General features: G+C 44.7%; 3 protein-coding genes across 4 annotated transcripts in view; 2 read left to right on the top strand and 1 right to left on the bottom strand.

Moving 5' to 3' along the window:
* The window catches only part of LOC311132754 (tubulointerstitial nephritis antigen-like), a 78,835-nt gene extending 72,773 nt beyond the window's left edge, over positions 1 to 6,062 (top strand). For both annotated transcript variants that reach the window (XM_084166050.1, XM_084166051.1), the window contains exons 11-12: positions 550 to 595; positions 707 to 6,062. In XM_084166050.1, the coding sequence (XP_084022176.1) occupies positions 550 to 595; positions 707 to 865 (205 nt within the window). In that variant the 3' untranslated portion in view covers positions 866 to 6,062. The remainder of the gene's footprint in view (positions 1 to 549; positions 596 to 706) is intronic.
* A 5,167-nt stretch (positions 6,063 to 11,229) lies between these two features.
* LOC311132759 (lens fiber membrane intrinsic protein-like) lies at positions 11,230 to 12,651 on the bottom strand (the record flags this gene model as incomplete). Its single annotated transcript, XM_084166056.1, has 4 exons — positions 11,230 to 11,294; positions 11,623 to 11,757; positions 11,870 to 12,019; positions 12,477 to 12,651. The coding sequence occupies 4 exons, from the start codon at positions 12,649 to 12,651 to the stop codon at positions 11,230 to 11,232; spliced, it is 525 nt and encodes a 174-aa protein (XP_084022182.1).
* Positions 12,652 to 17,073: 4,422 nt separating this feature from the next.
* LOC311132753 (ubiquilin-4-like) lies at positions 17,074 to 27,062 on the top strand. Its single transcript, XM_084166049.1, has 11 exons — positions 17,074 to 17,248; positions 18,409 to 18,560; positions 18,962 to 19,116; positions 19,282 to 19,544; positions 20,728 to 20,886; positions 21,085 to 21,307; positions 23,374 to 23,513; positions 24,415 to 24,498; positions 24,672 to 24,787; positions 25,131 to 25,413; positions 25,548 to 27,062. The coding sequence occupies exons 1-11, from the start codon at positions 17,105 to 17,107 to the stop codon at positions 25,698 to 25,700; spliced, it is 1,872 nt and encodes a 623-aa protein (XP_084022175.1). The 5' UTR covers positions 17,074 to 17,104; the 3' UTR covers positions 25,701 to 27,062.
* The last annotated feature ends 43,699 nt before the right edge of the window (positions 27,063 to 70,761 follow it).

The following is a 70,761-nucleotide window of genomic DNA, read 5'->3' as shown; positions in this document are numbered from 1 at the left end:
GGTGTTTTGTGGTGGAAAACTTAGCGGATCAAACATAACACGCCAACCCTGTTACCCATAAATAGGCTAGAAATGTTTTCACAATTTAGATTTTTTTGTGAAGCTTGCATTCAATTGCCCCTCCCCTCTTCACACAACAAGCTTCCATTCCTCCTCTCACAAGGGGATTTATGGCTGATTTAAATTGAAATCGTCAACACTGTTACGGTCTACCCGGTTACTTTAATGGGCACTTACTATAGTCATATTTTATTTAACCTCGAGATGGAGAACTGTTTTTTTATGAAGTTGAACATGTGGTCTTTATGACAGAATGTTAAAATTAGGTTAAATAAAAAAATAAAAAATCACCAAGTTACACTATTCAAAGGGCACCTAGTTGGTGGAACGACCTGCATGCATATTATGATGATCAAAGATCATATTTTTGTCCCCTTGCGTGTTTGTGTTCTCACACATCTTCATTGTCCGATTGTTCATAGTTCCAGTTTGTGCCCTTTAGTGGAAAATAATCATATCAGTAATCCATCTCTGTGTGTTCTGTTCCAGGTGGGGAGAGGAGAGGAACTATGATGGGACAACAAAGAAGTACTGGGTAAATAAGGGTTCCTATCACATCACATATTCTCTCTCTTTTCTATTATATATAAACTATATCTACATTCTAACCTGTGCCACTCTTTCTAATAACGCTTGACTTTTCCAGATCGCTGCCAACTCGTGGGGGAAGAACTGGGGGGAGAACGGCTACTTCCGTATCACTCGTGGTGAGAACGAGTGTGAGATAGAGGCGTTCGTGATTGGCGTGTGGGGTAGGGTCACTATGGAAGACATGCAGAACCACCATCACCGCCGACGCAAGTAGAGACAGACACTCCAGGAACCCAGCACCTACCCTTCACCCCATACCCTCTTCCCCTCCCTACCCTGGGGGAGCAACCAGCCCCAGAGGCCCTGCTCTTACTCCCCTACCCCCATACCAAACTCTGGGGGAACAACTCAACCAGTTCCCACTCTGACCTTTGGGGAAACCAACAACAACTACCCCAAGAACTCCAACTCTTACCCCCTTACCCCCTTGCACCCATATCCCCTTACGCCAGCCTAGGGGTATTGACACCCCAACCGCCCCCTAACCCAACTCAAGGTTTATGGCACCAAAACAAGCTCCAGGTCTGCAGGCTGAGAGGGGCTTCTTCATAGAGCCTCCCCTGGCTTCAGGACACAGCAATAAGCACCTCAGGACTCACTTTTCCAAAGACCATCCTTCCCGGATTCCTCGGCTTCAGCCTAGCATGGAATGTCTACTTCCTGCTTCTGTCCTGAAGTCTTCACTTCCTCTGCTATAATGATGAATGGACTGGCTTGATCTGAACTCTCTCACTCTCCTCTCTCTCATTGTGTAGCTATTCATTTGGCTGCCATGGCAGGTGGCTATCCATTTGGCTGCCATGACAGGTGGCATCCATTTGGTTGCCATGACAAGTGGCTATCCATTTGGTTGCCATGACAAGTGGCTATCCATTTGTCTTCCATGACAAGTGGCTTTCCATTTGGCTGCAATGACAGGTGGCTATCTATCTCTGATCATGGTTAACCCTCTCCCTGTGTTTCTCTGTTGTTGTGTATTTTGAAAGCCAACCCCTTAGGGACAGATTGCGATGGAGAGAACCAGAGAGATAGAGGAGTAGATGATACAGGCACCAGATTGGGATGGAGAGAACCAGAGAGATAGAGGAGTAGATGATACAGGCACCAGATTGGGATGGAGAGAACCAGAGAGATAGGGGAGTAGATGATACAGGCACCAGATTGGGATGGAGAGAACCAGAGAGATAGGGGAGTAGATGATACAGGCACCAGATTGGGATGGAGAGAACCAGAGAGATAGAGGAGTAGATGATACAGGCACCAGATTGGGATGGAGAGAACCAGAGAGATAGAGGAGTAGATGATACAGGGACCAGATTGGGATGGAGAGAACCAGAGAGATAGAGGAGTAGATGATACAGGCACCAGATTGGGATGGAGAGAACCAGAGAGATAGAGGAGTAGATGATACAGGCACCAGATTGGGCAGTTCCCACAACAAGAGACGAGAGAAACTAACAATCCACTTGTGCAACAGTTTAGTTAAACGTTATCACTGAGGGCCTAAGTCTTAGTCACGCTAGCTACATCACTGATTAATGTATTCCTATTACTGTCAGCAGATAGCCACACATATCTTCACACATTCCAAAAATGCAGAATCTTACACTGGAAAAGGTGTTGGGCTAAAGCTTGATGGTAGGTGGGGTTGAGGGTTTAGTGAGCTGTCCTTTTGACCAATAATTTATTTCCCCTCATTTACCAAAAATCAATGTTTTGTTATTAGGTTAATCCCACTGAGTGCATAGTACAGTATTAAGTTTCAGCAAGCTCTGGAAATGAAACTCAATGCCAAATTTCTCTTGAGTTTTCAGTACCACATCATCTATCTGTTTATGGAAGAGATGGAGTCAATCTTCCAATGATATCAAATCAACTTAAATCTCATGACCATGACAGCTCTTGACTGAAGCCAACTGCTTGAACGTAACGTTTCATTATAAATAATATTAGTGGGTCAGCCGTTTATAAATCTCCCTTATTACTATTCATACAGTAGGTATGAAAGCAGAGATTAAGCATGTATAATATGTGTAGATGTAATTGTAGCAAGCGAGGAGCTTAAAAAACAGCCTTTGAAAAATACACTCCGTTCATTAAATCAGCTGGTTGATAAAAACATGAGATTGATTGAAATAACATCCTTTTGAAGAAGGTGAAATGGCCACCACCAGATGATGCCAGAGACAGAAGTGAAAGAGAGAGTCTTGACTCCCTAATTTTTTTCTGGTCAGGGCGGGGCCACTCTGGTCTACTTATTGGCCCCACCTCACTGGCTAATTATTTCTGGTCAGGCAGGCCGAGCGAGAGGGGACACTAAGTAGACCAGAGCCAGCTGTTCCCTCTCTCACGTGAGCATGCCAGACATTATGGAGGAGCCTTGAGCTCACACAGGAAGGCATGTTCACGCAAGAGAGGGAACATCCACTTACACAGACCGGAACACATTTTTTTCAATGGTAAACGGCCTGAGGAAACCATCTTAGTTATCCACCATCTTTGATGATCCTTCAACATGACAACCTTATGGGTTATCAAATGCCTTAATGAAATAAGTGCTGTTTTTTGGGGGGCCTCTGGTTGAAATATTAGACCCATTGTGTTTTATAGTCTTGATCTATTTCATTCTCTGTATTTACATTTTAGTCATTTAGCAGAAGCTGTTATCCAGAGCAACTAGGGTTAATTGCCTTGCTCAAGGGCACATCCACAGGTTTTTCACCTCATCGTGTCTGGGATTTGAACCAGCAACCTTTCGGTTACTGGCCCAGTGCTCTTAACCACTAGGCTACCTGTACACTGTGTTACGATTATGCTGAAAATATTATTATTGTTGCTGTTGTTGTACTCTTATTGTATTAGTTGCTTTGAGAGATGTGTTTGTCTCACACACTCACACACAACCCCCCCCCCCCCCCCCTCCCCTGACCAGTTGCTTTAAAGCTGGGGTGTCAAAATCATTCCTTTCAATTAAGACCTAGACAACCAGGTGAGGGGAGTTCCTTACTAATCAGTGACCTTAATTCATCAGTCAAGTACAAGGGAGGAGTGAAAACCCGCAGACACTCGGCCCTCCGTGGAGTTTGGCTCGTGCTTTTCTTGGGAGGTGCAAATACATCTTCTGAAAGGGAACACACACAAATCAAAAGTGCCTGGCTCTAGGGTGAGGAGGAGGTCGGACTCAGCTGCCAAAGTCTGTTCAGTGCTGCTTCGTTGTAGTATTTGTGTCAGTTTGACAGCCTAATATCTCACAGACACAACATGCCACTAACGCGTCAATATTTAACAATAAGCATGTGTAGGCCTACAACAGACACATTGTGACATTTCAAAGGTTGTGCATCTCCAAAGAAGTGTTAGGTAGGTAGCTCAAGCCTCAACTGAAGCCAGTGATCACACAGGTTCTGATATACTGATATAACTTGATATAACTGCCTTATCTATTGTTGCCCTAGGTGCTCTTTTTATACTGTCTCTAATTTTGGCAATTTTGTTCCAATTTGAAATATATTTTTGTGTGCCTATCATTAGTTTTCAATGTATCAGTTTCCAGAGGCACCAACTGTCCTTTCAGAGACCAGATCATATACAGTCTCACTACACAATAAACTGCTTGGCTTTGCAGAAGTTATGTATTTTCAACTGTGCCACCTTTCCAATATGGCATCCAGTTGTCACATTGTTACTGTAACTCAGCCAAGGTTCCTATAAGCCTACACCATTTCATACATTTCAAGTAGGCCTTTAGTTTTAAACCACCATTACAACCATCACCTCTGAGAAAAGGATAGAGACGCAAAAAAACCAGACGTGTGGATGGACAAGCAATGTTCAATGTGGAGGAAGGGTAGGGTATAGGAGGTAGGGCAGACATAGCTGCGTGAAGTGTGAGCCACGCGGTCTACAGAATATTTACCTTCACTTCAAACGGAGCGAGAGGATGAGGACAATCAAAGGGGGGATGATGTGGCCAGGGTCGGGGTGAGGTGCATCATGGGTTCACGAGGCATGACAGTGCAGAAAGAATGGAGAACAGAAGGCAGGTGGAGGTGGGGACTGGGGGGTGAGTCAACAGAGCTGTTTGTGTTTTTTGTCCTGAAGGAGAAAATGGATACGATGACATCATGTCAGAAAACCTTAACACTATTTAGGGCTCTGTTAAACCAGTATCGCTGAAGCGTTACAGATCGCGAGATAGAAATGTAAAGGTAATTTATTATTGAGCCAACAAATGCAGCGTTTACCATGAATGCAGTCTCAGCTAACGCGGAACATTGCCTTTAAATTTCAATCATGCTGTAACGAAGAATTTCTGTATAGGTTCTAAACCCTGAGGCTTTAATAGTCACATGAAGGATGGGCTCATGCCGAACATAGCCATAGTTTATTGGTGCAAGTCAATTCAGTTTTATCCTTTAAAATAATGTTCTAGTACTATCCCATTAGTCTATAAGATACAGCCCCTAGCCAATGAAAAGCACTAGGGCTGTGTCCCAAATGGCACCGTATACCCTAGATAGTGCTCTACTTTGATCAGTGCCCTGGGACGCAGTTAAGCCTACTGTAGAAGGTTATTGTCAACCTGTTGGCTAACCAGATGGATCCTCATTCACATACAGTCATCCAGACAGTTGTATCCTTATAGGGATAAACCAGTGATAGACAGATAAGCCTGTCTGGATCAATGGGACGAGAGGAGCAGGCGATTGGATCCAAGTCATGCGGAGGAAAGGAATTTGGCCGAAACTGGATCCAAGTCGGACTGACTGTTCTTTTTGAGTTTGTGTGAATCCTGAGTGTGATTCACTGGGTTCCATGTTTAGTCTGCCCATTCAAGGTGCCAAGATCTGTCGACAGAAGATTTGTATATAATTTTATTTATTTATCTCACCTTTATTTAACCAGGTAAGCCAGTTGAGAACAAGTTCTCATTTACAACTGCGACCTGGCCAAGATAAAGCAAAGCAGTGCGCTAAAAACAACAACACAGAGTTACATATGGGGTAAAAAAACATCCTAGTGGGATGCTAATGAAAGATCTCTAAGTGTCTATAAGGGCCACAACACTCTATCCGTAGACAAACATTGAGATCTTTGTCTGTCGGCCATAAAAAAACAACTTGGATGGTATTCAGGGGTTAAAGTTACTCTGACATTAAAGAGCCAATCACTCACTCAACCAAACATCTTAAAGACCCTCAAAACATTCACAGAACCCCAGTCAGAAGTTGTGTATTCAAAGTCAAAGAACCACTTCATATTCATTGATATGTAGACTTTTTTTATGACAAGATGTGTAAATCTGTGCAATGTTTATTATCATTATCTATCTGTCTCTTGTATTGTATGCACAAAATGAAAACCCCCCATAGTTTTTACCTGTGTGGCACAATAAAGTATTTTAAAACAACCATCCCTGTCTGACTCATTGCCTAATAATGGAAGACAATACCCAACACAATATAAAGGTAACCAGCAGCTGAGTAAACATTTATATTTAAAAAATCTGAAATATTTGTTGACACCAACTGTTCATTTCTCTTTGAAAACAGAGTAAATGCATTTTCTTGAGGAAACATTTTCACATTTGACAAAATCATGTTTTTTTAAGCAGTTGGTGACTGGAAATATAGTTCATAAAACAGTGTAGCCATACAGAGAAGCTGGACAGAGGACAGCAGGCGTTTAATACTGGGAGCTGTTGGCATGCCTCTGTTGGGACGAAGGAGGCCAGACTGGGGGCGACGGGGTAGAGGGTGGTGGGTGGGAGTAGGGGCATAGAGAGGCTCATGGGACGGGCGAGGGGGTAGAGGGTGGTGGGTGGGAGTAGGGGCATAGAGAGGCTCATGGGACGGGCGAGGGGGTGGTGGGTGGGAGTAGGGGCATAGAGAGGCTCATGGGACGGGCGAGGGGGTGGTGGGTGGTGGGTGGGAGTAGGGGCATAGAGAGGCTCATGGGACGGGCGAGGGGGTGGTGGGTGGTGGGTGGGAGTAGGGGCATAGAGAGGCTCATGGGACGGGCGAGGGGGTTGAGGGTGGTGGGTGGGAGTAGGGGCATAGAGAGGCTCATGGGACGGGCGAGGGGGTAGAGGGTGGTGGGTGGGAGTAGGGGCATAGAGAGGCTCATGGGACGGGCGAGGGGGTAGAGGGTGGTGGGTGGGAGTAGGGGCATAGAGAGGCTCATGGGACGGGCGAGGGTGGGATGAGGACAGTTTGTATAGGAGAGTGCAGTGGCAGCTCTTTCCACCACTGAGAGTCATAACTCAGACAGACAGACAGAAAGGTCAGGGACCGAGGGAACAAGGGTGTGTGTGTGTGTGCGAGTTCATTTGCATACGTGTGTGTGTGTGTGTACCTTCTTGTACATTGTCTGTGTGTACATCCATATGTGACCATATGTATAAACAGCTGTGTGAATGTCTGTCTATGGACATAGCATGCCCTCAACTTGACAAAGAAGATATTGGGGACTTTTTAAGAAAGTTGAAGCTCATTTACTGCATTTCTATACAATTAAAAAACTCTAAAATGCTATTTGGAGAACAGCCAAAACAAGCAGAAATGACACCAGCCATTATCACATTGGTTGCTGTAGCTTCATTCACCTCAGTCGATCTACAAAAACATAGCCTATTAGCTATACAATTTAGCCACTACACATTAACTCACATTAACTCAGCACCGGGATAAAAAAAACTATAATTGAATACATACAAAGGGATCTGTTAGCAGAATAAATAATATATTACCAAAAGGTAAACAAATAAGTTTGCTTTACAGCAAATTTCCTGCAATTCTACACATTTTGCCATGACATACCATGTTAATATGATATCTGAGTGAGAGTGACTAACAAAATCAATGGGGGCCCCTGGAGGTCAGGGCCGTTGGGCACATGCCCTGTGTGCCCGGTAATTCGGCCAGTTTAGATAGCTGGCTAGACTTTTAAGCAGGTCAACATTCACAAGGCCGCAGGGCCAGACGGATTACCAGGACGTGTACTCCGAGCATGTGCTGACCAACTGGCAAGTGTCTTCACTGACATTTTCAACATGTCCCTGACTGAGTCTGTAATACCAACATGTTTCAAGCAGACCACCATAGTCCCCGTGCCCAAGGACACTAAGATAACCTGCCTAAATGACTTACCGACCCGTAGCACTGACGTCTGTAGCCATGAAGTGCTTTGAAAGGCTGGTCATGGCTCACATCAACACCATTATCCCAGAAACCCTAGACCCTAATTTGCATACCACCCCAACAGATCCACAGATGATGCAATATCTATTGCACTCCACACTGCCCTTTCCCACCTGGACAAGAGGAACACTTACGTGAGAATGCTATTCATTGACTACAGCTCAGCGTTCAACACCATAGTGCCCTCAAAGCTCATCACTAAGCTAAGGACCCTGGGACTAAACACCTCCCTCTGCAACTGGATCCTGGACTTCCTGACGGGCCGCCACCAGGTGGTAAGGGTAGGTAACAACACATCTGCCACGCTGATCCTCAACATGGGGGCCCCTCAGGGGTGCGTGCTCAGTCCCCTCCTGTACTCCCTGTTCACCCATGACTGCATGGCCATGCACAACTCCAACACCATCATTAAGTTTGCCGACGACACAACAGTGGTAGGCCTGATCACCGACAACGATGAGACAGCCTATAGGGAGGAGGTCAGAGACCTGGCCGTGTGGTGTCAGGATAACAACCTCTCCCTCAACGTGACCAAGACAATGGAGATGATTGTGGACTACAGGAAAAAAAGGAGGACTGAGCACGCCCCCATTCTCATCGACGGGGCTGTAGTGGAACAGGTTGAGAGCTTCAAGTTCCTTGGTGTCCACATCAGAGGGCACGACAAAGCCTATTCCCCCTCAGGAGACTGAAAAGATTTGGCATGGGTCCTCAGATCCTCAAAAAGTTATACAGCTGCACCATCGAGCGCATCCTGACTGGTTGCATCACCGCCTCCAGGACCTCTATACCATGCGGTGTCAGAGGAAGGCCCTCAGAATTGTCAAAGACTCCAGCCACCCTAGTCTTGGACTGTTCTCTCTGCTACCGCACGGCAAGCGGTACCAGAGCGCCAAGTCTAGGTCCAAAAGGCTTCTCAACAGCTTCTACCCCCAAGCCATAAGACTCCTGAACAGCTAATCATGGCTACCCAGACTATTTGCACTGCCCCCCCCCCAACCCCACCCCATCTTTTTACGCTGCTGCTACTCTGTTAATTATTTATGCATAGTCACTTTAACTCTACCCACATGTACATATTACCTCAACTAGCCAGTGCCCCCGCACATTGACTCTGCACCGGTAACCTCCTTTATATAGCCTCCCTACTGTTATTTTATTTTACTTCTGCTCTTTTCTTCTCAACACTTTTTTGTTGTTGTTGTTTTATTTTACTGTTTTATAAAAAAAATAATGCATTGTTAGTTAAGGGCTGTAAGTAAGCATTTCACGGTAATGTCTACACCTGTGGTATTTGGCGCATGTGGCAAATACAATTTGATTTGATTTGACTAACTAGACTAATTTACCAATCTCAAAAATGTTAACTTACGTGGGCTAACTGAGTGACAGTCAGTGAGTGACACACAGTATAACAACCAAGTTTAGAAATTGCACCTTGTGTATTCTACTATTCTAACTCTCGACAGTAAGTTGAGACCCTGAATGAGAGCCTAAAAAATATATTTATAAAAAATAGATATATTTGATATGTTTGTTTTTTTCTTGAAAAAATCCAGAGGTCCAGACCTCGGTGTCCTCATATGTAGCCAGGGCCCTGACTGTTATTGGTGTTATGAAGACCTTCACACTGAGAAGGCTGTTAAGCCCAAATAACTGATCCGCTATCCATGATGCAGTGAAAATAATTTAATAAAAGTAACCTTTATGCAACATCTCTTTCAGTGCTGACACATTACATTTTTACTGATTTAGATTTCCTGTATTTGGCAATGAATAAATCTGTACAGAACAGTACACTGCGTGGACCAAGGGGGCCAAGTAAGGATGCCAAAGGTACCAAGTAAGGAAATGTGGACAGAGGCATGCATTCGGTGACAACATATTTACATTTCTCCCATTGTTCCTGGTTCAGGAATAGCCCAATCACCTATTACCTCAACGCCTACTGTTTCTTTCCCTTCCAGATGATGATAATTGCCAAATATCTCAGTCGAGGAGTAAGCTGTAACTGTAGACTTAGGCATTGGAACAACAACGTCGCCACCCCACCCCAGTAGTCCAGGAATTATCTATCACATTCTGTTCTTCCTCACATTCTGTCCCATCCTTCTCTCATTGTCTACATGGTTTTCTAGAACCCTCCATGTGTTCCTTCAGTAGTTCTGTGAAACCTAGAGTATTCTTGAAGATGTCAACAACTTTAAAGGACAATAGGAGTTTCCACAGGACGAGGGTTGGGGTTCGGAGGAAGCCCTTTCTCACAAAAAACTAAGCTGTGAAATAAAGGTGACTGATTTCATATTAGCATGTGGGATTCCTATCTCCTATCAGAGTGTTGACATCATGCCACTTAATGTAACCATACGGATCCCCCTGAGAAACAGCCTGGCTTTACTTTGAGGAATTATTTTCCACTTGGTTGTGCAGTAGTTTCTTAATTACAGACTATACATGACAATGCAAAAACGTGTCCTGGAGGTCTCATGTATTAGCTTGTGACTAATATATGAGACCTTCTTAGCTCTTCGCCTCGGGGAAAGTATAACATGATTCATTGTGGTAGATATAGAACAAGGAAAATCTGCACAATACCAGTCAATCTTACAGAAGGTGTATGACAAATCTTTACCTGTTGCAAGGTTTGGCCCTCTTTCACCTTCATGCAGTTGCTTTGGCTTTGGGATTCCCAGGCAACAGAAGCAATTCGTCTAGCGGTATGTGCAAAGAAGCCCTGTTCGTAAAAGCTGGTTTAGTACCGCCATCTTGTGGTGAAACTTTGTGTGCATCACATATAAGACAGCCTCCATCACTGACACAACCCATAACTAAAACCTCTTCTCAGAAAGGGATGTAAATAAGCAAAATACACCATCAAAAGGTGACCTTCCACTAAGGATCAACATAGAGACAACAGAACATTTAGAGAGGAACTTTATTGGAAAATATGAGAACTTGCCTAGTCAGCATGGCTCCACCTGCCCATATTCCTAACCAAAACTACAATAGGTTACATTTGCATTTTCAAAATTCCTGTTGTCATCTCGCATATATGCTTTTGAAGAAGGTACTAAGGAGATATCATAACCATTGCAGTGTCAGCCATTTTGAAGCATATTTTCCTGTTTACTGTACATAGATAAACAAGTTAGCGGAACTGTCTTTATAAATAATGTTATCATTCTTCCTTTTATGGGAATGGCAGAAAGTTATTGTATATTTTTCTATCAAATCTTTATTTATCCAGGAAATCCATTGGAAGCATCAGGGGATGGAGGCCCATGCAGGCACGAAGGCTTTCTGTCATATGTTCCGGTCATTCATTCAGTGTAGAATTGTCTTTTAAAAACAGTTTGTGCGATTTGCTGTGTCTTTCTCTCTAGCGTGTAGGACCGCCCCCTCTCCTACATTCATGCATTCTGTAGGCACACATGTAAAATATCCCTGGAACACACAGAGCACACACAGGTTAATGGACAATGGACATCAGAAACCAGCTGTAGACACCCCCAAAAACTACACGCCTCCCTTCAGCACCTACCCTATCTATCAGGTCTGAAGGATCAGCACTATGATGGAGCTAGGCTCCCCTAACCCATTGGAAGGCTAGGGAAAACCATCACCATATTGCTTTCATCAGACTCTTCAGATCTGCTAACACCGGGTGACTAGGGACTTGTGGGTTGTTTTTGGACCGGCAATGGAAATATTGGGCATGTTGGTATGGAGCCAGCTTTGAGTGCTATGATTCACCCTGTATGTCAGTTGTTACCTGCAAAGAAGGTCATGAGCAGTGCCACCCAGCCCAGTATGTAGGACCAGGAGAAGCGCCAGTCACCAAAGCGCTTGCCCAGGAAGTTCACTGTCACACCTGTGTAGATGGCCATCGCCAGCAGAACAAATAAGGCTGGGAGAAGGAAGGGGAATATAAGAGGTAAATATGCTGTACTGTGTGTGTGTGTGTGTGTGTGTGTGTGTGTGTGTGTGTGTGTGTGTGTGTGTGTGTGTGTGAGACTCACTGGAGATGAAAAACATGATCCCTGCAGCGAAGGAGCGGTTGAACCTCTCGAAGGTGGAGAAGTGGGCGAAGGAGAGAATGCCTGTGATGATGCCCGCGAAGCACGACATACCTGACAGGATCATAAAGGCCCGGGTGGCATTCCAATATGCTAGAAGGGGACAGACAGAGGCTGAGCAGGATGACAACAATAGAGCCCCAGCATCCCTTCTTCAGGCAGATTAACAACTAAGCCCAGCGCCATTCTCAGCCTCTAGGTGTCGCCATATTTATCATGCGCAACATTCCTCTAAAATACATTTCCAGTAACAGGTTTGTGAAAACAGGATTGTAACATGAAACAAAGCAGCCATTGATGAGATGTCTCTGACAAATGACTTTAACTGGACTAGGAGGAAGTGTCTATTAACTACTGAGATGCTGCTGGTAGCCTATTCACTTGGGTCAAGTTCAGGAGTGGTAAACGTAGTTTGAATTACTATTGCTCTCTTAGGCTATGTCCCAAATGGTACCCTATTCCCTATATAGTGCACTACTTTAGATCAGAGCCCTATGGGCATAGGGAATAGGGTGCCATTTGGGAGATTGTGCTTGACGTGTGTTCTCACCGATGCTGTCCGTCTGCATGTAACACTTGCCCGACATGCAGTACCTCCACAGGCCCTGGTGGGCGAAGCTGCCCGACAGACGGTACTGCATCCAGTAGTCTGTTGCTGTGGAGACCACCAGCAGGATGTTCCCCACCATGGCACAGAACAGGCCCCCTCCCATGAAGCTATACATCCTGAGAGATGCTGCTGTGGCCACTGTGAAGGAGCTGATACTGCATAGGAAGACGATGGAGGGGGGATAAACACACCTGGATGATACAATGTTTTGTATGACACACACTCAGTTTGCTCTGGCCACTTCGTAGCTCCTCATACTAGGGAGGGAGATGATGAGGTTAGACACACACACATACACACACACACACACACACATACACACACACCTGTACCTATCTGGTATGATCTAGGTATATAGAACACACTCGGTTTTAATAATAATTATTCCATTCTGTGGAGACTGTAATAGAAACAGAAATAAATTCAGTATGATTCTTGACACCAGAAATAACTGTTACATGGACAACAATATTTCAAAGCCAAAGTACAAATTGCCGAATCTCAGTGGTCTCAAATTACTGCTAATTTTGGGATCACATATATTACAGAGTTTATAGTTATTATCAGTTGTGCTCACTCATAAGCACTACTTTATGTGATGCTACGGCACACACAATAAGTCAGAAACAGTCTAAGCTTGACGGCTAGACATGCTCAGGGAATATCACTTTATTTGAGCAATTTGACATTTTGAAATGCTCTATATAAGCCTTAAATTACACCGGTTAACATATTCGAATATTTGCTCCATATAGCATAAACAAACACGCATGCAGTTTTTACATTGTCATAGAATGTACGTTTACAACTAGTATCCTCAGCTCTTTTGCCAAGTAAGTTCTGCCAAGCACTTAATTTAGTTTGAGCAGTGGTTATTCAACCACTAGTTCACTATTGTCTTGTTTTCAGACTTCAGTTCACTATTAAGCTGAGTAACTGTGTCTTTGGCACAACTATACATTTTTATCATTAGATAGATATACTGTATTTAGGATGTCCCTTACCTTGTTTCTTCAGTAAAAGCACCCTCTTAACCGTCTACCTTTCTGGGGAGAAAGTGAGAGAGGGATAGAGGGAAAGAGAGAGAGAGAGAAGGAGAGACGTTGCAAGCCTAGGAGGAGCGATAGGAGAGTGAAAGAGAACTCCACTGGGCTATCCCCTCTGTGTTTTCTGTTGATGGAAGCAGAATCATTAAACAATCGGTCCCCATGTAACAGATGCAATTGAACGAGCCATCGCTAGGGGCACGGGATCATGTGACCCCCACAGACCTTTCAGTGTAGGCGGGGCGGGGGGGGGGGGGGGGGGGGGGGTTGTCAGGGTGTTAGGGTAGGGGCTTTGGCTGGGGGGCTCCATATTCTTTTTGTTGGTTTGTATTTGGTATATTCTAGAATTGTGGATGTGCATAGGTATGCAGTACTGCTGGAGTCAATGCAACATGCTGAAGCCAACATTTTTCTTTCAGTGTATGTGGGGCTGTGGCGGCATGGATAGACAGTTAGACACACATATAGGGAGGGATGGCCCCTCTGTCTAACTGGTTGTCCTCTCTGTAATATACAGAATACATCTGTAATATGTAGCTCACCTGCTTCCTCATAATACTGTTTTTAAATACACTGTAAGTTGAAAACTGTTGATCATAGTTTTCCATTACAGTATTTATACAGTGTCTTTTTTAAAGACACACACGCTCACACACACACACACACACACACACACACACACACACACACACACACAAACACACACAAACATCCATCTAAAGACAGCTACAGACAGTCTGTGAGGTCTGATTAAGGGATAGGCCATCTTCCACTGACAGAAATGTCATACCCTTCATCAAAAGCCACCACCACTGTGTCATGTTGTCCTCTGTAGCTCAATTGGTAGAGCATAGCGCTTGTAACGCCAGGGTAGTGGGTTTGATCCCCGGGACCACCCATACGTAAAAATGTATGCACACATGACTGTAAGTCGCTTTGGATAAAAGCGTCTGCTAAATGGCATATTATATATTATATTATTATATATGTAACAGAATCAATCAGTGGTGTAAAGTACTTAAGTAAAAATACTTTAAAGTCCTACTTAAGTCGTTTTTTGGGGTATCTGTACTTTACTTTACTATTTATATTTTTCACTACTTTTACTTTTACTTCACTACATTCCTTACGAAAATATTGTACTTTTTACTCCATTCTTTTTCCTTGACACCCAAAAGTACTCGTTACATTTTGAATGCTTAGCAGGACAGGATAATTGTCAAATTCACACACTTATCAACAGAACATCCCTGGTCATCCACACTGCCTCTGATCTGGCGGACTCACTAAACACATATGCTTCATTTGTAAATTATGTCTGAGTGTTGGAGCGTGCCCCTGGCTATCCATAAAAAATAAAAATAAAATGGTGCTATCCGGTTTGATTAATATAAGAAATTTGAAATGATTTATACTTTTACTTCTACTTTTGATACTTAAGTATATTTTAGCAATTACATTTGCTTTTGATACTTAAGTATATTTTAAACCAAATAATTTTAGACTTTTACTGAAGTAGAATTTTACTGGGTGACTTTTACTTTTACTTGAGTCATTTTCTAATAAGGTATCTTTACTTTTACTCAAGTATGACAATTGGGTACTTTTTCCACCACTGGAATCAATGGATCAAACATAGCAATTATGACTGCCATTTCATTTCACATTTCTTCCATTCAGTATTAGCATTTAATCACGGCACAGACGTCTAAAGGTTGCAGACGCCAAAGATGCAGATAAGGTTCTGTTTATGACTGCTTCATTATGCAAGGTGGGTGGGTGGTGGGGATATCAAAGAGATAAAAGTGATGGGTTGGCAATTTCATGATATGACAGGTTTTTCAAACTGCAACTCCAAATCACGCTTGGTTTGTATGTTAGGCTAAAGACACCATAGTCTTCTTGTTTGCTAGACTCATGGCACTCCTCCAGGGGAGCTTGCTGAGTTAGCGGCTGTGGGAAGAGATTAACACAATAATAAAAGTTTATATTATAACAGTTATGTATTGATTATATTGAAATAAAACGTACAAATATTTATTTGAATAAGGTTGGAACACAAAAATAGATAGAATTGATAGAACATAGCCCTATTTGGTAAAATACCAAGTCCATATTATGGCAAGAACAGCTCAAATGAGCAAGAGAAATGACAGTCCATCATTACTTTAAGACATGAAGGTCAGTCAATACGGAACATTTCAAGAACTTTAAAAGTTTCTTCAAGTTCAGTCGCAAAAACCATCAAGCGCTATGATGAAACTGGCTCTCATGAGGACCGTCACAGGAAAGGAAGAACCAGAGTTACCTCTGCTGCAGAGTTACCAGCCATTAGTTCATTAGAGTTACCAGCCTCAGGAATTGCAGCCCAAATAAATGCTTCACAGAGTTCAAGTAACAGACACATCTCAACATCAACTGTTCAGAGGAAACTGCATGAATCAGGCCTTCATGGTCGAATTGCTGCAAAGAAACCACTACTAAAGGACACCAATAAGAAGAAGAGACTTACTTGGACCAAGAAACACGAACAATGGACATTAGACCGGTGGAAATCTGTCCTTTGGTCTGATGAGTCCAAATTTGAGATTTTTGGTTCCAACCGCCGTGTCTTTGTGAGACGCAAAGTAGGTGAACGGATGATCTCCGCATGTGTGATTCCCACCGTGAAGCATGGAGGAGGAGGTGTGGGGGTGCTTTGCTGGTGACACTGTCAGTGATTTACTTAGAATTCAAGGCACACTTAACCAGCATGGCTACCACAGCATTCTGCAGCGATACACCATCCCATCTGGTTTGCGGTTAGTGGGACTATCATTTGTTTTTCAACAGGACAATGACCCAAAACACACCTCCAGGCTGTGTAAGGGTTATTTGACCAAGAAGGAGAGTGATGGAGTGCTGCATTAGATGAACTGGCCTCCACAATCACCCGACCTCAAACCAATTGAGATGGTTTGGGATGCGTTGGACCACAGAGTGAAGGAAAAGCAGCCAACAAGTGCTCAGCATATGTGGGAACTCCTTCAAGACTGTTGGAAAAGCATTCCAGGTGAAGCTGGTTGAGAGAATGCGAAGAGTGTGCAAAACTGTCATCAAGGCAAAGGGTGGCTACTTTGAAGAATGTAAAATATAAAATAATAATATATTTTGATTTCTTTAACACTTCTTTGGTTACTACATGATTCCATATGTGTTATTTCATAGTTTTGATGTCTTCACTATTATTCTACAATGTAGAAAATAGTAAAAAATAAAGAAAAACCCTTGAATGAGTAGGTGTCCAAACTTTTGACTGGTACTGTATGTATTCAATTTTGTTCATTGGAATATTTCACTAGCCTACCATAGAAGACAATGCTAAGGCAGCAGCTTTATTGTCTCTGAGCGAAGGCATGTAAATCGGTCTGTTTGGTTCAAAATACCTGTCATCATGAGGCAACTTTTTTGGAAAGGAAGTGGTGACCTATATTGACCCGGAAGTGGACGCCAAATCCGATCGATTCTATCGGAGAAGTAAAAATGGCGGACAACGGCGGTGAAGATCCTGTTAATAACAACAATAATACAACGGTCTCTTCGGAGGGAACTATTATTAAGGTTACAGTCAAAACCCCGAAAGATAAGGAAGAAATCGCCATCTCGGAAGATGCCTCTGTCACTCAGGTTCGTTCATTTTGTTAATCCGTAGCTTGCTAGCGAGCGGTCACTAACGTTAGCTGCTATGCTACTACTACTACTACATTATCATCATCATCATCATCATCATCATCATGCCCCTGCCCACTTGCATTGGTTAGCCTGTGACAGGCTGTGTGTGTAGTTAAGCATGTATCGAGCTAACATTTCAGAATTGGCCGGTGTAGCGATATTTATAGCTATTTACTTAGAAAACTATTCTCAAACTTTCTTATAAAACGACTCACAACTACTGTAGTCCTCCATATTGTTAGCTGCTTAGTTGTTTATGTAGCCTAGCTAGCTAACTAGCTAACCGGCTTTCTAACTAAACAAATGACAGCTGATTCCCTGCACAGTCAAGGCAATGTGTCGTGTGACTTCTGTATGTTAGACATGGAAAAAAACATGTTGTAATCAGCTTTTAACTAAGTTAGTTAGCTAACTAGGTAAATTGTTAGCTAACGTTGAAATAATTTTGTTAGGTAAATGCTAGCTATCTAGTTTCTTAGCTGTTTCTCCATAAACTTCTTTGTGCTAGCCTAGGTAATCTATGAACAGTCTATTCTTCTTCAGAATGTAAGAAGAATTCTCATTGTTCTGAATATCAGTTACTGGACTGTGGATTGCTGTTCATGTGAATCACCTCTTGCATACTGAAGTCCCACTGTTACATTCAAGCTGATTTGTTATTAATCTGTCAGTTAATGCCACTTATGTAAGTCGCTCTGGATAATAGCGTCTGCTAAATGACGTAAATGTATCTTCCTGTCCTGTCACTCCAGTCCTGATTGATACCCTGAACAGCTAAATTGCAGACAGCTTATTTTACTCCTGTTTAATGTGGCTCTCATATGTGTAGTGTTCTTGTAGTTAGTTGTAGACTGTTACTGGAGGTACAACACCAAGAGTGATTTGGTATTTGTAATCAGGTAGTATGATTCCTATAATAGGATAAGCAATGAGGATTTACCCAGAGATAAGCAATGAGGATTTACCCAGAAACAAGGCTTTAGAATTAAAATCAGTTAATTGAGATAATTGTTTGTCTACATCTCTTTGTTTCTTTTCCTTGATTTCTCACTTTCTTCTGCCCCCTCTTTCTCTTGCTCTCCATCCCCCCTCTCTCTATCTTTCTCTTTTCCCAGTTTAAGGAGGAGATCTCGCGGAGGTTCAAAGCCAAGCAGGATCAGTTGGTTCTGATCTTTGCAGGGAAGATCTTGAAGGACGGGGACTCGCTCAACCAGCACGGCATCAAGGACGGCCTGACAGTCCACCTGGTCATAAAGACGGCACACAAGTAAGATGATGCAACTTCTCAGAGCAAAACTGATATTTTGTGTTTTAGTAGGATACTGTCGTCTTCTTCGGACATTTGGCAGAAAAGGAAAATTGGAAAAGGAATTGCTTGATCAACTTTTGAATAGGTGAATAGGCTATATGTAGTGGCATTAAGATTGACTCGGGCCATATATGCTTACTTACTCCACAGCTTGAAGTGAATAGCTTTCGGTGATGCAGCTGGTTAGTACGTATTAAAGCGGGCGGTCATGTGGGTTTGCAGCAGAGTATTACTAGTTTGAGCCGACAGCTCTATAACTGACATTTCTATGTGAATTTGGTCGGGTCGCCCAAAAAGTTACATATTGTAGCTTTAATGTGAATATGTAAACTTAACTGATCAATGCATTGTCCCTCCAGGGCAGGAGATGGCGCTAGTTTCTCCACCTCCGGCACCACCCAGGTGGGCAGCAGTAGTGGCAGCTCCTCCGGCCCCAGTTCTGCAGCCCACTCCTCCACAGTAGGGTCCACTGGAGGCCCTGCCTCGGCACCCCCACAGACCCCCAACATACTGAGTGAGTTTACTAAGCTAAATACAAACACACTTCTAATCTAATATATCCACCCCCTCACACACACACCCAAAGGTTTATAGAGAAAAAGACAATCAACAACAATTTCCCAAGATCATTACTATCACCATCACGCCTCCTGACCATGGCCCTCTCCCTCCCTCCTAGCCGGGTTCGGTGACCTGTCCAGCCTGAGCAGCATGGGCATGGGCTCAGCTAACTTCATGGAGCTGCAGCAGCAGATGCAGAGCCAGCTGATGTCCAACCCGGAAATGCTGTCCCAGATCATGGAGAACCCCCTGGTGCAGAACATGATGTCCAACCCAGACCTGATGAGGCAGATGATCGTGGCCAACCCACAGATGCAGCAGCTGATGGAGCGCAACCCAGAGATCTCCCACATGCTCAACAACCCCGAGCTTATGAGACAGGTGAGGGGGTTTGGCTGGAGTGTACTGTGTCACTGACAGGTTGGGATTGGCTGGAGTGTACTTTGTCACTGACAGGTTGGGATTGGCTGGAGTGTACTTTGTCACTTACAGGTTGGGATTGGCTGGAGTGTACTGTGTCACTGACAGGTTGGGATTGGCTGGAGTGTACTGGGTCACTGACAGATTGGGATTGGCTGGAGTGTACTGTGTCACTGACACTTTGGGATTGGCTGGAGTGTACTATGTCACTGACAGGTTGGGATTGGCTGGAGTGTACTGTGTCACTGACAGGTAGGGATTGGCTGGAGTGTACTCTGTCACTGACAGGTTGGGATTGGCTGGAGTGTACTGTGTCACTGACACGTTGGGATTGGCTGGAGTGTACTGTGTCACTGACAGGTAGGGATTGGCTGGAGTGTACTCTGTCACTGACAGGTTGGGATTGGCTGGAGTGTACTGTGTCACTGACAGGTAGGGATTGGCTGGAGTGTACTCTGTCACTGACAGGTTGGGATTGGCTGGAGTGTACTGTGTCACTGACACGTTGGGATTGGCTGGAGTGTACTCTGTCACTGACAGGTTGGGATTGGCTGGAGTGTACTGTGTCACTGACAGTTTGGGATTGGCTGGAGTGTACTGTGTCACTGACACGTTGGGATTGGCTGGAGTGTACTCTGTCACTGACAGGTTGGGATTGGCTGGAGTGTACTGTGTCACTGACAGTTTGGGATTGGCTGGAGTGTACTGTGTCACTGACAGTTTGGGATTGGCTGGAGTGTACTGTGTCACTGACACGTTGGGATTGGCTGGAGTGTACTGTGTCACTGACACGTTGGGATTGGCTGGAGTGTACACAGAAGTTAGGCTTGGCTAATAATGTAGCAGCTGCTGTTTTTTTCATCATAATTTTTTACTGTGGGAAGTCGACTGCTTTGAGAGGCTGATCTTTACATTTAGCTGCGTTCGAAGTTATATAAAGAAATAGGTCTTAGGGGAAGTTTCTCAGACATAGATTAAGCTTAGTCATGGACTAAAAATCAAGCTCAATGGAGAATCTTATGTGTCTGGGGAAACCTCCCTATAATGTTTGGATCTAACCCCTACCCCTCTTGAGTCCCTGTACCCCAGAACCCAGCCTAGCTGAGACTCTCCTGTCAACCCCTTCCTGTTCCCTTCTACTCAGACCATGGAGCTGGCCAGGAACCCTGCCATGATGCAGGAGATGATGCGTAACCAGGACCGGGCGCTTAGCAACCTGGAGAGCATCCCGGGGGGCTACAACGCCCTGCGCAGGATGTACACAGACATCCAGGAACCCATGTTCAGCGCAGCACGAGACCAGGTACCCACTGAGGACAATTCATTTCAATCAATTGACATCAATGCACGACTAAGTTAAAATTTGAATTAAGTGAAATTAAGGATTCACCCATTTAGGTTTTTCAGCCTCAGAAACTAACTCTAAGCTATCCAATGGAGAGTGCTGAATAGAAACTCCATTAGTATTCAACAGGTTGATAATGACTTCTCTCTCTCCCAGTTTGGAAACAACCCTTTCTCAGCCTTGGGGGGCAACTCTGACGGGGGGGTGCAGCCGTCGAGGACAGAGAACCGGGAGCCACTGCCCAACCCCTGGGGCCCTCCCAGCTCCACCAACCCCTCTGAGGGTGGAGGGGGAACGGGCACCACAGGCTCTACCACTGGCAGCACCACCCCCAGTGTGTCCAACCCTCTGGGCGTCAACTCTGCCAGTCTGGGAAACGGTACGGGAATACATAGACTAACTTCCTGTTGAAGTGACAGCATTCAGTAGATATACTGCAGCTTCACATACTGTAATATCACATGTGGACGTGAATTCCTAAATACATACGTATAGATCCATGACACCCAGACATACAGTGCATTCTGAAAGTATTCAGACCCCTTGACTTTTTCCACATTTTGTTACGTTCTAAATGGATTCAATTATTCTAAAATGGATTAAATTGTTTTTTCCCCCTCATCAATCTAGACACAATACCCCATAATGACAAAGCAAAAACAGGTTTGTAGACATTTTTGCAGAATTATTCAATTTAAAAAACTGATATCAGATTTACATACAGTGGGGGAAAAAAGTATTTAGTCAGCCACCAATTGTGCAAGTTCTCCCACTTAAAAATATGAGAGAGGCCTGTAATTTTCATCATAGGTACATGTCAACTATGACAGACAAATTGAAACTTTTGTTATTGACCAAATACTTATTTTCCACCATAATTTGCAAATAAATTCATAAAAAATCCTACAATGTGATTTTCTGGATTTTTTTGCCTCATTTTGTCTGTCATAGTTGACGTGTACCTATGATGAAAATTACAGGCCTCTCTCATCTTTTTAAGTGGGAGAACTTGCACAATTGGTGGCTGACTAAATACTTTTTTTCCCCACTGTAAGTATTCAGACCCTTTACTCAGTACTTTGTTGAATCACCTTTGGCAGCGATTACAGCTTCGAGTCTTCTTGGTATGACGCTACAAGATTGGCACACCTGTATTTGGGGAGTTTCTCCCATTCTTCTCTGCAGATCCTCTCAAGCTCTATCAGGTTGGATGGGGAGCGTCGCTGCACAGCTATTTTCAGGTCTCCAGAGATGTTAGATCGGATTCAAGTCCGGGCTCTGGCTGGGCCACTCAAGGACATTGAGTCTTGTCCCGAAGCCACTCCTGCGTTGTCTTGGCTGTGTGCTTAGGGTTGTTGTACTGTTGGAAGGTGAACCTTCGCCCCATTCTGAGGTCCTGAGCACTCTGGAGCAGGTTTTCATGAAGGATCTCTCTGTACTTTGCTCCGTTCATCATTCCGTCGATACTGACTAGTCTCCCAGTCACTGCCGCTGAAAAACATCCCCACAGCATGATGCTGCCACCACCATGCTTCACCATAGGGATGGTGCCAGGTTTCCTCCAGATGTGACGCTTGGCATTCTGGCCAAAGAGTTCAATCTTGGTTTCATCAGACCAGAGAATCTTGTTTCTCATGGTCTGAGAGTCCTTTAGGTGCCTTTTAGCAAACTCCAAGCGGGCTGTCATTTGCCTTTTACTGAGGAGTGGCTTCCGTCTGGCCACTCTACCATAAAGGCCTGATTGGTGAAGTGCTGCAGAGATGGTTGTCATTCTGGAAGGTTGTCCCATCTCCACAGAGGAACTCTGGAGCTCTGTCAAAGTGAACATCGGGTTCTTGGTCACCTCCCTGACCAAGACCCTTCTCCCCTGATTGCTCAGTTTGGCCGGCGGCCAGCTCTAGGAAGAGTCTTGGTGGTTCCAAACTTCTTCCATTTAAGAATGATGGAGGCCACTGTGTTCTTGGAGACCGTCAATGCTGCAGAACTTATATATACAGGTGTGTGCCTTTCCAAATCATGTCCAATCAATTTAATTTACCACAGGTGGACTCCAATCAAGTTGTAGAAACATCTCAAGGATGATCAATGGAAACAGGATGCACCTCAGCTCAATTTTGAGTCTCATAGCGAAGGGTCTGAATACTTATGTAAATATGGTATTTCTGTTTTTTTATTTGAATACATTTGCTAAAATTTCTAAACTTGTTTTCACTTTGTCATTATGGGGTATTGTGTATAGATTGATTAGCATATATATATATTTAAAAAAAATCAATTTTAGAATAAGGCTGTAACGTAACAAAATGTGGAGAACGTCAAGGGGTCTGAATACTTTCCGAATTCAATGTATGTCAAGCTGGGGATTGTAATCATACGCACACACAAACACACACACACAACGGCACCTACCCACCCACCATCAACCTCCCTCTGTGTGTGTCCCAGGCATGTTCAGCAGTCCGGGCATGCAGAGTCTGATGCAGCAGATCTCAGAGAACCCCCAGCTGATGCAGAACATGCTGTCTGCTCCCTACATGCGCAGTATGATGCAGTCTCTTGCCCAGAACCCAGACATGGCCTCCCAGGTCTGTAGCAGCAGAGTAGTGGGAGTTATCATGGTTCATAAAGTAACTTTATGCGTCTCAAATGGCACCCTATTTCCTTTATAGTGCACTACTACACATAAGGGCCCTGGTCAAAAGTAGTGCACTTTAAAGGGAATAGGGTGACATTTGGGCCACAAAAAATCTGAACGCAGGGGGATCCACTGGAATGGGTTGTTGGTAATTTATTGTAATGAGAGCAATATTGCAGATCTGGGCCCATATTCACGAAGCGTCTCAGAGTAGGAATGCTAATCTAGGATCAGGTCCTCCCCGTCCATATAATTGTATTCATTGTGATCTAAAAGGCAACACTGATCCTGGATCATCGCTAACGCACTTTATCAACACAGTCCCAGAGCCAAGCTGGACTCCTTGGCAGCTGTACATAACAGATCCAGCTGGCAGTGCTTTACCTCTAGGTATCTAGAACAGATCCAGCTGGCAGTGCTTTACCTCTAGGTATCTTGAACAGATCCAGCTGGCAGTGCTTTACCACTAGGTATCTAGAACAGGTCCAGCTGGCAGTGCTTTACCTGTAGGTATCTAGAACAGGTCCAGCTGGCAGTGCTTTACCTGTAGGTATCTAGAACAGGTCCAGCTGGCAGTGCTTTAGCTGTAGGTATCTAGAACAGGTCCAGCTGGCAGTGCTTTCCTGTAGGTATCTAGAACAGGTCCAGCTGGCAGTGCTTTACCTGTAGGTATCTAGAACAGGTCCAGCTGGCAGTGCTTTACCTCTCGGGACTGTATCTCCATGTAGATAGACAGATGTGAGGAAGATGGTGAGCAACCTCTCCACTGGGGAACAGCAGGCTAGGCTGCAGCTGGTCTTCTGTCTCTCTCTCTCACCTTCTGTCCCCCCCCCCCCCCCCTTCCCCTCCAGGTGTTGATGAATAACCCCCTGTTTGCTGGAAACCCCCAGCTGCAGGAACAGTTCAGGAGCCAGCTGCCTGTCTTCCTGCAGCAGGTACAAACACACTAACAGACACATTTATATCTGAGAGAGAGCTGAACCTGTCCCAAGGACCTGATTGAATCGATTGAGTCTGGACTGGATGGGCCCTAAACAGATGATTGTTTCAGAATGTTAATTGATTCATTGTTAGTTTGATTGTGACTGTTGTTGTTGTTGTTGTTTAGATGCAGAACCCAGAGGCTCTCTCTGTGATGACCAACCCCCGGGCCATGCAGGCTCTCCTTCAGATACAACAGGGCCTACAGACGCTGCAGACAGAGGCACCGGGACTCATGCCCAGGTACACACACACACACTGATGCACACACACACACCACAGAAGGTTAGTGGCACCTTAATTGGGGAGATTTGGCTCATGGTAATGGCTGGAGCGGAATAAGTGGAATGGTATCAAATACAACAAACGCTCTGTTCCAGCCATTATTGTGAGCCGTCCTCCCCTCAGCAGCCTCCACTGACACACATACACACTGACACACACACACAAACAAAAACGCGTGCACACACAGGACCTGGAGAAAGTGATGAAATTAGTTGTTTTTGGAGATCTTTGGGTAGTAGCCTACATCCTCTGTTAGGCAATATGTTCTCCCTGTCTGTACTAACCCCTTTGTGTCTCCCAGTTTGGCACCAGGCGGTCTACCAGGTGGGCTGCCAGGCGGTCTACCAGGTGGGCTGCCAGGCGGTCTACCAGGTGGGCTGCCAGGCGGTCTACCAGGTGGGCTGCCAGGCGGTCTACCAGGTGGGCTGCCAGGCGGTCTACCAGGTGGAATACCCACAACCTCCCTGTCCATAGGAGGTGTGGCTCCAGAGAACCCTGCCTCTTCGCCGAGCGCCGGGACAAACCCCGCCCAGCAGCTGATGATGCAGCAGATGCTCCAAATGTTCGCAGGAGGGAATGCCTCGGTACGTACCACACACACCTGTCTTCCCTCGTTCTGTTTTACTGTTTGATTGTACTGATTGATTGATTAGTTAATGGTTGGTTGACTGATTTGATTGAGTGACTGTCTGACTGATTGTGACTGGTCCCCCTACAGAGCCAGAGCCCGGAGGTGCAGTTCCAGCAGCAGCTGGAGCAGCTGAGCGCTATGGGCTTCATCAACCGAGAGGCCAACCTGCAGGCCCTCATCGCTACAGGAGGAGATGTCAACGCTGCCATCGAGAGACTGCTGGGCTCTCAGCCCTCATAAAGACACACTCACTCACACACACAGTTACGTATATACGCATACATCGATACATACATCGATACAGACACACGCATACACACTATCCAGCTCCGGGTAGCAAGGGATAAACACACACACACACACACACTGTCTACAGAGAACCAAGAAGTGAAGTGAACTATCCCAAACCGACACAGACGAGACCCGGTCAGGATATGTGCCATTCTAAACATCCACTGCAGCCTCCTGTCATATCTCCTAAACAGAGATGCTTTACCCTGCAAGATTCACTCATCCATCTTACATTTACATTCAAGTCATTTAGCAGACGCTCTTATCCAGAGCGACTTACAAATTCTAATAAAGCTGAGGGGTTTATTCAATGAGGTGGAGAGTTCAGCGTGCGGCAGATATAAATGTATTCATTGCATTGCATAGAGCTGTTATGACGCATTTGTTTCCTGTCTATATGTTGCATTTCTATCTGCAGTGATGTTTGTGAACAATCCACTATTTTGACCCAACCCCTGATGTGCAGGGTATATGGAGAGCGGAGGAAGAGAGAATTACAAAAAAGTTTTGTAAATCTCACACGGATATCAGGCCCCAATCCCTTCCCCCTCTTTCCACTACTTTAACCGTCCAAAACCCTTTCTATTTATTGCTAGCGCTGAAAAGAAAAGATCCCCCACACTTCCCTAAAATTGCAAAATTGTCATTCCAGATAGGATATATTCATCTCCTCTCAGCCGTGAGTTGTTCCCTCAAGGCACGACTTCTGTGCCTTCTTGTCTTCAACAAACCCCTTTAACAACAACCACTCCCATCAAATGGATGGATTTCATCAAACCCTGGCTAATCAAATCAAACGAGTCTGCCATTGGTGGTGTAGATTGACTTCACACACAGGCGGTGCCACAAGATTGAGACTTTTGATAAGATTGAGAAATGTCATGATAATCGTTAATAAAGAAAGAAAGGTGTGGTTCTGAGGAAGACACAGAAAGACAAAACAGACAGATATCCTTTTCATTTTAATCTGATTCATTATGTATTTTAATTTGAGGTGTAAGTTGTACCTACCTATAGATAATCTGTTTTGTCTCATCATTAAACAAAACTCTTCCTGGAAAATGTATGAATAAAATATAATGAAAAAAGGCTTTACGTTTTTGGTATGGTGTGGCACCATACGTTGTTGTAAATTAAGTTCTAGCTTTTTGCTTTTATTTTAGCATTGTAGTTGTGGTAACTTTGGCAATGGCTTCCATAGCTGTGCTTTGTCTGTTGGCCTCAGTTGAAAATCCATCACCCAATTCAACATGTTGGAACTAACTTTTAACAGTACTGTATAAAAAATAAAACTAAGTTGGTCAATAAGAACCCTATTTCAAATTGTGACAATCCTCCCGACTTGTAGAATTATACTGCACCTTCCATTCAGCAGTCCACTCCACTTATAAATCACTTATTCCAGAAGTAGTGAAACATTTTAATTTAAGTTGAATTAATAATGCATTTACCTGGTAGCATGGAGGCTCCTCGATGTTATACTGTCATCTACTGTAGTATCTACCTTCTACATACTTATGCTTCACCTGTCAAGTGAGGATTTGTCACGTTGCATTGGAAGACTGTGCATTGGAACTGTCATCTAGTCTAGTGCACCTCTGTAGTCAGGGTAGTGCACAGACCTTTCAGTGGGCAGGTGCTCAAAATAAAAAATGGGCACACCCCCTCCCCGCTTGATACTTTTTTTCATTCATATCTCGAAATTCATAACATACCAAATGCCTCTGTAGTGAAAGTTGTTGGGAAAAAAAGAAAAAATTGCATAGCCCTATTTGTTTCTGCAACAACACACTAATCATCACAAATTGTAAGCAAGCTATTTACTTACAGTGCCTCCTAAAGACATGACTGACATTGGGAAAAGAGGTTGGGCTATCAGCTGATCATGGATGTTTTTGATTGATGTACATGTACTAATTGTGAATTACCTCTGTCATTTATGATGATGTAGGCTAAATCAAGTGTTAAACAAATGTCATGCTGCTGTGGCAGTACATTTACGTCATTTAGCAGACGCTCTTATCCAGAGCGACTTACAGTTAGTACATACATTATTTTATCATACTAGCCCCCCGTGGGAATCGAACCCACAACCCTGGCGTTGCAAACATCATGCTCTACCAACTGAGCTACCTCCCTGCCGGCCATTCCCTCCCCTACCCTGGACGACGCTGGGCCAATTGTGCGCCGCCCCATTGGTCTCCCGGTTGCGGCCGGCTACGACAGAGCCTAGATTCGAACCAGGATCTCTCACAGCTAGCACTGCGATGCAGTGCCTTAGACCACTGCGCCAGTCGGGAGATAGTACTGTTGATATTTTAACTAGGTAGCTACCTACACACACACATGGCTTAAGCAAGCATGTTTGGATACAGGGTAGCCCAGCAGGAGAAACCAGAGCCATATACACTTGAAGTGGACACCACTTCAAAATAGTGGATTCGGCTATTTCAGCCACACCCGTTGCTGACAGGTGTATAAAATCAAGCACACAGCCATACAATCTCCATAGACAAACATTGGCAGTAGAATGGCCCGTACTGAAGAGCTCAGTGACTTTCAACTTGGTACCTTCATAGGATGCCACCTTTCCAACAAGTCAGTTCGTTAACTTTTTGCCCTGCTAGAGCTGCCCCGGTAAACTGTAAATGCTGTTATTGTGAAGAGGAAACGTCTTTTTTTTTTCTTTTTTTCAGGGACTGAGTTAGACATGGGACACCAGGTGTGTGCAATTAATGATCAGGTAGAACAGAAAAGCAGCAGGCTCCAGACCTTGTAGCGTAAGAGTTGAGTACCCCTGCTCTAATACATACTATGGGACAATGATCACTGAGATCATATGCAAATACTCCACTAGACAAATATTTAAGAGGGTTATTAAGAATTAAATCAATTAATGAAGAGTTAACAGGGTTTTTCACATTTAGCTGTGTGGGTTTTCAGATCAATTGAGTCAGATTAAAATCAATGCCTATACTTTTAAATTGATCTGAGGCCGGAGAGCCAATCTAGATTCAAATCCCCTAAAATGACCAACTACGAGGACAGAAAAGCTGATATAGCACCAATAGCATCTAGCATCCGCCATGGCAGCAGGGGGGTGGTAAATCCCAGCAATAAATACATGTGTATTCTGATTTATGGACACATCTGCAACCAGGATCTCAAATATATTGGGAACAGAAATAAGATGTTACATTTATGGCCACTCCTCCCCCTTTCTGTTATCTGTCACATCTAAATACACTACAATAATTTACTTCAATGTCTTTGTCAGAGTCAGAACCATCTAACCATGTTTCCAAGAGAACCAGAATGTCAGGACATGAGTCCTGTACCCAAATGTCAATTGTGTCCATTTTTTAAATCATACTTCGCACATTTAGGTGCATTAGCCCAAGACCCCTATGAGATTTAAAGTCAGAGGCGGTATTCAGCTCATTCCCATCAGAGCTAACAGGCATAGGGTCATCTGCAGCTATTTGTTGAGTGAGCTGAGACTTTGCCAAGGTCCCTATGCCAACCATGTGAGAGCAGAGCAGACCTCCCTCAAGTCGCTGGATGCAGGGGCTCTGGCGAGAACTGGGAGAGCAGTGTTGGCAGAGCTCTGTCCACCCGGATGAAGCTCCCGCCAAAGGAGTGGAGCTGCTGCAGGGGACCAGAGTGGCTGCCAATGCTCCATTCTGGGTGTGCACAGGAGGCCTTGGTGTGGCTCCTGTTGCAGGGTTGGAGCTGCCATGGGGGACAGGAGTGTCCCAGGCCTGTCCTGGGGATGGGAGTAGGGAGGGTAACCAAAACTAGCCTGGGAGGGAGGTTGTGGGGGGAATTCAGGAGGGTGGTGTGGAGAGCAGTGTGGCTGGCGAAGCACCAAACTCTCAGCATATGAGGGCTGATGTGAATGATACATGGTGTGGACAGCGTCATGTGGTGCACTACCCTCAACAGTGTTTTTCCAGACCCTAGGGTAGAGGTCGGTACTGTGTAGAGCTGGGCTGAGTTGAGGCGGGCCGGGTCTGGTTGAGCTGTGCTGTGATGGGCCGTGTCTGGCAGAGCTGTGCTGTGATGGGCCAGCTCTGGTTGAACTGTGCTGTGATGGGCCGGGTCTGGTTGAACTGTGCTGTGATGGGCCGGGTCTGGAAGAGCTGTGCTTTGATGGGCCTATGGCTCTGGGAGCAACCAATGGACCATGTGTGGGGTGGAAAACTTAACAGCTTGCGGGCAGTGGGTTCCGAACAATACTAGGCAGGTTTCCATTGACCCGGGTTTATTCGACAAAAGCAATGGCACGACATGTGTAATGGAACGGCAGATAGGCCTTTAGGAAAAATGCTCTGAAGATTGCTAACATTTTCATCCGTTCGACAGGGGTGGAATTTTCTTCTATATAACTTTCTTTATTGCGACAAATTATGATGTAAACTGTGTTTTTCGAATAAATGATGATTGCCGAATCATTTTGAAGGTAGGCCTTCGCGGGGCACGTGATGTCACCCGCGTAACTATAAAGCTTGACTCCACAATTCATTCTAAATGCCTACCACTTGCTAAATACAAAAAATGTAAACTATGAAAATAATATTTATTTGCAGTACAAGGATTGTCCTGACTTTCAAGAATGCCTGAATTGCTTCGCCTTCCTTGTCTGGTTGGCTGGTAAGTTTCACCATCCAATTATTTCAGATCTACAGGAGTGCAAGTTTCACCATGGCACGGACCATGGCGATACTTTGGCACATTAGAATTAGAATATGTCAAATACTAGTCAATTCTTGCATTCTATCCATGCTGGCTTTCGCGGGCTACCTGAGACGAAACAGATAGGTGGGAGGCCATACAGGCTGTCGCCAATTTATTAATGCGCAGTTTGCCTAAATGAATATTGTAAACGCTTCAACCGCTCAATTTTTTCCCGTTACATCCAGCTGTTTTCATTGACACAAGAGACAGTAGTTAAATGGAAAGGCACCCTAGCAGGCAATTGTTGTAAATATTTTCTATGCGAACTTTCTAAATGTCGACAAAAAAATCACTGGACAAGTTCTTGGAAACAAAAAATGTATGGGTTTGACAACTTGGATGGAAAATTACTGAGGATAATAGCGGATGATATTGCCACTCATATTTGCCATATCTTCATTTTAAGCCTACTAGAAAGTGTGTGCCCTCGGGCCTGGAGGGAAGCAAACGCTATTCCCCTACCTAAGAATAGTAAAGCCCCCTTAACTGTCTCAAATAGCCGACCAATCAGCCTGTTACCAACCCTTAGTAAACTTTTGGAAAAAATTGTGTTTGACCAGGTACAATGCTACTTTACAGTAAACAAATTGACAACAGACTTTCAGCACGCTTATAGGGAAGGAATTCAACAAGCACATCACTTACACAAATGACTGATGATTGGCTGAGAGAAATTGGTGATAAGATTGTGGGAGCTGTTTTGTTAGACTTCAGTGCGGCTTTTGACATTATCGATCATAGTCTGTTGCTGGAAAAACGTATGTGTTATGCAGTGGCGGCTCCTGAAAAAATTCTCAGGGGGGGGCAATTTTTCTGATGATTTAGGTGACCTACACACATTTTAAAAAAGATATGTCCAGCAACAACATGAAGACAGGGGCAGCATATAAGTCAATACCAGAAGCATTTATTGACTGATCTCAAAAGTGTTGGCGTACCAGGGTTGGTGGAGCCCTCAGTTTCATCTTTGCCTCGCAAAGCTAACTCAAACACTCCGCAAAACTTCACACACTGGATTAGCCGGCTGAGGATGTGGCGGTTCTTGCTAATGTCGTAGTAAATATATTTGTTATAGTGAATATGGAATATGATATGTTGAGTAAAATGTTGTGCTAAGATCTATTTAGGTCAGGAGCTGGTTATAAGTTCTGTTCCTATCCAATAACAATGGACAAAAGGGTCCTATCTTGTCAGCCTTGTCAGCAGGTGGCCAAGGACAACACCCACGCCATAGGCCTCTCAGTTCTTCCAACTCACGAGTTCTTGCTCTGAGGACACACACACACACACACACAAACACACACACACACACATCATCACTGTTAAACACACACACACACACACACACACACACACACACACACACACACACACACACACACACATCATCACTGTTAAACACACACACACACACACACACACAAAAATCCCCTCTCTTAGGCTGAACATTTGAAGACAGAGAACCCGACTCAGAGCCAATGCAACAGTGACAGTAGCCTGGAGGGGACCTCGCCCAACTCATCAGGACCAATCAGAAGATCAGAACTACTAGATTCAACCTACTTCATTTATTGCATAAAATGTCTGCACACAATGTTTCGGGGCTCTCTTCAGATAATAATAATAATAATAATAATAATAATAATATGCCATTTAGCAGACGCTTTTATCCAAAGCGACTTACAGTCATGCGTGCATACATTTTTGTGTATGGGTGGTCCCGGGGATCGAACCCACTACCTTGGCGTTACAAGCGCCGTGCTCTACCAGCTGAGCTACAGAAAGTGGATACTCATGGATGCGCATCGCAATTGTAAAATGTCAACACAATTGGAGACACCACGTCATTTTTGGAGACATGTTATTGACAGTAAACTATTGTAGATGCGACTGCTAACTAAATAAAACATTTTAGCTGGCTAGCTAATCATCTTAGCTAAATGTGGGGCAAACAATTCAGTTATTTACCGTTAATTTGAGGGATTGGGGTGAAAGAAATCGAGTTACATAGTGATACTTTACGATATACTGTATTGACAATATCGCAATATTTTAGCGCTAGTTGGCTGTACCTGCACCAAAACACCATTATTGTTCCTTCATAGCTTGTTCTCAATCTTTTCACATTGGGAGCCAATTTGTTTTCAGCACTTTTATTTCCATGACTGATCAAAACTCGTTCTCATGGCTTTCTGATCCCTCTGCAACAGACATATGGTGCGCAATAAAATCACAGTATCGAATCGCAATACGTATAGAATCATGAGACTCGCAATGCATATATCTTATCGTGAGGTTCCTGGCAATTCCCAGCCCAAGTTCATTTGCCACAACAAATCTCTTCGCTAGCAAACGCGATGTCTTCTCCAAAACGGCAATGTGTCTCCAGCAATGTTTACTTTTTTGACGTTCTATGGCATCTCCACTTTCCAAGCATATATGACCACATGTAATATTTTGGTAAGTGATGCAAATAGTGAACTATGTAGGGCCAGGATGTAAAATATATGTAGCTGCAGCAATTTCTCTTATCTGATATGGTAAGTAATGGGGCTTAATGTATAGCTCCCTAAGAGTTTGACGAACGGGTCCGTGCACGCGATTCCAGATATCTTTACCTCTGAATAAACTGCCTTTATTATACCATATCCACCCTGTCCAAAGTCTCTACTTGGTCTCAGTTCTCCAGTAAACTTGTGATTATCAACACTAACCTCATCGTTGTGGCGGCGGACAGCTAGCCTGTATCCCTCATCCAGTTGAGTGGCAATGTTATTTTTTCGTTCGTACCAATTTTTGGAAAATCCTCGGGTGTAGGACTTTCCGCCTTTAGTAGAAACCTGTTGAATTATTAAATTTGGTCTGGGAGGTCCTAATTGTTTCGTTGCCAATTTATCTTGATTTGTTCGCCGACAAAAAGGAACTTCTTTCAAAGAGACAATCGAGTTGCACTGCCATTTTGACAGTAATAGTGAATTGATTGATGAGGCTACCCGCTCTTTTCTTAGTTACGTTCATGGTTATGTTACGTATGACGAAAGCGCGTAAGTGCAAGCCCTCAGACACCCATAGAGATTGTATTGAAAGCTCTGATATTTGAAAAAAATAGATTTTACATGGGAGTCTATGACAGACTTCTGGGCGATTTTCAACCTGACTGAAATCGCCCCAAAAGGGGGGGTGGCCATTTGAAGCACGACTTTAGCCTGATTGGACAGATTAGTGGCAGATCACACCAGACGTCTAGATTACAACACTGATAACTACTGTTGCCGTGATATAATTGATTAGAAAAAAAATCCCTTCCTTTTCCCGTTTGGCAGTGCGTCGCCCATATCGCCCTATTGAACACACCGCCCCTGGTGTTATGGCTTTACACCCCCTGCTATATTGTGGATAAAGAGTTGCCTGTCTAACAGAACACAGAGGGTGTTCTTTAATGGAAGCCTCTCCAACAAAATCCAGGTAGAATCAGGAATTCCCCGGGGCAGCTGTCTAGGCCCCTTACTTTTTTCAATCTTTACTAACGACATGCCACTGGCTTTGAGTAAAGCCAGTGTGTCTATGTATGCGGATGACTCAACACTATACACATCCGCTACCACAGCAACTGAAATGACAGCAACACTTAACAAAGAGCTGCCTGCAGTTTTTAGAATGGGTGGCAAGGAATAAGTTAGTCCCTAATATTTCAAAAACTAAAAGCATTCTATTTTGAACAAATCATTCACTAAACCCTAAACCTCAACAAAATCTTGTAATGAATAATGTGGAAATTGAGCAAGTTGAGGAGACTAAACTGCTTGGAGTAACCCTGGATTGTAAACTGTCATGGTCAAAACATATTGATACAACAGTAGCTAGGATGGGGAGAAGTCTGTCTATAATAAAGCGCTGCTCTGCCTTCTTAACAGCACTATCAACAAGGCAGGTCCTACAGGCCCTAGTTTTGTCGCACCTGGACTACTGTTCAGTCGTGTGGTCAGGTGCCACAAAGAGGGATATAGGAAAATTGCAAATGGCTCAGAACAGGGCAGCAAAGTGGAGGAGAAATTGACTTCATCACTACTTGAATTTGTGAGAGGTATTGACATGTTGAATGCACCGAACTGTCTGTTTGAACTACTGGAACACAGCTCGGACACCCATGCATACCCCACAAGACATGCCACCAGAGGTCTCTTCACAGTCCCCAAGTCCAGAACAGACTATGGGAGGCTCACAGTACTACATAGAGCCATGACTACATGGAACTCTATTCCACATCAAGTAACTCATGCCAGCAGTAAAATTAGATTTAAAAAACAGATAAAAATACACCTTATGGAACAGCGGGGACTGTGAAACAACACAAACATAGACACATGCATACAAACACACGATAACATACGCACTATACACACATGGATTTTGTGTTATAGATATGTGGTAGTAGAGTAGAGGCCTGAGGCCACACAGTTAATATGTTGTGAAATCTGTTGTGAATGTATTGTAATGTTTTTAAAATGTATAACTGCCTTAATTTTGCTGGACCCCAGGAAGAGTAGCTACTGCCTTGACAGCAGCTAATGGGGATCCATAATAAATACAAATACAAAATGAAAGTTCTTACAATATTCAATCATGACATTTCTCTAAAACCACCATGTGCACCACCAAGTCAGAACAGTAGGCTAAATTATGAGGGGAAAAGGGACTAAATTATTAGGGTAAGGCACATGGGCTACTAACAGCTTACTACACAACATACACTTAGTATTATTTTCTTAGCTAGAGTGTACATATCTCCCTGGCATATAACATTGTTTATGCAGCAGCATACAATACATTTTTGGACTCACCTTGTTATGCTGTGCTCACTTGAACAGGAAGGTGGCGCGACGGTCCTACGTGGGCAAATTCTGTCATCAAACTCTGTCATCAAAGTCTGGCATTCTCTGGATTTATGGTGCTTTCAAGACAGTGATCTTCAGGTCGGAGCTCTAGAAAGAGGTCAGAGTTCCCGACTTGGAATTCCAAGTTTGATGACCGTTGAAAACATATTTTCCCAGTCAGAGCTTGTTTTTTTCGGGGTTCCCAGTTGTCTTGAAACCACTGAAGTCTGAGATTTCCGAGTTTCCAGTTGTTTTGAACGCGGCAGAAGTCATGCTGGATTGACAACACAGCCAATGTTGAATGTTTATCCTTTTAAGCTTGGAAAAGAGAGCCTTAAAATGTTTATCCTTTTAAGCTTGGAAAAGAGCGCCTTAAACCCAGACTTGGACCATACACCCACTCTACTGAATAGCAGGCTAGTGATTTCTTTGTTTCCATGCTTGCAGTTAGCCACTGATTCTTTCCAAACCACTAATTGTTGAATCTGCGATTTCCAACTTGTTGTGTAATGTTTATGGCCGATGAGCACCGATACATTTTATATATAATTTCTCTTCATATGACAAAGATTGAAAAGGATTTGCCAGTAGATTGTTGACTTGATTCATGATGATGACTGCTAGATTGCTAGCTAAGATTTTGAAAGTATGATGTTGACATGATCAGTCCAATCAAAGCTACGGTAGATATAACCTGATTTCACTTAATTTTATCTGTGGCTAATGACCTTGAGCCTTCTTAGATGGGCACTTCTAATGTAACTCTATGGCAGCACCCAAGGGGCTTGAATTTTTGAGCTCTCCCCGTAGATTTTGCGGTGACGTAGTGTCCCCATGAGTGACAGAACACTGAGCCAATCACGGCGCAACTAGAGAACATTACCAACCCCATGCTCCGTATTTTCTGCTGGCTGCCCCACCACCACAGAAGGCACTGAGCTAGGCTGAAGCACCTGCATTTTGGAGCTGTCTTACCCAAGAAAGTAAAGAAGAGACCATGTTTGTATGCAGCTTTATTAACTCAAAGATTTTGTACTAATTTTTACATTGTTTGCAAACATATGTGACACGTATTAATGCCAAAATAACATGCAAAACAGGCAAAAATTATAATAATAATATATATATTTATTTATTTTGCAAAACAGATGGGGCTCAAAACAGGTGGGACCACCCCACCTGCCCTGAATTACGGGTAGCCACTAGATGGGAGACTTAACTTAGCCTATACCTTTCAGTCTAATATCGCTTTTTACTTAGTTTTGTAGCTCTTCATCAGAAGCACGCATATTGTAAGTAGTAACTGTCCTCTCCAAGTTAACTGGAATTTAGCCTAAAAAGATTTGATAAATGTGATTGGTTGAAGATATGACAAGTATTTAGCATCACCAGTAGGCTTACGCTTTGAACTACATTCATTTCCAATGGAACGCTGCGTATGCCTTGCAGCATTGCGTTGCAGAGGCAGTTGCAATGCGTTCTGTGTGGTGCATACGTTGGATTTATCAAACTTATGCGTCAAACTGTATGCGTAAACGGGTTGACTGAAATGGTAGCAGAAGGTGAATGTTGAACTTTAATTTGCACACATATCTAGATGATGCTGCATACTATTTTGCGCAATGACACAGTCGGTGTGTTCAAAGGCTACCACATCCTTATGATATATATATATATATATATATACACAGTGGGGGAAAAAAGTATTTAGTCAGCCACCAATACTTATTTTCCACCATAATTTGCAAATAAATTCATAAAAAATCCTACAATGTGATTTTCTGGATTTTTTCCCCTCATGTTGTCTGTCATAGTTGACGTGTACCTATGATGAAAATTACAGGCCTCTCTCATCTTTTTAAGTGGGAGAACTTGCACAATTGGTGGCTGACTAAATACTTTTTTCCCCCACTGTATTAGTCATAAACGCATTGTGACTGCAAAAGAGACCGGTTGGAATCAATTTGAAATACGAGTGAAATACTGTACAAATCTATGTTATTTTGTAAATCAGTGGTGTTTTAATGTATTGATAAAATGCGGGACATAATTGTTTGGTTGCGGGGCGTGGGACAAAAGGCCAAAATGCGGGACTGTTCCGCACAATCCGGGACATGTGGTCACCCTTCATGTGCATGTATTGTTTGTGACCAAGATGAAAAAACTGTATGAGGTTTTGCGTTGACTAAATGGGTGTTAAGTTAATGACGAGTATGTATAGCTCGGAGACTGGTTGAAGACCAAGTAGAAAAGTAGATTGATTCACAATATTGAAGTTTGATATTGCTGTAACTATGCACTGTATGTAACTATGCACTGTATGTAACCTTTTGTAATAGACATGTATTTTACAACCAACTTGTGTCATGAGTCTTTAATTGAAGATTTCTTAGAGATTGCAGAGTACGCTGTCATTCACTATCACTATTATCCTCCAGAGGGCAGTGCTGTTTTAAGTACATAAACGGTGATGCGAGGACTCAACAAAGTGGTATCTCCATAGGTCTACACTTGATATGTAATTCCTTATCACACATATTTCCTTCAGTATTTTATGAATAAACAAACACCCATATACACAAATGTTTGATTGGTCTTGTTATGGGACTTTGTCCTAAATGGATGGCATCATCTACATTGCAATTGAGTCAGTCTGAGTGTGGTGTCTATGTGAGTGTTTGTGTTGGTCAATGCCCATGCCATTCTCTCAAAACACCCACATACTGTGTCGTTCTCTGTCAAACACACCTGTGCAATGGTAACAGGTAAGAGAGGACAGCAGTGTCAATGGAGGGAGTGATTCATTCTCACATATGTAGAAAATAGCCCTTCAACAAACCTGATTTTCAATCAAGTATTTTGAGTATGTGTAGGCCTGTGTACATGTATAAAAGTGTGTCTGTAGCTCATCTCAAATCAAATCAAATTTTATTTGCCACATGCGAAGAATACCACAGGTGTAGACATTACCGTGAAATGCTTACTTACTGCCCTTAACCAACAATGCATTTATTTCTTAATAAAAAGTCAAATAAAAACAACAACAACAAAAAAGTGTTGAGAAAAAAAGAGCAGAAGTAAAATAAAATAACAGTAGGGAGGCTATATACAGGGGGGTACCGGTGCAGAGTCAATGTGCGGGGGCACTGGCTAGTTTAGATAGTTGAGGTAATATGTACATGTGGGTAGAGTTAAATGGACTATGCATAAATAATTAACAGAGTAGCAGCAGCATAAAAATATGGGGTGGGGGTGGGGGGGCAGTGCAAATAGTCCGGGTAGCCATGATTAGCTGTTCAGGAGTCTTATGGCTTGGGTGTAGAAGTTGTTAAGAAGCCTTTTGGACCTAGACTTGGCACTCCGGTACCACTTGCCGTAGGGTAGCAGAGAGAACAGTCTATGACTAGGGTGGCTGGAGTCTTTGACACTTTTTTGGGCCTTCCTCTTACACCGCCTGGTATAGAGGTCCTGGATGGCAGGAAGCTTGGCCCCAGTGATGTACTGGGCCGTACGCACTACCCTCTGTAGTGCCTTGCGGTCGGAGGCCGAGCAGTTGCTATACCAGGCAGTGATGCAACCAGTCAGGATGCTCTCGATGGTGCAGCTGTATAACTTTTTGAGGATCTGTGGACCATGGTTTAAATTAAGCTTTTTGTGTAGCTCGGCCAAGAGAGTGTAAATCTCCACTATTTGTGGTTAGTGACATTCATGACAGATACTGCTCTATCTCTGTCTCACAGATGTGCACAGAGGATCTTTGCTATAATGAAATGATCACAAGGTTTCATAAAAAATATTTTATGAATGCTCACTGAACTTTCTGCACAGCAAAGTAAATGTTTAATAATTTCCTGTGAATTATGATTTTTTATAGAGCCGAAAAACATGGTTTGATAACCGTGGCAGGTTGAGCTGGCTGTGCAGGTTGAGGAGGTTGGTCTTGAAGTCGGTAAATCTTGATTTGTGTCATACTGTATAAAGGTGAGGGTTGTGATCACAGAGATTCTGAAAAAATATCAAGACCTCTTGCACGGTGGATTGAGATGGGAAAGCTCTCTGGCGAAGTGAGATTTGTTACTCTACTCTGTGCCTTCGACCAAATTCCCCAAACGCTTCCCAGATTTTCTTGACTGACCGCGTTTTGACCCCTCGCTGTCGAAGTTCAGTTTGAGAGTGGCCTGAGTGAATGTGGGTAAAATTGGGGATTTAAAACGTCCATGGTGGCCATTACGCCACTTGACATGTGTAGCCCGTAAAACCATGTGTAAACCTCAGGACGCATTCATGTCTAATGTTTGAGTACGACTGAGCCTCTAAAACACCAAGACTGGTCGTATATCTCCCCGTTTGAGTTTTGACCTGAGTACTTTCTGTCCGTCGACTGCGCTCGACTGGCGTGTCATCCCCGTGTTGATTTACGATCGTCGCACCACACCTGTGTTTTATCGCGACCCCTATGACCCCTGCGTTCATCCTGATCCTTGACTGTGGAGAGCATGGAACTCTCCCCAACCCCGGCGGGGAATCTATCCAATCCACCGATGCCATGTTTAATGTGGATCTCTCTCTGTAATCTGGTGGAGACCCTTCTGGTATCTACAGTATCCCAGGACAGAATGCAGCCATCAGCTATCTCTCCAGCCCCTCTAGCAGCACATACTGTAAGGTTAACTGTGAAGTGATGTGTGCATTAGCTGTGTTTATGGATCATCTGGTGTTAGGGTTCAGCCTAGGGACAGACCAGTCTGGCTCCTGAGGTTTGACAGGGAGTTTGTGTTACCCTGCTGAGCACTAACTCTGAATCTCCATTTCACAGGCAAGGATACTTACTCATTGTTCAGACCACGGTGAGCTTCATTTCCCTCCTACTCCCCTCCCCTACATACACTCCTACATATGTATGGAGAGCTGACTAGTTGTGCTAGCTTTAATCAGACATGTACAGTGCCATCAGAAACTATTCACAACCCTTGACTTGTTTATTTTATTTTATTTCACCTTTATTTAACCAGGTAAGCCAGTTGAGAACAGGTTCTCATTTACAACTGCGACCTGGCCAAGATAAAGCAAAGCAGTGCAATAAAAACAACACAGAGTTACATATGGGGTAAAAAACATAAAGTCAAAAATACAACAGAAAATATATATACAGTGTGTGCAAATGTAGCAAGTTATGGAGGTAAGGCAATAAATAGGCTATAGTGCAAAATAATTACAATAGTATTAACACTGGAATGCTAGATGTGCAAGAGATTATGTGCAAATAGAGATACTGGGGTGCAAAAGAGCAAAATAAATAACAATATAGGGATGAGGTAGTTGGGTGGGCTAATTTCAGATGGGCTGTGTACAGGTGCAGTGATCGGTAAGGTGCTCTGACAACTGATGCTTAAAGTTATTGAGGGAGATAAGAGTCTCCAGCTTCAGAGATTTTTGCAATTCGTTCCAGTCATTGGCAGCAGAGAACTGGAAGGAATGGCGGCCAAAGGAGGTGTTGGCTTTGGGAATGACCAGTGAGATATACCTGCTGGAGCGCAGACTACGGGTGGGTGCTGCTATGGTGACCAATGAGCTAAGATAAGGCGGGGATTTGCCTAGCAGTGATTTATAGATGGCCTGGAGCCAGTGGGTTTGACGACGAACATGTAGTGAGGACCAGCCAACAAGAGCGTACAGGTCACAGTGGTGGGTAGTGTATGGGGCTTTGGAGACAAAACGGATGGCACTGTGATAGACTACATCCAATTTGCTGAGTAGAGTGTTGGAGGCTATTTTGTAAATGACATCGCCGAAGTCAAGGATCGGTAGGATAGTCAGTTTTACGAGGGCATGTTTGGCAGCATGAGTGAAGGAGGCTTTGTTGCGAAATAGGAAGCCGATTCTAGATTTAACTTTGGATTGGATATTCTTTATGTGAGTCTGGAAGTTGAGTTTACAGTCTAACCAGACACCTAGGTATTTGTAGTTGTCCGCATACTCTAGGTCAGACCCGTCGAGAGTGGTGATTCTAGTCGGGTGGGCGGGTGCCAGCAGCGTTCGATTGAAAAGCATGCATTTAGTTTTACTAGTGTAAAAGGAGGCTACTGAAGGAGTGTTGTATGGCATTGAAGCTCGTTTGGAGGTTGGTTAACACAGTGTTCAACCATTACTGTTTTAAGTTAAAGGTTTTGCCTAATTTCAATGTTTACAACGCTGGTTGAAATTAGATGAAAACAGTAATGGTTGATTACTTTTTTCAAATCCAATGTATTTTCCACGTTGATTCCACGTCACAGTACGTTGACGAATTACATGGAAAGAACATTGATTCCACCAGTTTGGGCCCACTGTGAAGGAGGTCTACAGATTTTCCAGTGTGTGTGTGTGTGTGTGTGTGTGTGTGACTCTGTTCTTCCTAAAATGGTTTGTTCTTGTTCTGCCAGAGGCTGTCTCTGCACATTTACCCTACACACAGGAGAGGAAACACACACACACAAAGGTAGAACAAAAAAGCTTTAGGAAGAACAGAGTCACAGACACACTCATCACACAGAGACTCACACAGGCGTACTTACACAGTCAGTCAGTCACCCGCAGTGGGATGGGGACTTTGAGGACAGTCAGTCACCCGCAGTGGGATGGGGACTTTGAGGACAGTCAGTCACCCGCAGTGGGATGGGGACTTTGAGGACAGTCAGTCACCCGCAGTGGGATGGGGAGCTTGAGGAAAAGCAGGAGTGAATGGAAACCATCTAAAAGTTCCTTCATCCCATCTCACACACCACAAGAGGCACAGGAGACTGGATACCGTGAGCTGCTGCTGAGCTGTACAGGAGACTGGATACCGTGAGCTGCTGCTGAGATGTACAGGAGACTGGATACAGTGAGCTGCTGCTGAGATGTACAGGAGACTGGATACCGTGAGCTGCTGCTGAGATGTACAGGAGACTGGATACCGTGAGCTGCTGCTGAGATGTACAGGAGACTGGATACCGTGAGCTGCTGATGAGATGTACAGGAGACTGGATACTGTGAACTGCTGCTGAGATGTACAGGAGACTGGATACCGTGAGCTGCTGCTGAGATGTACAGGAGACTGGATACCGTGAGCTGCTGCTCAGATGTACAGGAGACTGGATACAGTGAGCTGCTGATGAGATGTACAGGAGACTGGATACCGTGAGCTGCTGCTGAGATGTACAGGAGACTGGATACCGTGAGCTGCTGCTCAGATGGAGACATTACTATACATATTCCACTATATACAGTATGCCTACATTCTACTGACAGCTACTGACAGCTTTCTTACATGTGTAAGAAACATCAAATGTTATCACTCTGTGTTGGACAGTGTAATTTACAGCATACAGTGCATTCGGAAAGTATTCAGACCCCTTGACTTTTTCCACATTTTGTTACGATACAGCGTTATTCTAAAATGGATTAAATAAAGCATTTTCCTCATCAATCTACACACAATACCCCATACTGACAACGCAAAAACAGGTTATAAGAAATTTAAAAAATAAATAACATATCTTAGTTGCTTTGCTATGAGACTCGAAATTGAGCTCAGGTGTATCCTGTTTCCATTGATCATCCTTGATGTCACGCGACGTGTATGCAGTCAGCGAAGTCAAACGCAGGACACAGAGCGGCTGGCAACGTACTTTACTGAACACAGTAATAAACGTTCAAAACAACAAACCTCCAAACAGGGAGGAAAACACAAATACCCGTAATACAAAGCAACTGCCGAAATGACAAAGAACAATCACACACAAAATAACCAATGAGAGACAGGGGGTAATATAGGGAATACAATCCAACATAATGGGAAACAGGTGTAAACAATAAAGACCAAACAAGACAAACACCGAAACATCGATCGGCAGTAGCTAGTACTCCGGGGACGATGAACGCCGAAGCCTGCCCGAGCAAGGAGGAGGAGCAGCCGTGCGCCGACCCCGGCCTCGGGGACGGCCAGGAGGACGCGGAGCAGGGCGAGTCGGATGACTCCGGTGGAAATCCCTCAACAGGGAGGGATCTAGGATTTCCCTCCTAGGGACCCAGCACCGTTCCTCCGGACCGTACCCCTCCCACTCCACGAGATACTGTAGACCCCCCATCCGACGCCTCGAATCCACGATGGAACGGACTGAGTATGCCGGAGCCCCATCTATGTCTAGTGGGGGCGGAGGAGCCTCTCGTACCTCATTCTCCTGGAGTGGACCAGCTACCACCGGCCTGAGGAGAGACACATGGAACGAGGGGTTAATGCGGTAATTAATGGGCAGTTGTAACCTATAACATACCTCGTTCAATCTCCTCAGGACTTTAAATGGCCCCACAAACCGCCGACCCAGCTTCCGGCAGGGCAGGCGAAGGGGCAGGTTTCGGGTCGAGAGCCAGACCCGAACTCCCGGTGCATACACCGGAGCCTCACTGCGGTGGCGTTCGGCGCTCGCCTTTTGCCGCCTGATAGCCCGCTGCAGATGGACATGCGCAGCGTTCCATGTTTCCTCAGAGCGCCGAAACCACTCATCCACCGCAGGGGCTTCGATCTGGCTCTGATGCCAGGGTGCCAGGACCGGCTGATAACCCAGCACACACTGAAAAGGCGTAAGATTAGTGGAGGAGTGGCGGAGTGAGTTTTGGGCTATCTCTGCCCAGGGGATATACCCAGACCACTCCTCCTGCCGGTCCTGGCAATAGGACCTCAGAAACCTACCCACATCCTGGTTTACTCTCTCCACCTGCCCATTACTCTCAGGGTGAAAACCCGAGGTAAGGCTAATCGAGACCCCCAGACGTTCCATAAACGCCCTCCAGACTCTAGAGGTGAACTGGGGACCCCGATCAGACACTATATCCTCAAGCACCCCGTAGTGCCGGAAGACGTGAGTAAACAGGGCGTCGGCCGTTTGTAGGGCTGTAGGGAGACCTGGCATAGGAATGAGACGGCAGGCCTTAGAAAACCGATCACACAACGACCAAGATTGTGGTGTTCCCCTGGGAGGGGGGAAGGTCCGTGACAAAATCCACCGATAGTTGAGACCACGGCCGTTGTGGAACGGGTAGAGGTTGTAACTTCCCTCTGGGCAGGTGTCTAGGCGCCTTACACTGGGCGCACACCGAGCAGGAAGAAACGTAAACCCTCACGTCCCTAGCTAAGGTGGGCCACCAGTACTTCCCACTAAGGCAGTGCACTGTCCGACCAATACCAGGATGACCAGAGGAGGGTGACGTGTGAGCCCAATATATCAGTCGATCACGGACCTCGAGCGGCACGTACTTCCGTCCCTCTGGACACTGTGGGGGAGTAGGGTCGGCACGTAACGCCCGCTCGATGTCCGCATCGACCTCCCACACCACCGGTGCCACCAGACAAGACTCCAGAAGTATGGGAGTGGGCTCAATGGACCTCTCCTCTGTGTCATATCGTCGGGACAGGGCGTCTGCCTTAGCGTTCTGTGACCCTGGTCTATAAGTGAGCTTAAATACAAATCGGGTAAGAAACATGGCCCACCTAGCCTGACGAGGGTTCAGTCTCCTCGCTGCCCGGATGTACTCCAGGTTACGATGGTCAGTCAGAATGAGAAAAGGGTGTTTAGCCCCCTCAAGCCAATGCCTCCACACCTTCAGGGCTTGAACCACCGCTAGCAGCTCCCTGTCCCCCACGTCATAATTGCGCTCCGCCGGACTGAGCTTCTTAGAATAGAAAGCACAGGAGCGGAGTTTTGGAGGCGTGCCCGAGCGCTGAGACAGTATAGCACCGATCCCCGCCTCGGACGCATCCACCTCAACTTGGAACGCCAAAGAGGGATCCGGATGTACCAGCACCAGAGCCGAGGTCAACAGGTCCTTCAGATGTGTAAACGCCCTGTCCGCCTCAGCCGACCACTGCAAACGCACCGGGCCCCCCTTTAGCAGGGAGGTGATGGGAGCTGCTACCTGTCCAAAGCCCCGGATAAACCTCCGGTAGTAATTGGCAAAACCCAAAAACCGCTGCACCTCCTTCACCTTGGTGGGAGTCTGCCAATTACGCACGGCTGAAACGCGGTCAATCTCCATCTCCACCCCTGACGCGGACAACCGATGTCCCAGGAAGGAGATGGACTCCTGGAAGAACAGACATTTCTCCGCCTTCGCATACAGGTCATGCTCCAACAGTCTACCAAGCACCCGACGTACCAGGGACACATGCTCGGCTCGTGTAGCGGAGTATATTAGAATGTCATCAATATACACCACTACACCCTGTCCATGCAAATCCCGGAAAATCTTGTCCACAAACGATTGGAAGACTGAAGGAGCATTCATTAAACCGTATGGCATGACGAGGTACTCATAGTGACCCGAGCTGGTACTGAATGCTGTCTTCCACTCATCTCCCTCCCTAATGCGCACCAGGTTGTACGCGCTCCTGAGATCCAATTTTGTGAAGAATTGCGCCCCGTGTAATGACTCCGTCATACTAGCAATCAGAGGGAGAGGATAGCTGTATTTGATTGTAATCTGATTGAGACCACGGTAATCAATACACGGGTGTAAACCCCTATCCTTCTTCTTCACAAAAAAGAAACTTGAGGATGCAGGGGAAGTGGACGATCGTATGTATCCCTGTCTCAGAGATTCGGTGACATATGTCTCCATAGCCGCCGTCTCCTCCTGAGACAGAGGATACACATGACTACGAGGAAGCGCAGCGCCTACCTGGAGGTCTATCGCACAATCCCCCTGTCGATGAGGTGGTAATTGGGTCGCCTTCTTTTTACAGAAGGCAAGTGCCAAATCAGCATACTCAGGAGGAATGTGCATGGTGGGAATTTGGTTTGGACTTTCCACCGTCGTTGCCCCTACGGAAACACCTACACACCGCCCGACACACTGATCAGACCATCCCTTGAGAGCCCTCTGTTGCCATGAAATGTTGGGGTCATGAGATGTTAACCAGGGAAGCCCCAACACCACGGGAAACGCAGGAGAGTCAATCAAATATAACCATATAATCTCCTCATGGCCCTCCTGCGTCTTCATCTTAAGTGGCGCTGTGACCTCCCTAATCAATCCCGACCCCAAAGGGCGGCTATCTAGGGCATGGATGGGGAAGGGCACATCAACTGGAACAATAGGAATCCCTAACTTATACGTGAACCGGCGATCGATAAAATTCCCAGCTGCGCCTGAATCTACTAGCGCCTTATGCTGGGAGTGAGGAGAAACGTCGGGAAACACAACTTTAATACACATATGTACAACAGAGAGCTCTGGGTGAGTTGGGTGCTTACTCACCTGGAATGACTCATCAGTGCGCTGCCTACTGCCTCGATTCCTAGGAGACCCTCCCCAACACCGACCCGCAGTGTGTCCTCTGCGGCCACAGTTGGTGCAGGGGACGGCCTCTCTCCTGGTCTCTCTCCTAGTCTCCCTAGCACCAGCACCCCCGAGCTCCATAGGGCTTGGCTCGGAAGTGCTGGGGGATGGAATGGACGGCCCCGACTCCGGACGTCCGCGGGTAGCCAACAGGGTATCTAGGCGAATCGACATGTCCACCAGCTGATCGAAGCTTAGGTTGGTGTCCCTGCAGGCCAATTCCCGACGCACGTCCTCCCTCAGGCTGCAACTGTAGTGGTCGATGAGGGCCCTCTCATTCCATCCCGCATTGGCAGCCAGAGTCCGGAAGTCCAGTGCGAACTCCTGCACACTCCTCTTCCCCTGTCTGAGGTGGAACAGACGCTCACCCACCGCCTTCCCCTCTGGGGGATGATCGAACACCGCCCTGAAGCGGCGGGTGAACTCCGCATAGTTGACTGTAGCGGCGTCTATTCCCCCCCACTCGGCGTTGGCCCACTCCAGCGTCTTGCCGGACAGACAGGAGATGAGGGTGGACACGCTCTCGTATCCCGAGGGCACCGGGTGGATGGTTGCCAGGTAGAGTTCCACTTGGAGCAGGAAACCCTGACACCCGGCCGCGGTGCCATCATAAGCCCTCGGGAGCGAGAGCCGAATCCCACTGGACCCCGGAGGTGAAGCGATGGGTATAGCTGATGGTGGTGGTATCATCGGAGGAGGTGTGGGCAAACCTCCTCTTTCCCATCGCTCCAAGGTGTTCATCACCCGTTCCATGGCGGTGCCGAGAGCCTGGATCATGGCCGCTTGTTGTGTTACGCGCTCCTCCATTGATCCAGCTGGCACCGCCGCTCCTGCTGACTCCATGTCTAGGTGTGTGATTCTGTCACGCGACGTGTATGCAGTCAGCGAAGTCAAACGCAGGACACAGAGCGGCTGGCAACGTACTGAACACAGTAATAAACGTTCAAAACAACAAATCTCCAAACAGGGAGGAAAACACAAATACCCGTAATACAAAACAACTGCCCGAAATGACAAAGAACAATCACACACAAAATAACCAATGAGAGACAGGGGGTAATATAGGGAATACAATCCAACATAATGGGAAACAGGTGTAAACAATAAAGACCAAACAAGACAAACACCGAAACATCGATCGGCAGTAGCTAGTACTCCGGGGACGACGAACGCCGAAGCCTGCCCGAGCAAGGAGGAGGAGCAGCCTCGGCTGAATCCGTGACACTTGAGCTATTTCTACAACTTGGAGTCCACCTGTGGTAAATTAAATTGATTGGACATGATTTGGAAAGGCACACACCTGTCTATATAAGGTCCCACAGTGGTAAGTGCATGTCAGAGCAAAAACCAAGCCATGAGGTCGAAGGAATTGTCCGTAGAGCTCCGAGACAGGATTGTGTTGAGGCACAGATCTGGGGAAGGGTCCCAAAACATTTCTGCAGCATTTAAGATCCCCAAGAACACAGTGGCATACATCATTCTTAAATGGAATAAGTTTGGAATCACCCAGAATCTTCCTAGAGCTGGCCGCCCAGCCAAACTGTGCAATCGGGGGAGAAGGGCCTTGGTCAGGGAGGTAACCAAGAACCCGATGGTCACTCTGACAGAGCTCCAGAGTTCCTCTGTGGAGATGAGAGAACCTTCCAGAAGGACAACCATCTCTGCAGCACTCCACCAATCAGGCCTTTATGGTAGAGTGGCCAGACGGAAGCCACTCCTCTGTAAAAGGCACATGAGAGCCCGCTTGGAGTTTGCCAAAAGGCTCCTAAACACTCTGACCATGAGAAACAGGTTGATGAACCCAAGATTGAACTCTTTGGCCTGAATGCCAAGCGCCACGTCTGGAGGAAACCTGGCACCATCCCTAGAGTGAAGTGTGGTGGTGGTAGCATCATGCTGTGGGGATGTTTTTCAGCGGCAGGGAATGGGAGACTAGTCAGGATTGAGGGACAGATGAACAGAGCAAAGTACAGAGAGATCCTTGATGAAAACCTGCTCCAGAGCACTCAGGACCTCAGACTGGGACGAAGGTTCACCTTCTAACAGGACAACGACCCTAAGCACACAGCCAAGACAACGCAGGAGTGGCTTCGGGACAAGTCTCTGAATGTCCTTGTGTGGCCCAGCCAGAGCCTGGAGTCTAGACTGTAATCGCTGTCAAATGCGCCTCCATAGCCTACTGTGTGTGTTAGCTGTGTCTACCATGTGTATTCTCATGTAATGGTCCTCTGATGCAGAATCTCATTCCAAGTTCCCATTCCAAGTTGCCATTCCAAGTTCCCATTCCAAGTTCCTCTGCAGAAAATGTACTATGGTAATGTCTCCAATGTCTGTGTTTTTTGGAAAACATATCGCACATTCCTTCGACTAATGTCATCACATAAACACATTATCTAATGGCCTGTAGATCACCATGGTGATGTTGTAGTGACCAACCTGGTGGGCTGAATGATTGTTGACGTAGCATTTCAATACTCTCAAACAGGAGATGTAGAGTGGGTCTGGAGTACTATAGGAAGTACACTATATATACAAATGTATATGGACACCCCTTCAAATTAGTGGATTTGGCTATTCAGCCACGTCCATTGCTGACAGGTGTATAAAATCGAGCACACAGCCTTGCAATCTCCATAGACAAACATTGGTAATAGAATGGCCTTACTGAAGAGCTCAGTGACTTTCAACGTGGTACCGTCATAGGATGCGACCTTTCCAACAAGTCCGTTCGTAAAATTTCTGCCCTGATAGAGCTGCCCCGGTCAACAGTAAGTGCTGTTATTGTGAAGTGGAAACGTCTCGGAGCAACAACGGCTCAGCCGCGAAGTGGTAGGCCACACAAGCTCACAGAATGAGACCACCAAGTGCTGAAGCGCGTAGCGCGTAAAAATCATCTGACCTTGGTTGCAACACTCATTACCGAGTTCCAAACTGCCTCTGGAAGCAACGTCGGCACAATAACTGTTCTTCGGGAGCATGCTAGCTGCCCGAATGCATAGTGCCAACTGTAAAGTTTGGTAGAGGAGGAATAATGGTCTGGGGCTTTTTTTTTCATGGTTCGGGCCAGTGAAGGGAAATCTTAATGCTACAGCATACAATGACATTCTAGACAATTCTGCGCTTCCAACTTTGTGGCAACAGTTTGGGGAAGGCCCTTTCCTGTTTCAGCATGACGATGCCCCTGTGCACAAAGCGAGGTCCATACAGTGATGGTTTGTCGAGATCGGTGTGGAAGAACTCAACTGGCCTACACAGACCCTGACCTCAACCCCATCGAACACCTTTGGGATGAATTGGAACACCGAATGCGAGCCAGGCCTAATCACCAAACATCAGATCCCGACCTCACTAATGCTCTTGTGGCTGGGAAGCAAGTTCTTGCAGCAATGTTACAACATATAGTGGAAAGCCTTCCCAGAGAGTGGAGGCTGTTATAGCAGCAAAGGGGGGACCAACTCCATATTAATGCCCATGATTTTGGAATGAGGTGTTCGACGAACAGGTGTCCACATACTTTTGGTCATGTAGTGTAGCTACTTAATTGTTTGGAACCTGAACGTTTTGCTACATATTATGAGGCATGTTTTACCTTGTTCCATTGTAGCATAGGGAAAATCCGACCATATCTGTGGAGGCAATTGTTTTATAAAGACATCCATATGCCATTGAAACCAGTAGCCTATTTCTCTCATGTTCTATTGGTTTTCAACTTTGTTTCATTGTCTGGTAGCCAAATGCACATTAGCGGGTAGACTACTGCCTTGTGCACATTGCTGCACTTATAATGTTAAGAAATAATAGTTTATCAACATTTTAAGCTAAATGTTCTGATCTGTTGCATCAGACTCGTTGCTTTTTAAAGTTTTTTTTTATGTAGCCTAGGCCTACTGGTTGTATGATTTTGGGATCTACCGTCCCACAACTGTCCCAGAGTCTTTCCTACTATGAGGGATAGATTGACATAGGCTCATAGGCAGAGCCCATAAGGCTAGGGGAAGCTAAGCTTTCCCTAGTAAATTGAAATAAATTGCCAAAATTATATAACCTAATTAGCCTACTCCTGTCTATACAGAAATACATTCAATAATTCAAATTAGGCTACTAAAACATGATTTGGCCACAGAGGACCATTAGATTCCCCTAGCCTTAAAAAAGTTGTGGATTGTTTTAAATCGCATTGCCTACAGTCGGTGGGAAAGGCAGCACGCTCAATTTGAGTACCGTGCGAGCGGTAAAATACCAAATAGATTATTGTTGAGTTGCGACTGTCAATGAAAAGTAGAGGCCCAGCCAGGCATTTCACAATATTTCAAAATGTAATTGCGGGAAAACATAGTTTGGACAGCAAATGGCTATTGCTGTGAAAGAAAGACAATAAAAATACTCTAATCTTAATTGAGCGAACAGCGGAAGGATTATGGCCTATTTTATTGGCACCAGAGGAGATCATCGGCCATATCCACGGTGAGTGCGCACTGTGCATATTCACGCTTTATGTCATTGTTTTTGGACAATAATTTCCAGTTTAGGTGGACGTCATATTCTATTTGTGTCTCCCCTTCTCGTAGGCCTATTATATGTACAACATGATTTTGCTGTTGTTAGGAGAAGTAAATGTGGACAGTTATTCCAACATCTTCATAGTGTGCGGTAAGGACACACGACATCGCATCTTAGATTTGCATGTTCTGTTAAGATTAATTACCATAATCTAAATATCATTCTGAGCACCATGGGTGGTTACGGTACATTTCTCAAATGTCTCAAATGTCCGGTAAATTAAAATGCTGCAGGTCAAATGCGCCACATTTTCATAATTGACATCCTGGTGTACGTGTGTGTGTGTGTGTGCGTGTGTGTGCGTACATGTGCGGGTATGTTCTATCTTGTGCGTGTGCATGCACTGTGTTAACCTCTCACTAATTCAAAACCTTAAGGTTGATGTCCGCGCCCCCGCTGAAATCGAATTAGCATAATACAAAAACCGGTTGTTTTGCTCTAGGATGCCCACAAGCCTCACAAGACTGATCTGAAGGTCCCCTGTACAAGTTGAAAGAATGGAAGTACAGTATATATGAGGAAGCGCTCCTAGTGGCGCTCCTAGTGGCCGGGGAAATTAATGCAGGTAAACTTAAATCCGTTCTACCTAATTTCTACCAGCATGTTAAATGTGCAACCAGAGGGAAAAAAACTCTAGACCACCTTTAGGCCACATACAGAGACGTGTACAAAGCTCTCCCTCGCCCTCCATTTGTCAAATCTGACCATAACTCTATCCTCCTGATTCCTGCTTATAAGCAAAAACTAAAGCAAGAAGCACCAGTGACTCGGTTAATAAGGAAGTGGTCAGATGACGCAGATGCTAAGCTACAGGACTGTTTTGCTATCACAGACTGGAATATGTTCCGGGATTCTTCTGATAGCATTGAGGAGTACACCACATCAGTCACTGGCTTCATTAATAAGTGCATCGATGACGTCGTCCCCACAGTGACCGTACGTACATACCCCAACCAGAAGCAATGGATTACAGGCAACATCCGCACTGAGCTAAAGGGTAGAGCTGCCGCTTTCAAGGAGCGGGACTCTAACCCGGATGCTTATAAGAAATCCCGCTATGCCCTCCAACCAACCATCAAACAGGCAAAGAGTCAATACAGGACTAAGATTGAATCGTACTACACCGGCTCTGACGCTCGTCGGATGTGGCAGGGCTTGAAAACTATTACAGACTACAAAGGGAAGCACAGCCACGAGCTGCCCAGTGACACAAGCCTACCAGACGAGCTAAATCACTTCTATGCTCGCTTCAAGGCAAGTAACACTGAAACATGCATGAAAGCATCAGCTGTTCCGGATGACTATGTGATCACGCTCTCCATAGCCGATGTGAGTAAGACTTTTAAGCAGGTCAACATTCACAAGGCCGCAGGGCCAGATGGATTACCAGGAGGTGTACTCCGAGCATGCACTGACCAACTGGCAAGTGTCTTCACTGACATTTTCAACATGTCTCTGACTGAGTCTGTAATACCAACATGTTTCAAGCAGACCACCATAGTCCCTGTGCCCAAGAACACTAAGATAACCTGCCTAAATGACTACCGACCCGTAGCACTCACATCTGTAGCCATGAAGTGCTTTGAATGGCTGGTCATTGCTCACATCAACACCATTATCCCAGAAACCCTAGACCCATTCCAATTTGCATACCGCCCCAACAGATCCACAGATGATGCAATCTCTATTGCACTCCACACTGCCCTTTCCCACCTGGACAAGAGGAACACCTACGTGAGAATGCTATTCATTAACTACAGCTCAGCGTTCAACAACATAGTGCCCTCAAAGCTCATCACAAAGCTAAGGATCCTGGGACAAAACACCTCCCTCTGCAACTGGATCCTGGACTTCCTGACAGGCTGTCGCCAGGTGGTAAGGGTAGGTAACAACACATCTGCCACGCTGATCCTAAACACAGGGGCCCCTCAGGGGTGCGTGGTCAGTCCCCTCCTGTACTCCCTGTTCACCCATGACTGCATGGCCAGGCACCACTCCAACACCATCATTAAGTTTGCCGACGACACAACAGTGGTAGGCCTGATCACCGACAACGATGAGACAGCCTATAGGGAGGAGGTCAGATACCTGGCCGTGTGGTGCCAGGATAACAACCTCTCCCTCAACGTAATCAAGACAAAGGAGATGATTGTGGACTACAGGAAAAAAAGAGGACTGAGCATGCTCCCATTCTCATCGACGGGGCTGTAGTGGAACAGGTTGAGAGCTTCAAGTTCCTTGGTGTCCACATCACCAACAAACTATCATGGTCCAAACACACCAAGACAGTCGTGAAGAGGGCACGACAAAGCCTATTCCCCCTCAGGAGACTGAAAAGATTTGGCATAGGTCCTCAGATCCTCAAAAAGTTATACTGCTGCACCATCGAGAGCATCCTTACTGGTTGCATCACTGCCTGGTATGGCAACTGCTCGGCCTCCGACCACAAAGCACTACAGAGAGTAGTGCGTACGGCCCAGTACATCACTGGGGCCAAGCTTCCTGCCATCCAGGACCTCTATACCAGGCGGTGTCAGAGGAAGGCCCTAAAAATTATCAAAGACTCCAGCCACCCTAGTCATAGACTGTTCTCTCTGCTACTGCATGGCAAGCGGTACCGGAGCGCCAAGAACTAGGTTCAAAAGGCTTCTTAACAGCTTCTACCCCCAAACCATAAGACTCCTGAACAGCTAATCATGGCTACCCGGACTATTTGCATTGCCCCCCCCCACCCCACTCCATCCCCCTCTTTTACGCTGCTGCTACTCTGTTTATTATTTATGCATAGTCACTTTAATTCTACCCACATGTACATATTACCTGAATTACCTTGACTAACCGGTGCCCCTGCACATTGACTCTGTACCGGTACCCCCTGTATATAGCATCCCTACTGTTATTTTATTTTACTGCTGCTCTTTAATTATTTGCTCTTTTTTATTTTATACTTATCTATTTTTTACTTAACACTTTATTTATTTTATTGTATTTTTTCTTAAAAACTGCATTGTTGGTTAAGGGCTTGTAAGTAAGCATTTCACTGTAATGTCTACACCTGTTGTATTCGGCGCATGTGGCAAATACAATTTGATTTGATTTGATTATGGAGACTGTTTAGTGCCAAAAATAAGAGGTTAAATACAGTAATAGTTTTTGGTCTTACTGCTATTAACCCACACAAACAGATTCACTACATGGAACAACAGTCCCCCCAAAAAATCTAAAGGAAGCTTGTTCTGAAGTGTCTGTCCTATATCTGAGAGATATAAGAAAGATCAGGAAACTTTATTTATTTTTATTTTTTTACATGTACAGTACCAGTCAAAAGTTTGTACACACCTTTTCATTCCAGGGTTTTTCTTTATTTTTACTATTTTCTACATTGTAGAATAATAGTGAAGACATCAAAACTATGAAACAAGGAGGGCATTAATCAGAGAGGCAACAAAGAGACCAAAGATAACCCTGAAGGAGCTGCAAAGCTCCACAGTGGAGATTGGAATATCTGTCCATAGGACCACTTTAAGCCATACACTCCACAGAGCTGGGCTGTATGGAAGAGTGGCCAGAAAAAAAAAAAATAAGCAAACACGTTTGGTTTTCGCCAAAAGGCGTGTGGGAGACTCCCCAAACATATGGAAGAAGGTACTCTGGTCAGATGAGACTAAAATTGAGCTTTTTGGCCATCAAGGAAAACGCTATGTCTGGCGCAAACCCAACACCTCTCATCACCCCGAGAACACCATCCCCACAGTGAAGCATGGTGGTGTCAGCATCATGTTGTGGGGATGTTTTTCATCAGCAGGGACTGGGAAACTGGTCAGAATTGAAGGAATGATGGATGGCCCTAAATACAGGGACATTTTTGAGGGAAACCTGTCTCAGTCTTCCAGAGATTTGAGACTGGGACGGAGGTTCACCTTCCAGCAGGACAATGACCCTAAGCATACTGCTAAAGTAACACTCAAGTAGTTTAAGGGGAAACATTTAAATGTCTTGGAATGGCCTAGTCAAAGCCCAGACCTCAATCCAATTGAGAATCTGTGGTATGACTTAAAGATTGCTGTACACCAGCAGAACCCATCCAACTTGAAGGAGCTGGAGCAGTTTTGCCTTGAAGAATGGGCAAAAATCCCAGTGGCTAGATGTGCCAAGCTTATAGAGCCATACCCCAAGAGACCTGCAGCTGTAATTGCTGCAAAAGGTGGCTCTACAAAGTATTGACATTGGGGGGGGGGGGGGGGTGAATAGTAATGCACACTCAAGTTTTCTGTTTATTTGTCTTATTTCTTCTTTGTTTCACAATAAAAACTATTTTACATCTTCAAAGTGGTAGGCATGTTGTGTAAATTAAATGATGCAAAACCCCCCAAAATCAAATTTAATTCCAGGTTGTAAGGCAACAAAATAGGAAAAATGCCTAGGGGGGTGAATACTTTCGCAAGCCACTGTAGCTTAGTAGAATGCCCCCTCCCCTGGCTTAGACAGGAACATTATTACAGAGCTGGCTGTAGCTTCCCATATTCACACAAGGGGCAATCAAGGTCAGCACACCTCTCTCTTTGTGGCCACGCACTCCTCCAACTCAATCATCAAGTTTGCAGACGACACAACAGTAGTAGGCCTGATTACCAACAATGACGAGACATCCTTCAGGGAGGAGGTGAGGGCCCTGGCGGAATGGTGCCAGGAAAATAACCTCTCCCTCAATGTCAACAAAACGAAGGAGCTGATCGTGGAGTTCAGGAAACAGCAGAGGGAGCACGCCCCTATCCACATCGACGGGACCTCAGTGGAGAAGGTGGAAAGCTTCCAGTTCCTCGGCGTACACATCACTGACAATCTGAAATGGTTCACCCACACAGACAGTGTGGTGAAGAAGGTGCAACAGCACCTCTTCAACCTCAGGAGGCTGAAGAAATTTGGCTTGGCCCCTAAGACCCTCAGAAACTTTTACAGATGCACAATTGAGAGCATCCTGTCGGGCTGTATCACCACCTGGTACGGCAACTGCACCGCTCCCGCAATTGCAGGGCTCTCCAGACCTACAGCACCCGATGTCACAGGAAGGCCAAAAAGATAATCAAGGACATCAACCACCCGAGCCACAGCCTGTTCACCCCGCTATCATCCAGAAGGCAAGATCAATACAGGTGCATCAAAGCTGGGACCGAGAGACTGAAAAACAGCTTCTATCTCAAGGCCATCAGACTGTTAAATAGCCATCGCTAGCCGGCTACCCCCCGGCTACTCAACCATGCACCTTTGAGGCTGCTGCCCTATATAGACATGGAATCACTGCCCACTTTAATAATGGAACACTAGTCACTTTAATAATGTTTACATACTGCTTTACTCATTTCATATGTATATACTGTATTATATTGTACTGTATTTTAGTAAATGCCACCCTGACATTGCTCATCCTAATATTTATATATTTCTTAATTCCATTATTTTACTTTTAGATTTGTGTATTGTTGTGAATTGTTTGATACTACTGCACTGTTGGAGCTAGGAACACAAGCATTTCGCTACACCCGCAATAACATCTGCTAAATATGTGTATGTGACCAATAGAATTTGATTTGATTTGTCTAGCAATTAGCAACAGGCCAGACACAAACGCAAACTATGGGAGCACATAGTTCCCCTTCCATTTATCATACCTCAGTTGCCATGGCAGCCAGAGTGTTTATTGCTGTATCTGTGACGCTAAATGCTCTCTGGTGTGAAGGGATGGATCTAGTATCTAGAGGTGATAGCCCCCAACCCATAATGTGATGGATCTGAATATCTGGAGGTGATAGCCCCCAAACCATAAAGTGATGGATCTGAATATCTGGAGGTGATAGCCCCCAACCCATATAGTGATGGATCTGAATATCTGGAGGTGATAGCCCCCAAACCATAAAGTGATGGATCTGAATATCTCGAGATGATAGCCCCCAACCCATAAAGTGATGGATCTGAATATCTGGAGGTGATAGCCCCCAACCCATAATGTAATGGATCTAGTATCTAGAGGTGATAGCCCCCAACCCATAAACACAAGGCAGATAGTAATGTGAAATAGGCTTTTAATGTCTGGATGGTTTGGCCCTTGCCTGGCTACCCAAACTCCTTGCTCTAGCCAAACGCTACGCCACGCCCACGGACGTTAGTTTCTTCTCCGAAATAAGTCTGGATCTGAGTACCTCCGATTTCTAGAATGGAAACACATTCTAACCATCTGATTGGTCCCAGAAACCGATTGGTTGAGCCAGAGACAGAACACACGTGGGTAAAGTGGCTTTGATACTCTGATTGGTTAGAGATGATCCAATCGCTGATGACTTTGTTGTGTACAACACCCCTCATTTTGATGTCACGACAGACGACTTCAACGATGGCAGTCTCAGACTGAAGTACTGTATGTAGCGAACATAGAGCAGCGGAAGAATTCAGTTTGAGTCGTCAGGCAAGTTTGGCCCAGGGATGTCATTAACATTACTGCTAGCCTTAACCCAGCAATGCAACCTAGAGCTGTGGTTGTCTCAAAGCAGTTCTAATATGTACCAACTTTCACACCAGCCTGCTAATGGTGAATTTAATTTCTATCTCAGTTCTGCTCTTTGGAAGAGGAGCCAAGAGGAACACCTCTGGATTCTGAGTAAGACTAGCCTGGACCCAGTCTCTATGTGCTTTACCCAACATACATGTAGCCCATGGCATGGCGGAGACAGTCAGAGGAGTTGGCTAAAGTACCTACAGGTCTGAGACCAGCTCTAGGCTACAATAAGACTGCTACCCTCAAACTTTCCCAACCCAAGTCTGAAGCAAAGCTTAGTCCTGAGGCTAGAGAATTGGGAAACCTTTTGATTTCACCCCCGAGAAACAAATGAATAATACCACCAAGCCTTGAAGTGTGCTGTTATTTTCCGAGAACAAAAAGTGTCTGGTCTGGCATTACAGTAAGTGACAAAGGAGCGTTAAATTTAGTTTATGAGCAGATATTTCCATCTGTGTAGTTTTCTCCTTCTCTCTCTCTGCCGTTGTTCCATGGAGCTGGACAGAGACATGCTAAATAACTCAGGTCTGTGGGAGATACTCTGGGAGGACGCTGGATGTTGAGCTGTTACTGTAACTAAGGGCTTCCTTATATTTGTGTGAAGTGTGAATATGTTCTCATGCTATGCCAAGTAGATGAATTACTTAATTAAAAGGATGTTTAAACCAAAACGCTGCTTTGTATTATGTGGCAACGTTCCATTTAAATGCCACTAATTCTGATGAATCTGCCCCAGGTGCCATAGACTGTGAGAAAACTGGAGGGGAGTTTGGAGCAGACAGGCCAAAACTCATTTATATTCTCTGATTGTAAGTACCTTCAGAAAGTATTCACACCCCTTGACTTTTTCCACATGTTGTTGTGTTACAGCCTGAATTTAAAATGGATGACATTTAGATTTTTTGTCACTGGCCTAAACACAAAAGCCCACATAATGTCAAAGTGGAATTATGTTTTTTTGAAAATTTCAAACCCTTTGTTATGGCAAGTCTAAATACGTTCAGGAGTAAACATTTGCTTAACAAGTTGCATAGGTTGCATGGACTCACTTTGTGTGCAATAATAGTGTTTGACATGATTTTTGAATGACTACCTCATCTCTGTACCCCACACATACAATTATCTGTAAGGTCCCTCAGTCAAGCAGTGAATTTCAAACACAGATTCAACCACAAAGACCAGGGAGGTTTTCCAATGCCTCGCAAAGAAGGGAAGCTATTGGTAGATGGGTAAAACAAAATAAAAAGCAGACACTGAATAACCCTTTGAGCATGGTGAAGTTATTAATTACACTTTGGATGGTGTATCAATACACTACAAAGATAAAGGTGCCCTTCCTAATTTCACCATGAGGCCAATTGTGACTTTAAAACAGTTACGGAGTTTAACGGCTGTGATAGGAGAAAACTGAGGATGGTTCAACAACATTGTAGTTACTCCACAATACTAACCTAATTGACAGAGTGAAAAGAAGGAAGACTGTACAGAATAAAAAATATTCCAAAACATGCATCCTGTTTGCAAGAAGGCACTAAAGTAATACTGCAAAAAATTTTGCAAAGCAATTAACTTTTTATCGTGAATACAACGTGTTATGTTTGGGGCAAATCAAACACAACACATTACTGAGTACCACTCTCCATATTTTCAAGCATAGTGGTGGCTGCATCATGTTAAGGGTATGCTTGTAATCATCAAGAAGGACTGGAGAGTTTTTCAGGATAAAAAAGAAACGGAATGGAGCTAAGCACAGGCAAACTTCTAGAGGAAAACCTGGTTCAGTCTGCTTTCCACCAAAGACTGGGATATGTTCACCTTTTCGGAGCACAATAACCTAAAACACAAGGACAAATCTACACTGGAGTTGCTTACCAAGAAGACAGTGAATGTTCCTGAGTGGCCGAGTTACAGTTTTGACTTAAATATACTTGAAAATCTATGGCAAGATTTTGGTTGTCTAGCAATGATCAACAACCAATTTGACAGAGCTTGAAGAATTTTTTTAATAATGGGCAAAAGTTGCACAATCCAGGTGTGGAAAGAAATATTCACAGCGGTAATCGTGAGTGGTGCTTCTACAAAATATTGACTCAGGGGTGTGAATACTTATGTAAATGAGATATTTCTCTATTTTATTGTCACGATCGCTGACAGATGAAGCGGACCAAGGCGCAGCGTGATAAGCGTACATTCTTTATTATTGTACTTACACAAACCAAAACAATAAACCAAACGATACGTGAAGTCCTAGGTTATACACAAAACCTTACGGAACAAGATCCCACCAAGTAACATGCCAACAGGCTGCCTAAGTATGGTCCCCAATCAGAGACAACGAGCTACAGCTGCCTCTGATTGGGAACCACCCTGGCCAACATAGATATAAACGATCTAGAACAAAAGCATAGAAAATGTAACAGAAACTCCACACCCTGGCTCAACATTTAAGAGTCCCCCGAGCCAGGGCGTGACATTTATTTTCAATCAATTTGCAAACATTTCAAAAAACATGTTTTCACTTTGTCATTATTGGGTATTGTGTGTAGATGGGTGAGAGAAAACAAATATATTGAATCCATTTTGAATTCATTCAGGCTGTATACCACAACAAAATGTGGAATAAGTCAAGGGGTATGAACACCTTCTGATGAGAAGAGTGCATTTAAGAGCCATGCTTGAGCCAATGTGTGTATGTGTGTGTGTGTGTGTGTGTGTGTGTGTGTGTGTGTGTGTGTGTGTGTGTGGACATGTTTAACTATACTTGTGGGGACCAGAAGTAAAAAATGTATATGTGTGTGTGCGTGTGCGTGTGCGTGCATGTGTGAGTCTATGCATGTGCACATATGATGATGATAATGTGGTCCTCTGTAGCTCAGCTGGTAGAGCACGGCGCTTGTAACGCCAAGGTAGTGGGTTCGATCCCCGGGACCACCCATACACAAAATAAAAAAAATTATGCACGCATGACTGTAAGTCGCTTTGGATAAAAGCGTCTGCTAAATGGCATATTATTATTATTATAATAGTGAAGTTGATGATGATGACTTCAACACATCCACACATTGCAGACTTTCCCCACCTAGTGTGATGTCATGTGTGTGGAACATACAGTGCATTCGGAAAGTATTCACACCCCTTGACTTTTTCCACATTTTGTTACGTTACAGACTTATTCTAAAATTGATTAAATTGTTTTTTCCCCTCGTCAATCTACACAAAATGCCCCATAATGACAATTTTTGCAAATGTATGAAAAGAAAACAACTGAAATATCACATATACAGTGAGAGAAAAAAGTATTTGATCCCCTGCTGATTTTGTACGTTTGCCCACTGACAAAGAAATGATCAGTCTATAATTTTAATGGTAGGTTTATTTGAACAGTGAGAGACAGAATAACAACACAAAAATCCAGAAAAACGCATGTCAGAAATGTTATAAATTGATTTGCATTTTAATGAGGGAAATAAGTATTTGACCCCCTCTCAATCAGAAAGATTTCTGGCTCCCAGGTGTCTTTTATACAGGTAACGAGCTGAGATTAGGACCACCCTCTTAAAGGGAGTGCTCCTAATCTCAGTTTGTTACCTGTATAAAAGACACCTGTCCACAGAAGCAATCAATCAATCAGATTCCAAACTCTCCACCATGGCCAAGACCAAAGAGCTCTGCAAGGATGTCAGGGATAAGATTGTAGACCTACACAAGGCTGGAATGGGCTAAAAGACCATCGCCAAGCAGCTTAGTGAGAAGGTGACAACAGTTGGTGCGATTATTCGCAAATGGAAGAAACACAAAAGAACGGTCAATCTCCCTCGGCCTGGGGCTCCATGCAAGATCTCACCTCGTGGAGTTGCAATGATCATGAGAACGGTGAGGAATCAGCCCAGAACTACACGGGAGGATCTTGTCAATGATCTCAAGGCAGCTGGGACTGAAATCCTGCAGCACCCGCAAGATCCCCCTGCTCAAGAAAGCACATATACAGGGTGCGTCTGAAGTTTGCCAATGAACATCTGAATGATTCAGAGGAGAACTGGGTGAAAGTGTTGTGGTCAGATGAGACCAAAATCGAGCTCTTTGGCATCAACTCAACTCCCCGTGTTTGGAGGAGGAGGAATGCTGCCTATGACCCCAAGAACACCATCCCCACCGTCAAACATGGAGGTGGAAACATTATGCTTTGGGGGTGTTTTTCTGCTAAGGGGACAGGACAACTTCACCGCATCAAAGTGACGATGGACGGGGCCATGTACCGTCAAATCTTGGGTGAGAACCTCCTTCCCTCAGCCAGGGCATTGAAAATGGGTCGTGGATGGGTATTCCAGCATGACAATGACCCAAAACACACGGCCAAGGCAACAAAGGAGTGGCTCAAGAAGAAGCACATTAAGGTCCTGGAGTGGCCTAGCCAGTCTCCAGACCTTAATCCCATAGAAAATCTGTGGAGGGAGCTGAAGGTTCGAGTTGCCAAACGTCAGCCTCGAAACCTTAATGACTTGGAGAAGATCTGCAAAGAGGAGTGGGACAAAATCCCTCCTGAGATGTGTGCAAACCTGGTGGCCAACTACAAGAAACGTCTGACCTCTGTGATTGCCAACAAGGGTTTTGCCACGTGATTGCCATGTGTTTTTCTGGATTTTTGTTGTTGTTATTCTGTCTCTCACTGTTCAAATAAACCTCCCATTAAAATTATAGACTGATCATTTATTTGTCAGTGGGCAAACGTACAAAATCAGCAGGGGATCAAATACCTTTTTCCCTCACTGTACATAAGTATTCAGACCCTTTACTCAGTACATTGTTGAAGCACCTTTGGCAGCGATTACAGTCTTGAGTCTTTTCTATGATGCTACAAGCTTGGCACACCTGTATTTGGGGAGTTTCTCCCATTCTTCTCTGCAGATCCTCTCAAGCTCTGTCAGGTTGGATGGGCAGTGTCGCTACACAGCTATTTTCAGGTCTCTCCAGAGATGTTCGATCGGGTTCAAGTCTGGGCTCTGGCTTGGCGACTAAAGGACATTCAGAGGCTTGTCCCGAAGCCACTCGTGTGTAGTCTTGGCTGTGTACCTAGGGTCGTTGTTCGGTTCGAAGGTGAACCTTTGCCCCAGTCTGAGGTCCTGAGCGCTCTGGAGCAGGTTTTCATCAAGGATCTCTCTGTACTTTGCTTCTTTCATCTTTCCCTCGATCCTGACTAGTCTCCCAGTCCCTGCCGCTGAAAAAAATCCCCGCAGCATGATGCTGCCACCACCATGCTTAACCGTAGGGATGGTGCCAGGTTTCCTCCAGATGTGACACTTGGCATTCAGGCCAAAGAGTTCAATCTTGGTAACATCAGACCAGAGAATCTTGTTTCTCATGGTCAGAGTCCTTTAGGTGCCTCTTGGCAAAACTCCAAGCGGACTGTCCTGCATTTTACTGAGCAGTGGCTTCCATCTGGCCACTACCATAAAGGCCTGATTGGTGGAGTGCTGCAGAGATGGTTGTCCTTCTGGAAGATTCTCCCATCTCCACAGAGGAACTCTGGAGCTCTGTCAGAGTGACCATTGGGTTCTTGGTCACCTCCCTGACCAAGGCCCTTCTCCCCCGATTGCTCAGTTTGGCCATGCGGCCAGCTCTAGGAAGAGTCTTGATGGTTCCAAACTTCTTCCATTTAAGAATGATGGAGGCCACTGTGTTCTTAGGGACCTTTAATGCTGCAGACATTTTTGGGACTGTTCCCCAGATCTGTGCCTCAACACAATCCTGTCTCTGAGCTCTACGGACAATTCCTTCGACCTCATGGCTTGCTTTTGCTCTGACATGCACTGTCAACTGTGGGATCATTTATGGACAGGTGTGTGCCTTTCCAAATCATGTCCAATCAATTGAATTTACCACAGGTGGACTCCAATCAAGTTGTAGAAACATCTCAAGGAAGATCAGTGGAAACAGGATGCACCTGAGCTACATTTCGAGACTCATCGGAAAGGCTCAGAATTCTGACGTAAATAAGGTATTTCTGGTACAATACATTTGCAAAAATTTCTTATAACCTGTTTTTGCTTTGTCAATATTGGGTATTGTGTGTAGATTGATGAGCAAAAAAATTATTCAGTCAATTTTACAATAAGGCTGTAACGTAACAAAATGTGGAAAAAGTCAAGGGGTCTGAATACTTCCCGAATGCACTGTATCTGCATCTTGTATGTGGTTTCCTTCTGACACAGTGAAGGCAGGGATGCATCTAAAAATACCAGCCCCTGGAGGAATGGAGTGAGGATGTTAAACGATTTACACACACATAAAAACACGGCCTCATCCAAAGACAACAGCTTGGGCAGCCTCCATAGACTCACAGTGGAAGGAATGAATCACAGTGAGGAGGCAGGGATTTCCCCCTTTTTAGGGCTGGATGGTGATCATGGTATCCTATATGCCGCATCAGATCACTTCAGTTCTCTGCTCTTTCTCCCTCCCACCCTCCCTCCATCCCTCTTTCCCTCCCTCTTTCCCTCCCTCTCTCTCGTTCTCTCTCTTTCTGTGTGCACGCACACGTGTGCATGTCTATAGGTTAACAAGAGCACCTGGCTCAGTCATGACTTGACCAATAACCTCAAATAGCATACTACAGATGACACAGACACACCCTGCATATGGAGCCTATACCCCAATAAAGTCAAATTCTTCACACATCTCAGAGAAAGATAGAGGTAGGTGGAGGGGGAGGGAGAGAATCCCTGATTCTAACATGCATCCTTTTTCCTGATCTTGTCTACATTGTGATTGTGCCCACATTTTCAGACAGGTGACGATTAAAATACATTAAAATAAATCTTCCTGACCACCTCCAGGGGTATTCAGGGACCAATTGTATATGGATATCAATCGAGTTTAAACAGATCTGGACGGTCAAATAATTTAAATAATCATTATACCGGCCTCTCAAATCATTGACAGGTAGCACCATTGACCTGTGGCATCAATAACTGTCTTAAAATAAATACACTCATATTATTTTGAAAGAAAGTCTAATAATTTGTATACAGGAAGGCACCGGGAAATCTGGTCACAATGCATGCACAGTGGATGGATAAGAGACACATTTCAACTCCATGTGTAAACGAACCTTGATCAGATAGTGATTGGACCACATGTTAGCTCAAGGTGTAAAGAAGGTTAGAGAGACAGAGAGGGAGTTTAGAGGAGGGAGAGTAGCCTACCTCAGCATTGAGTGGTAGACTATTGTGGAGGAGAGGAGACTCATTCTGGACCCATCGCACCACCACGCTCTGCTAGAATCGATTAAAGACTTTATCAGCGGGCAGTGAAGTTGCATGCAGACGGAATATTGATTGTTGATAAGACCAGCATGCATTTAGGTAAGGAGATGCTTCTTTTTACTTAAAGTAGAGTAGGAAATTACCAGAATGCACTTAGGTAGCCTTAAATAAAATAAAAAATGGCCAACTCAAACCGGTTAGGTTAATTACAATTCATGTCTCGTAATCCATATTGTTTTTAAGGCTCAGTAAATGCACAGTTAGCTGCTTCATTTACATGTCTGCTGTAAGGATGCGCTCTTTGAGAACGTGTGGGTCACAGGAATAGCCTGTTGCCCATCCTGGCAAGTTGATTCCACCTTTTTGTTTTGTTGTCCCCAACGATTAAATCTGGGAGGTGTCTGTGGATCTGTCTCCGTCCGTTAGTACGTACATACATACATGCTTTTGTAGACTGTACGATTTTAGCCGTTTTGTGCCCCGATTTTACCGTCCCACAGACAACATTTCCATGTCGTGGGCAAATTCTTAGGTCGTAAACGATTGTCGGACGTCTTGGATCGTTCAGTGTGACAGGGTCTAGGTCTGCCGATTAAGTACACTACGTGCGATTGTAGGCTCCGACAAAGTTCTGTCAGTGTCCGAATGTTTTGCCTTTATCGTGTAGGGTGGCTGCTGTTACTAGCCGAGCCCGGTAACTGACCAATAGGAAAACGGCTGGCACTGAGTAGTATGCACACAATAATAAGAAATAGTCAGATTAATATAACTGTCGATTTTTTTAAACGTTTCCCTAATAATCTTGTTTACATTACATTTTAAATCAGGCTACCACAGCGACCATGTTATTTTGGGGAAGCCTATTTGATTCTGAGTTGGACACAAAGTTTGTATATGAAAACTATTTCACACATAGTTTTGAGCTATAGTTCGCCTGTTTGTTACATTGTATTTGTTTTTCATTTGGTTCGGTTGGTTTCACATTGCCAAATGTCAAACGAACAAAAATTCCTAAACATAACCATGTGTCCATGCAAGTCATTTGTTTATTGGACAAACATGCTCACGTTGAATCAATTTATGATTAAAGCGTCACTTGTGTCCAAATCTTCATATTACTTTCGCTTTGGTCTTCCAACAACGTACGGGAGGAACCAGCGCAATAGACGCTCCATCTGCGACGTGAGTAGGCTATATTCAGTAGCCTACATCCCATGTATAGCCCCCCTTTCCCCTAATCTAGATGCGCTCATAAATGCGCTGCTACTACTCACATATGTCTGAGATCTCAAGTTATGATGCTGCGTGCATTTAATCAAATGCTGTCAAAACAACCAATAAGCGCAGTCAAACAACCAATAATAATGCGCGACTCTGGTTATTTTCCTGTGTTTAGTACGGATTGCGTTTTGTTCTCACTGGGAGCGAACGGCACCACAATACGAATTGACCGAGACCACAATTTTCTTGCTTTGTTTTGTGCGTTCCCGAGTGCATAGAATGTTCACACCAGTCGAAACGAACCATACTAAGTGGGTAAATGCACCAGAGTTCGGAAAAACCGCACCAAACCATTTTGGTGTGAAATTCCCAAAATGCATAGAATATTTTCAGTTTTTCCGAACTCACTTCACTCGCGCATAAGCATATAGCAGGGGTTCCCAAACTTTTTTAGCCCATGACCCCCTTTTGATATCTGAAAATTCTCGCAACCCCAACCAAGTGAAAAAAAGTATTAACAGCCAATGTTTACTTTAATTTTGGGTCTATGGCAGTCAATTGAAAAACATTCTAATAGCAGGCCTATTTCTGATTGTCTTCTTAACTCACCATCACATACTTTTAATGTGGGGCTATGACAGTCAATTGCAAATTAGTCTGACATAATGTATCTTATTTCACCACCACTAATGAGATGTGCTTGATGCATGTGGCGTCTGAGATTCTCAAAGTCATGGGTGTGGTCGACAATGCGCACCTTATCTCTGCTGTCACATCTAACCTGGATCAATATTTGCTTTAATGCCGAAGAGAGCACTGAATCCAGCTTCACACAAATATGAGTTTTATGGTGCTTTCAAGACAACTGGGAACTCAGAAAAATAAGAGGTCAAATCATGACGTCAGTGATCTTCAGGTCGGAATGTCGAAGCTCTAGAAAGAGGCCTACACATTGTCCCAGAGATCAGACACATGCTCTTACCTTACCATTTCTGTCTGAATGTCTCCATGGCCTCAAGGCCATCTGCTGTCATTTCACTGTGTTTTCATTCATGGTCTTTACTGTAATAATGGTACTGCTGTTTTTAGTTTTTATTCTATTTATTTGATCTATATGGTCCTCTGTAGCTCAATTGGTAGAGGATTGTGGGTTCGATCGCCGGGATCACCCATACCTAAAAATGTATGTGCACATGACTGTAAGTCGCTTTGGATAAAAGCATCTGCTAAATGGTATATTATAAGAGTTTCTGCTAAATGACTAAAATGTAAATGTATTTGCACCTAACTAAACAAGTGATAGACAACAATATATATTTATTTTAAACGGTGTGCAGGTGTGGTTGGAAGCCCAAGGGCTTACAGTGCATTGGGAAAGTATTCAGACCCCTTGACTTTTTCCACATTTTGCTAATTTACAGCCTTATTCTAAAATTGATTAAATAGTTTTTTCCCCCCTCATCAATCTACACACAATACCACATAATGACAAAGCAAAAACAGGTGTTTAGAAATGTTTGCAAATTTATATAAAAAATAAATATCACATAAGTATTCAGACTCTTTACTCAGTACTTTGTTGAAGCACCTTTGGCAGCGATTACAGCCTGGAGTCTTCTTGGGTATGATGCTACAAGCTTGGCACACCTACAGTCGTGGTCAAACGTTTTGAGAATAACACAAATACTAATTCTCACAAAGTCTGCTGCCTCAGTTTTGATGATGGCAATTTGCATATACTCCAGAATGTCATGAAGAGTGATCAGATGAATTGCAATTAATTGCAAAGTCACTCTGAAAATGAACTTAATCCCCCAAAAACATTTCCACTGCATTTCAGCCCTGCCACAAAAGGACCAGCTGCCATCATGTCAGTGATTCTCTCATTAACACAGGTAAGAGTGTTGATGAGGACAAGGCTGGAGATCACTCTGTCATGCTGATTGAGTTAGAATAACAGACTGGAAGCTTTAAAAGGAGGGTGGTGCTTGAAATCATTGTTCTTCCTCTGTTAACCATGGTTACCTGCAAGGAAACACGTGCCGTCAACATTGCTTTGCACAAAAAGGGCTTCACAGGCAAGGATATTGCTGCTAGTAAGATTGCACCTAAATCAACCATTTATCGGATCATCAAGAACTTCAAGGAGAGAGGTTCAATTGTTGTGAAGAAGGCTTCAGGGCGCCCAAGAAAGTCCAGCAAGTGCCAGGACCGTCTCCTAAAGTTGATTCAGCTGAGGGATCGGGGCACCACCAGTGCAGAGCTTGCTCAGGAATGGCAGCAGGCAGGTGTGAGTGCATCTGCACGCACAGTGAGGTGAATACTTTTGGAGGATGGCCTGATGTCAAGAAGGGCAGCGAGGAAGCCACTTCTCTCCAGGAAAAACATCAGGGACAGACTGATATTCTGCAAAAGGTACAGGGATTGGACTGCTGAGGACTGGGGTAAAGTCATTTTATCTGATGAATCCCCTTTCAGATTGTTTGGGGCATCCGGAAAACACCTTGTCCGGAGAAGACAAGGTGAGCGCTACCATCAGTCCTGTGTCATGCCAACAGTAAAGCATCCTGAGACCATTCATGTGTGGGGTTGCTTCTCAGCCAAGGGAGTGGGCTCACTCACAATTTTGCCTAAGAACACAGCCATGAATAAAGAATGGTACCAACACATCCTCCGAGAGCAACTTCTCCCAACCATCGAAGAACAATTTGGTGACGACCAATGCCTTTTCCAGCATGATGGAGCACCTTGCCATAAGGCAAAAGTGATAACTAAGTGGCTCGGGGAACAAAACATCAACATTTTGGGTCCATGGTCAGGAAACTCCCCAGACCTTAATCCCATTGAGAACTTGTGGTCGATCCGCAAGAGGCGGGTGGACAAACAAAACCCCACAAATTCTGTCAAACTCCAAGCATTGATTATGCAAGAATGGGCTGCCATCAGTCAGGATGTGGCCCAGAAATTAATTGACAGCATGCCAGGGCGGATTGCAGAGGTCTTGAAAAAGAAGGGTCAACACTGCAAATATTGACTCTTTGCATAAACTTAATGTAATTGTCAATAAAAGCCTTTGACACTTATGGAACGCTTGTAATTATACTTCAGTATACCATAGTAACATCTGACAAAAATATCTCATAACACTGAAGCAGCAAACTTTGTGAAGACCAATACTTGTGTCATTCTCAAAACTTTTGACCACGACTGTATATTTGGGGGGTTTCTCCCATTCCTCTCTGCAGATCCTCGCAAGCTCTGTCAGGTGGGATGGGGTGCGTTGCTGCACAGCTATTTTCAGGTCTCTCCAGAGATGTTAGATCGGGTTCAAGCCCAGGCTCTGGCTGGGCCACTGAAGGACATTCAGAGACTGGTCCCGAAGCCACTCCTGCGTTGTCTTGGCTGTGTGCTTAGGGTCGTTGTTCGGTTATAAGGTGAACCTTTGCCCCAATCTGAGGTCCTGAGCGCTCTGGAGCAGGTTTTCATCAAGGATCTCTCTGTACTTTGCTCCGTTCATCTTTGCCTCGATCCTGACTAGTCTCCTAGTCCCTGCCACTGAAAAACATCCCCACAGCATGATGCTGCCACCACCATGCTTCACCGTAGGGATGGTGCCAGGTTTCCCCCAGACATGACGCCCAAGCGGGCTGTCATGTGCCTTTTACTGAGAAGTGGCTTCCGTCTGGCCACTCTATCAAAAAGGCCTGATTGGTGGAGTGCTGCAGAGATGGTTGTCCTTCTGGAAGGTTCTCCCATCTCCACAGAGGAACTCTGGAGCTCTGTAACTGTGACACTCGGGTTCTTGGTTACCTCCCTGACCAAGGCCCTTCTCCCCCGATTGCTCAGTTTGGCCGGGTGGCCAGCTCTAGTAAGAGTCTTGGTGGTTCCAAACTTCTTCCATTTAAGAATGATGGAGGCCACTGTGTTCTAGGGGGACCTTCAATGCCGCAGACGTTTTTTGGTACCCCTCGACACAATCCTGTCTCGGAGCTCTACGGACATTTCCTTCGACCTCATGGCTTGGTTTTTGCTCTGACATTTATTGTCAACTGTGGGACCTTATATAGACAGATGTGTGCCTTTCCAAATCATGTCCAATCAATTGAATTTACCACAGGTGGACCAATCAAGTTGTAGAAACTCAAGAAGAATCTCAAGAATGATCAATGGAAACAGGATGCACCTGAGCTCAATTTCGAGACTCCAAGCAAAGGGTCTGAATACTTATGTAAATAAGGTATTTCAGTTTAAAAAAAAGAAAAACATTTAACATTTCTAAAAGCCTGTTTTCACTTTGTCATTATGGGGTATTGTGTGTAGATTGCTGGGATTTTTCATTTATTTAAGCAATTTTAGAATAAGGCTGTAACAAAATGCTGAAAAAGTCAAGGGGTCTGAATACTTTCCGAAGGCACTGTATATAAAAACCACACCACACAAAAAACTATATA

This window comes from Coregonus lavaretus (genome assembly GCF_964263955.1).
Source record: "Coregonus lavaretus genome assembly, chromosome: 7".
Classification (NCBI taxonomy): Eukaryota; Metazoa; Chordata; class Actinopteri; order Salmoniformes; family Salmonidae; genus Coregonus; species Coregonus lavaretus.
The sequence above is the reverse complement of the archived record's forward strand: the minus strand, read 5'-3'. Positions and strand labels throughout refer to the sequence as shown.

Bases quoted from the DNA above. Each gene is read 5' to 3' on its own strand.
- LOC311132753 (XM_084166049.1), top strand. From the start codon at position 17,105: ATGGCGGACAACGGCGGTGAAGATCCTGTTAATAACAACAATAATACA. The intron at 21,308-23,373 runs GTACGGGAATAC...TGTGTGTCCCAG, and splicing joins CTCTGCCAGTCTGGGAAACG to GCATGTTCAGCAGTCCGGGC. The intron at 24,788-25,130 runs GTACACACACAC...TGTGTCTCCCAG, and splicing joins GCACCGGGACTCATGCCCAG to TTTGGCACCAGGCGGTCTAC.